The following is a 72,089-nucleotide window of genomic DNA, read 5'->3' on the forward strand; positions in this document are numbered from 1 at the left end:
GAATTTACTTTCCGTTTCTTACCGACTTTCTACTTTGTCTGCAATTTGTCTCATAGCTCAGCTTTCTGATCATTTTTTCTGTTGCGTTCCCGAGTTACAGGTGTGAGCCACAGAGAGAGCAGCAATCCCTTCTGGAAATGGCTTGGGAATACCATGGAGGAAGCAGGAGCATTGGTGAGATTTTGAAGACGGAAGAGTGAAAGATGAGGTGCTAAATCTGAGACTGTGGCTGCTAAAATGAGCTGCTGAACATCAGAGAGCAGGAATTACTGCATTTCCCAAGAGTTCTGGAGAACCTCTGAGCCCTTTCTTTCTAGTAATAGAAATCCATGTGGGTCTCAAGAAGTGTTAAAATAAGAGTTTTTGAAAGCAAGAGTTTTTCATAAAGGCAAAAATATATTTTATATATAAAATATGTATCCTATGCTCTATGTTTATCTGGTCTGCCCATTCCAGGTCCCCTGAGCAGATAATGCTGCATCCTCAGCTCCCACGCTCTCCGCCCTCAGCTCCCTCACCCTCCATCCTGGCTGCTGTGCTGTACATTATTTCAAAGGAGCACAGCTGGGTGCTGGACTGTAATTTCTCATGCAGCTCAGATCAGGTCCATTAGTTTATTTGAAGGTTAGGACCAAGACCATAAAAGTGCATGAGGAGCTAATAGACAGACTGGTGTTCCTGCTGTGCTCATGGGGGCTTGAACAAGGGAGAAAATAGCCAGGCACATCCATATTATTTTCATCTTTTGCTTCACGATTTGCAGGAGTCTCATTCATAAATGACAAAGAAACAGCTCCCTGCTGTGAGGTCCTCATACCACAGAGAGCTGTAATGAGTTTGTAACAAGATGGAGATAAGGAAGATTTTTAGTGATTACTCAGACAAACCTCTGAGTGCAAATCAGAGATGTGCTGAGCAAGGGGTATATCTTTCCATCACTCTCCATGGCTTAAACATCTGAGGATACTTAAGGTATTCTCATGGTATTATGTAAGAAGAACTCAGTAAGACAAAAACATCCTAAATGCATCTTTATGGATTTTTTGCCTTCACTGTATGTCAGAAACTTTTGTAATTTGATGGCCACCAGCAGTAATTAATGGCTAGCAATATGGCTAGGGGCAATGTATGTTTCAAAGTCAGTATCAGGAAAGCCTCCATGATCTGGAAAGTCTTTGGCTGTGGAACTGTCTCCTTGCAAAATCACAAACAAGTATTTTGTCTATGTGCTCATTGAGGAGCTCCAAATAAATAGCTGGAATATAAATGGAGTGAAAAACAGGAGAATATTTACCTCAGAGTGTGGTGCTAAACTGAGGTTTAAGAGTTGTTACTGTTTTGGTCTTTTATGATAGCTTCAGTATATTTATATTTTTCATAGGTATGCATATATATTTGTGGAGGTGTATACATACATATAAGTGCTCCTGAAGGAAATGTTTTATTTTCATTTTCTTAGAAGCATCAGGTGTATTCCGTGTTGAATCTTAGCATAGGTAATATATATCCAGATATTAAAGTAACCATGGCAAAATAAATAAATATTTCCAAAGATGACTCCTGTAACTCATTGACTGCTCTTTCCAAAATGTGTGGTTATGAATAAACCATTTACTTCCACAAGTATATTCTCTGCAGGATTTCAGGTACAAAATAATTAAAAGGTCAGAGAATTACAATAAACAGGTTTACTGCATCCCGGTATAACATAAATCTCATTTCTATTTGTCTTGTTCTGTCCTTCTTAATTAAAACATCAGACCACACGTACAGTCTGGAGCAGCTCAATTATGAAAGGTTAGATCCATCAGTTTATTCCTGATTGGTTTATTAATTACTGGCCTTGACTTTTGATTCAAATCAACACTCTTTCCTCAGGATTAAAGTGCGTATTTTGTTACAAATAATATACTGCACTTTTAAACAAAAATATATTGGAAACATTTACAAAAAAGCTTCCACTGGACTTGACTTTGATGGAATTATGTTGGCTTGTGCCATGAAGTCTGACTTTCACACGTGATCACTGGCGAATTTCTAAAGTCTTGTTACTGAATCCCTTTAATCCATAAAAGGAATGAAAAACATGCTGAGAGCTGAAATTCTGTTTCAGTTTTGTAAAGATGTTTCAAATACATAATTTTTATCCATGGTTTTCAAGATATTTAAAAATGAGACTTCTGATGGTTCTGTGGAAACATTTTGTTTGCAAACCTGCTGTATTGTGCCACCTGATGTGCTCCAAAGAAGTGGAAGAACTTTTGACGGTAAATCTAAGCCAGATCTGCAGAAATGACTAAGTTGTGCCTGGAGACACTGTGGATGCTGTTAAAGACAAGGTATGAAGGGACCCATCCATTAAAGATAAGACAAGGCAGGAGTTTGCTCTTCCTTTGTTATTTTACCTAGGTACTTCAGCAATTTGGATATTGCATATACATGAAAGCAGTGGCAGTTAAGAAAGGCTTTATTTATTTACTCCAGCAGTAAATGCATTTCTCACCTAGTGGGAAAGGGCAGACTGATCCTGCTTTGCTGAGCTACTCTGCTTTAGTTCATGAGCTCTTGGGCTAGGTTCCTGTCCCCTCTCCATCAGACGATGGACACGCTACCGCTGGTCCACCCACAGAGCCTGGGGGCACGTTTCACCCGATTTGACTGACCCTGAAAGGGGAAAAAAAAAAAAAAACCAACAACTTAAAAAACACTCAAAGCACTACAAGTTTAGGCACATAATTATCTTTTCAAGATTTGGCCTGAACTGATCCCAGCCCACGCTCCTTCCTCTCACGCTGTCGTGACAGGATTTCAGTCAGAAACACGCGGCTCTCTGACTGCAGGAGCTCGAGTGGCGGCAGGAACCCCCGGCCCGCCCCTCACCGCCGAGCCCCGGACCCCAGCGCAGCCCGGACCCCAGCGCAGCCCGCCCCTCACCGCCGAGCCCCGGACCCCAGCGCAGCCCGCCCCTCACCGCCGAGCCCCGGACCCGCCCCTGGTGGCCTCCCACCGCGGCGCCTCCGCGGGGAGGGGATCGCGGCGGAGGGGCCGGGCCGGGCCGGGCCGGGGGCGTTGCGGGGGTCGGGGCGGGCCCGGGCGCGGCTGCGGGGGGCGGTGGCCGCCCGGCCCCGGTGCGTGCGGCGGTGCCCGCTCCGCTCGCCGCGCTGCCGCTCCGGGGGTCGCCGCTCGCCCGCCGGCACCCCTCGCCCGGCGGAGAGGGTCGCGGAGGGCTCTCCCCGCCATGGCCTTCACCTTCGCCGCCTTCTGCTACATGCTGTCGCTGGTCCTCTGCGCCGCCCTCATCTTTTTCGCCATCTGGCATGTGAGTACCCCGGCCCCGCAGCCCCCGCGCTGGAGGCGGCTCCGGCCCCGCTGGGGAGGGTCGTGCCGTGAGGGAGCGGGAGCGGGAGCGGGGCGGCGGCGCGGGCTGAGGCGGGGGGCAGCAGCCCCTCACCCGGGCACCGGGGCGCAGCGTCCCGCGGCGGGGCCAGGACGGACGGAGCTCGCCGTGAGACCTCTGCGTGGGGGACGGTGCTTATTGCATCGCTATAAGCGCAAGGAGCCGCGGCCACGGGTCCGTGACGGCTGGGGCTCTGTGACAGCTTGGCCCCCGCTGCCGGGAGCGCTGCCCCAGCCCCGCGCTGTGCCCGGCCGGGAGCTCTCCAGGTAACAACATCTGCTTCTCCTGCCTGAGAACAGAGCGCTGCGAAAGGGAAACCGCCCCGTACCTGATGAAGCAGATACGGTGTTTTCCCTTCAGTAATTACTACATTAATAACTTCCCCAAAAGTCGGGGTTGAATGGGAAACTCTCTCATCCTTCTGATGCGTGACCCGCATTTTGTGGTCCACCTTCATTAATTTCACTCCACAGGGTTGGTGCACGTTCCTGACTGTTCACTGGGTGTCTGTGGTAGGCGTACGCGTGTAACTCAGAAGATGTGAAATCATTCTACTGCATAACTTGCAATTCTTTTGAACTGCTACATATTCTAAAATTAATTATGTTTTATGTGTGCTACACGATAACTCCGAATGCTGTAAGCATTCAGGATGGAACAGGATAAGTTGGAAAATACAGCGAGTCTTATAGATGCTTCTACAGCTACCTGATGGAGTATGATTAAAAGAAAAACACTCCTTTGATTAACAAGCAAGGGAGATGCAGGATTTATTTTTATTGAAAGTAAAGCTTCTAGCTTAGTTGTATTAGCAGTATGAAAGAAATCCTTCTGTTGTGAGAATGCTTTGAAATTTAATTATTTTGTACTCTTCATGGGACTGTTATAAGTTCTGGGGTTTTTTTATTAAGTAAATCACAAAGGTGTGATGGTAGTGCCAAGTGCTGCCATGATGTCAAGTACTGCAAGGCTGGAAAGGATCTCCAGCAGCCAGCTACTGCACTACTCTGAAAAAAGGAGTAGTAAAATTTAGATTATTACTCATGTTTTCTCTCCTCCTCTTCTGCAAACCTTTAGGTCTCCAAAAGTGAGAATTCCACAGCTTCCTCAAGGGGCTTAGAGTTAGAAGTGTGTTCTCCTTTGAATCTCTAGCTACAAATTAAACTGCAGCAATTTTAATGGTTGTTTTATATATTTGAAGTCTGTCACTGTGTCCTCATTTTTTTGGGTCTGGAGTTGCTGTCATATGAATTCATAAAGGACTTGTAGCAAATCTGGCAAAGTATTCTCCCATAAATGAGTGCAGTTACTGCAGATTTACTCTTAGTGAAACATTTTTTTAACTTTCAGTCTATAAACTCATGAAGAGCAATCCCTCAGTACAAGAGCACTATAAGGGCGACTAGGAAAGAATGTCTTTTCTTGATACATATATGTTTATGCTGCATGTTTCTTACACCTGTTAAAAAGCTGTTGAGGGATTGAAAAGGAAAACGGCTGGAAATGCTCTTCTGTTGTAAGAGAGAAAGAATCGGCACTATCTTTTCTAGTAAATAGAAAAAAAATCTATTAAAATATATAGTTTGTGAAGGAAAGTCATAGAATGACAGATTTAACACCCTGACAAAATAAACTGTTAGGTGTACGTGTTATCCACGTACACAGAACGCAAGGATTTTTATTGTCCTTTCAGTAAGAACTGGTACAGTCTGGTTTCTGTAAGTTATGTATTGAGTCATAGGAGTTTCTTTTACCTTAAGCATCTCAGTTGTGAAAATCTTCCCAAGAAACAAAACTCCTACTCCTTCCCTGTGACCTGATTTTTCTTCCACTATAATATACTGGTAAGGGACAGTAAATATATTGTACATAGGTTCTAATAATGGCAGTGGAGTGTTTCAATAATTATATTTTCCTGTTTATTTTTTTTTTTAAGACATTCTGTTGCTAAGAATAAATCGATGAATAATCTGAGCATCCCATCACCTCGGAAGATTTCTGAGAATTTATATTTTGTAAATTATTTTAAAGGGTAAGAAAAAGCATTTGGACTTGATACTGTTCTAACCTGAAGCTGAATGAGGTTTGGGCATATATTTGGAATGATTTAACAGCAGATCAAATAAAACTTCATTTTCTTCCTGCAGGCAAGTCAGATGAATTATAATTTTCATTTATATCAATCTAATAGGTTCAATAAAAATTGTACAACCAAAACAGAGAGTAAGATGAGGATTTTTATTTTTGGACACTCTGCTTATTCGGTGCCTTTCTTCTAGGAAGTTAAAGACTGTCTATACATCCCTGTACTCCTTATTCTTTGGAAGCAGAGAGAATGAAGCTGGTCAGAGCATTTTAAAGAAATCATAAACAAAACACACACAGTCCTCCAGATACCTGGAATATATTATAATTTTTTTCCTGCCTCTGAGTGATTGTTTGTATAGGTAGCCAGAGGTCTCTGTCATAAAAAAACTCCAACAAAACCAAATTAGATACTACCAGAAACATTTGTTTAAACTCTGCACAAGAGTTACCTTAATGTATTACTGCTGTAATTTCACTCATATGTATTAAATGGAAGAAAATGTACTCCATGTACTACATTAAACCAATGTGACACTGTGGTACAGGAATTTTTAAAGCATTTAGGTTGTTCAGTGACCACATTACCTCTAGCTGTAATGTTACAGTATTAGAAACACCATGTAGAAGTTCATGATACAACTAACAGCAGAACTTGGTCTACTAATGACATCATTTGGTATCCTCATCTGATCTTGTTGTAAGCTCAAGAACAGCATTAGTCTTCCTGCTAACTATCACAGACACTTTGTTTTCTGTCCTCTTGTTCTTCTTTATATACAGCTTTTTACTAATCAGTTATATTCCATTCCTAAAAGATCTTGAACTAAGATTTTAGCTTCGTGTTAGTATTGAACTGAGTCATGTCTTTTTGAACTCCCAACAAGACTTGACATACCACATTCATTTCTAGTGTAGCTCCTCTAAGTTGTGTCTCGAGTGAAGTTAACTGAAGCTGACTAAGTTGTGCCTTATTTGTCCTCAGTTAAAAAGGGATATGCTTGTGTTGAGTCCTGCAGCACTAAATTCTCTTACAGCATATTGGTTTTGAGTAATCTGAGTCCTTTCTTTATGGTGATATTTTAAGATGAAAAACTTGCTTTGAGATTTGTTATTTAAAAGAAAGCTTTAAGAAAAGATCGTTTCAAAGTGATCCATCTTACAATACCATGGCAAAACAATTAATAAATACCAAGAATGTTATTGTTAAAAAGAAAAGGATTTCCCTGGTGGGCCTTCTCTTTTTCAAGTCATACAAACATATCTTGGCATGTGACTGCTTCATAACTTAAGGATTACCAGAAAGTATGAGGGGTATCATGCCAGTGAAACAATTGGCAGAGCCAGCCTGAGAAGTTGTACCACACTGGATGCTTTTTGGAGTATTTTGATATAGTTGTGAACACAGATGAATCCAGGAACCACTCTTTGGCACAAGAGCAGTGTGTGTTGAAAGTGATGGCAGCTACTTGAGCCAAGGATAAGGAGAATAAAGCAGAATAAAAGATGGAACTTTTTTGGCTTATGCCCCCCACAGCACCTTATTCTTCTTTTGAAGTGTGAGGATAGTATTAATCTTGATAAACTACCTTAATATAACTTTGGCTTCACTCAACAGTTACAAGTTCACAAGTATAATTAAAAACAGTGGTAGGCAGTGATAGAACAGAATAATATAGGCTAAGATTAACTTGTAATTTTAATCAAAGCATCCTTTTTTTTTGCAAACATCAGGGAATGAAGCCCTTGGAACCTGTATTCAGTGTTATTTCTGCTAATGGCTTTGTGTGTTATGTTTAGCAGACACCTTGAGTTATCTATGCCTTGTTTTCTCATTTGCTAAGTGTGAATAATGGAACTAAACTGCAAGTACTGCCTGTCACTTTATTTAAGAGCTATTCCTAAAATTCCTTTGCTTTCTGACAGAAGGTGCTATAGACATATAAGATGTTGCCACTTCTGTTTTTCATCACTGTACTGATGTGGACTGTGTTTTATTAGCACTCAAATTTCAACAGCTCAGGTAAAAAATTCAAAACCTCTCAAAGAATTATGGATGTGGAATTTGGTGAGTCTTTGGCTTCTGACTTACTTAGGCTCCCTCATAAAATTCCTCGCCTAATTTTTGATAAATTGTACAGCCTTAATTTTGAAGATACATAAAAATCACATAAGCTTGGTTTGATAGCAAATTCAGTCACAAACTGTGCTGATCTATCAATGTTCTCTGTGTATCTGTATCTTATTGTTTCTGTAACTTAGGTTTGGAGGAGAGTTCTGCCTTACCTGGAACCTGTAAAGAGATCTATGATCCAACTTGAGCCTGTGCTTCTCTCTGGTGAAGGCTCCCAGTCATCTCAGTTTAACCTCTTTGCAATGCTTTAGAGCCTGTCTTGGAAAGAAAGTAATGTCCTTACAGACTTGTGGTCAAGCCTGAATTTCTTTCAGATATTGAAGTTCGGTACTGTTCTTTAATGAGTCATTAGTGCATTTCTCTGAGAATGTTGGATAATTATGTGCTTAAAAATAAAATCAGATTAAGGCTTGATGAAGGGGAGCACTAATGCTGTTGCTGTATGTTATAAGTATTTCTTGAAAATGTCTTTTCTTGCCTAAGCAGCTAAGCACATTGTCCCTGAAGGTTTTATAGTCAGGACAGTTTAAGGAATGAGTCTGATATTTCCACTCTTTTTAAAGACAGAGCACAGCCAGATTGCCCTGGCTATAACATAGCTTGACAGTTCCCTTACAACTTTTCTTTCAGAAGTTTGTCACATTAATGCTGACAGATATTAGGCCAGGCAGCACAGGCTGTGGAGCAAACTCTATCTTATATATTGGGGAAGAGGTATATCTCAGTTTAGTAACCTTGCCGTGCTCAAATAATAATTAAAAAAACCATAGAAGTCTATGGACTCCAATACAGACTTAAATACTGTGGAAAGATGAAGCGAGATCTCTGTGTATGCTTGAACTGTCATGATGAGATTTATTTGGAGAAAGATTTTAGATTGTGTGTGTTTGCCACTGGCTGTAATTCTGGATGCCTCACAAGTCACAGTGACTCCATTATCTGTGTAAAATAAATTATTCTGTGGAGTCTCGTGCCTCCCACAATATGTGCAGAGAGCTATTTAAATGTTATTTGGTTGTCACATATCAAAGGGGTTTTTGGTCTTAGGATTAGTTGTAAAATCTACTTACTAAGGGGATTTATATCCAAATTGGTAAATAATGTATTTCTAGTGCTTTTAAATAACTGCTATGCTTGTTAATAAGCAAGGCAATATAGCTGTCAAATTTTATTAGACTGTGAGTAAAACTCTTAGATTGAGTCGGAGCTCATTACATATATTTGTTTATTCAGTCACCACATACTACATTAAATCACATGAATTCAGCCCTCAGACCTCTGGCTTAGTGGATTACCCTCACCCCAACATAAATATCCTTTAGGCAAAGTATTTTTCAGAAGGAGGAAGAAGCTCAGCAGAGAACGTTTTCCATACAGATAACAGACATCTCTTTGACCCATTTCTCTTTGTCAGTGCCTGTGACATGCCCCTCATTTATAACCAATGTGGCTGCTGACAGCTGGAGGTGACTCTACCAGGCAATAGAGGTCTCACTTAAGTTGTAAACTGGGGATACTGGGAGGCTTAGTCTTCTGGTGATGGTAGTTTGAAAAACACTTCCAATTTCTGTGGAAACTAAATGCCTCTCCCACATGAAACAGGTAAGAATTATTATTATTTCTACTCTAAAAGAGTAACTTAAAGTCACAGGGCAGAGTCAGCTGATGGCGTAAAGGCAGAAGAATGTCAAATACTGTTTGATTTACTAGGTCACCTTCCAGTGTTTCACAGTTGGAAGTTCCCTGTTAAAAATTCAGCTTGTGACCATGATGGTGTGCAGAGAGCAAGAAGCAATTTTATTAACAGAACAGTTCTTGTGTTCTTTGATAGTTATTACAACTTCAGAAGTGTCCTCTACTTCAAAAGTGTCCTGTTCCTCTTAAAAGAAATAATAAAAGGTTCATAAAATAATTTTGATTGGAAGGAATCTAGTAAAATCTCTTCTTCAAGGCAGGTGTGATTTCAAAGTTAGGCCAGGCTGCTCAAGGTCCTGCCCAGATTGCTTATGAACCCTCCATGGGTGGAGAGATGAAACACTGCCTGGATGGATGAGGGGAGAGCAGTGGATATTGTCTATCTAGACTTCAGCAAGGCTTTCCTCACTGTCTCTCACAACATCCTCGTAGGTAAACTCAGGAAGTGTGGACTGGATGAGTGGACAGTGAGGTGGGTTTGCAGATCTCAGGGAGCTGTGATCCATGGCACAGAGAGGCCTGTCACAAGTGGTGTCCCTGAAGGGTTGATACCGGGCCCAGTATTGTTTAACTTAGCCATCCATGCTTTGGATGAAGGGGCAGATGTATCCTCAGCAAGTTCACTGACGACACCAAGCTGGGGGAAATGGGTGATAGCCCAGAGGGCTGTGCAGCTTTCAGAAGGACCTTGGCAGGATGGAGAGATGGGCAGAGAAGATCTGCTTGAAGTTCAGCAAAGGCAAATTCAGGGTCCTGCACATGTGGAGGAATAACCCTAGGCACCAGGCTGGGGGCCAACCTGCTGGAAAGCAGCTCTGTGGAGAAGGACCTGCCAATCTGTTTGGACAATAAGCTGTCCCTGAGCCAGCAGTGTGTCATTGTGGCCAAGACCAATGGTATCCAGGGATGCATTAGGAAAACTGTTTCTAGCAGGTCAGGGTGCATGATCTTGCCCCTCTACTCAGCCCTGGTGAGGCACATCTGGAGTGCTGTGTCCAGTTCTGGGCTCCTGAGTACAAGAGAGACACAGAGCTCCTGGAGCAGGTCTAGTGGAGGGCTATGAAGATGATCAAGGGACTGGAGCATCCCCCTTCTGAGGAAAGGCTGAGGGAGCTGGGGCTGTTCAGCCCTGAGAGGGAACCTCATCAATGTCAGTGTCTGAAGAGAGGGTGTGAAGAGGATGGACCAATCTCTTCTAAAGTGGTGCCAATCAATAGGACCAGAGGCAATGGGTAGAAGCTGATGCACAGAAAGTTCCACCTGAAGATGGAGAACTTCTTTACTTGCAGGTAACTGAGCACTGGAACAGATTGCCCAGAGAAGTTGTGGAGTGTCCCTCACTGAAGATATTCCAGAACCATGTGGACACAATCCTGTGCCATCTGCTCTAGGATGACTCTGCTTAAGCAGAAGGTTGGACCAGACACCCTACTGTCCTTTCTGACCTGATCCACTCTGTGATTCTGCATGTCTGAGGACTTGTTCCAGTACTTCACTCATTGAACTGTGAACATTGTTTTTGTACACATAGGTGGAATCTCTGTGGTGCAGCTTCTGACTTTTATGTTGTCCTCATTGTGCATTCCCCTGAGAAAAGTTTTGTTCTGACTTCTGTGGAACCCAGCCCGGGAAACTCAATGCAAGATCATGGAGCAAATCCTCCTAGATGCTCCTAGATGCTAAGGCACATGGAGAAGAAAGAAATGGTTGGTGACAGCCAGCATGGGCTCACTGAGGGCAAGCCACACTGAGAAATTTGGTGACCTTTTACAACAGTATTACAGTGTTGGTGGATGAGGGAGGATCAACAGGTGTCATCTGCCTGGACTTGTGCAAAGCATTTGACACTGTCCTGAATGACATCCTTGCCTCTAAACTGGAAAGACATGGATTAGAGAGATGGGTAACTCAGTGGATAAGGAATTGACTGGATAGTTGCACTCTCAGAGTTGTGGCCAACAGCTCAATTGTTCAGACCAGTGACAAGTGGTATTCCTCAGGGGTTGAAATTGGAACCTGTGCTGTTAAACCTCTCTGGTTTAATATAGGAAGTGGGACCAAGGGCACCCTCAGTAGGTTTAATGACACCAGGCCAAGGGGTGTGGTCAACACATGGGAGGGAAGGGATGCCATCCAGAGCGACCTTGACAGCTGGAGAGGTGGGCCTGTGTGAGCCTTGTGACATCCAACAAGGCCAAGGACCAGATCCTGTGCCTGTGTCAGGGTAATCCCAAGCACAAATACAGGCAGGGTGGAGAATGGATGGAGAACAGCCCTGGGGAGGACTTGGGGGTGTTGGTTGGTGAGAAGCTCAGCATAACCTGGCACTGTGTGATCACAGCCCAAAAAGCCAAACATGTCCTGGGCTGCATCAAAGGAGCTGTGACCAGCAGGTCAAGGGAGGGGTTTCTCCCCCTCCCTGTGCTCTCCTGACACCCCACCTGGAGTGCTGTGTCCAACACCGGAATCCCTAGCATCAGAAGAACGTGGCTGTTGGAGTGGGTCCAGAGTAGTTCCACAAAGATGCTCAGCAGTTTGGAGCACCCCGAGAAGGCTGAAAGGATTGGAATTGTTCAGTCTGGAGAAGAGAAGGCTCCAGGGAGACCTTACAGCACCTTCCAGTACTGGAATGGGGCCTACGAGAGAGCTGGAGAGGGACTTTTTACAAGGATGTGTAGTGAAAGAACAAGAGGGAATGGCTTTAAACAGAGGGTATGTTTAAATTCAGAGAGATGTCAGTGCACCTTGTGAAGGCAGGACAAAAGTCTTCACATTTTTCTCCGCTTCCCATTGAAAAGGTATTGCTATAAAGCACGAATTTATTTTAGGAATGTCATTGTGTAAAGTTACATTAAAATCACAAAACATTTACAACGGAAGTAGGTTTTCTCAGCAAGATACTGCAGGAGTGCTGAACTTGTGGCTCCATTTTTGATAATGTGAACACATGAAGCAGAACGTAAGGGAGATGAAGAAGTAGTGCCATCACTGAGCTCTCCCATTGTACACAGCTTGCAACTCCCTCACTGATATAAAAGGTCTTGTAAAATCTGAGTTGGTTTGGGTCCTTTTGTATTTCTATGCTTTTGCAGGTCATGTCATATTCTAGCTGTCAAATACAGGTTGGGTTTTTTAAAATATATCCAGAAGTCTAAGCACATTTCTGGAAAAACCAAAGCTTAAAGAATTAAGGAAACCTGCAGTAAAATGGCAATAATTAGTAACTTATAGCCCTTGCAATTATCTCATACCAGATAGCTTGCAAGTGCCAGGCCTTGTTGATACAAGCACCATTTTTTAATAGAATGACATTTGATTTTTAAAATGCATTTAAATGCCAACCATCTCCACTCTGTGTGTGAGTCACAGTTTCAAGTGTGTAATTGTTTAGTCAATCTTCTGTTGCATTATTATTTTATCACGCTATGAGTTTGGGCTAAATAGTTTACATTGTATCACCATCTAACTAGAAACTTCTTCATACATTCACAGAATGGGCATTTATAAGCAAACATAATGAAGGCTCAACTAAAATCAATTTGATTGCATGTGCTTCAGAGTTGTTCTTCCCCTCAGTATTATATAAACACTATTAGCAGATCCTTTAGAAAATTGATTTGCTGATCGTCCAAGTGACAGGCCTGTTTGGAGCTATGCTGAAATGTATCCTTATCCTTAATCATGCTCCTGTAATTGAACTAAGGAGTTTTATGAGAACATGGCTGAACAGATGAGGATTTTTTTTGGGTTGCTGTTTTTTCAATCGCAATTTTTGGTCACTTCTACACCTTGCTGTGTCCCTTCCCCTTGCTTCTTTTCTGCAGCCACAGCTCCAGCTTTATTGCTTCTCCTTGCCTTAGCCCTGCAAACGCAGCTATGTGGCTGAAGGCTATTTCACATATGTGTGTATGTGTCTTAGTTATTTCCTCCAAGTTCTGCCTGGCCTCTTTTTGGCACAGAAAACTTGGGAAGATCTTTAATGTGGTCATCCCTGCCTGATGTTGCCTGCATGAGAAGAGCCCCGGTTCCACTGTCCAGCTGGACTCCTGCTGTGCCACTGACAGTCAGGAAGCACAGATCCAGCAGAATTTCTGCCTGCCACAGTCGTCTTTCTGAGACAGCATTAGTAGAACCCCACTGCTGAGTGGGTAATGGGGAATAAAAATGATGTGGGAAGGGGGAAAATAGAACTGTGGGTGGGAGGACTTCAGGGAGAAAGATGTGAAGGAAAGAGGAAATGAGAGGAAGAAAATCCCTGAATGAGCAAGGGACTAACAAGAGGGAAGATTGCTGTGTTCTCATTGTCATTTGGGAGGCAATTATTTGAGCAGAAGAGGCTGCCTGAATCCAGAAGGTATGGTTAATTCAGGTGGTGAACGTTTTTGGACAGCCCGTGTCATGAGTCTTCTGTGTGGGTATGGTGTAATGTGTGACATGCTTGAACAGATTCTTTAGTGACAGAGCCCAGATTCCTTTATGTGACTCCTGGATTTTGCTGAATGTGCATAAATTGCTGCTGGCAGGAATGGAGAACACGGGAGAGGGAGGAAAAAGTGTCAGCAGCAATGAGAAGCCTGAGAGGAAAACTAAGGAGTGTGTGATGGAAAGGAATATAATGATTCTCCCAATCATGTATCAGTGTAACAGAACTTTAAAATATCAAAATAATAACTTGTAGCAATATGTAGGAGTCTTTGGAAGCTCAAGAAAAGAACAAATTCTGTTGTGGTGATAAGATTGGATACTTGCTTAGAGACAGCACCAGCCAGCTGGCCAGTCTCTCACCCATGACTTTTATCTACTGATACTGAGAAGAATCTTCTCTTTTGATCTCATTCTCTTACCATCTTCTTTGGGGCAAATATTTTTTTCTAGTTGTACCTATTTTGGTACATTATACCATCTGTTTACTACTCTTTCCCTGAATTTATTCTGCAGAAACAGCCTGTTTATTCCTAGCTTTGGATTATCAGCTGTGGGCTGTTAAGTAATAGAAAAACTGCCTCAGTTCATTTCAAGAATAATTTATGAAGATGGAGCTTTGTGGCTGTAATGCATCTCTGTGTTTCTCCTTGCATATACTGTAATTTTGATAAGAATAAAAAGACAAGTAGAAATATTGCATGGTAGCACACTGAATTTAAAGTGAGATCAATTAGAAATTATTTGTAATTTTGACAAAAAACAAGGGCAGAAGAATAAACCCTCTCACATCTATAGGTAGGCAGTTACCTTGCTTCCAGACAGAACAAACCCACCATTGGTCCACTGTAATCCGACCACTTTTCCTCCTGCTTTCTGCACCTGGCCAGCCTCTTGTCCAGGTATTTCACCAACTCATGTCTAGCCTGTCTCCAGTTTGGTGTGGAAAAAACAGGATAGTGAAGAATTTGGCCTGTGCAAGTAGCAGATGTACAAATCTGTAGTGATACATCTGTGATATGGAGGCATTAAGAAAGACATCAGAATTTTTTCATTTCTTACAGTGTTTTATTAGTTGATATGGAATTCAGTATAAACAGAAGCAAAGGCAAAGGAGTGCTGTCTCTTGTGCTGGAAGAAGAGTTCTAGAGCCTCTCCTGGGCATGGATAGAAAATAATACTGCTTCCATCTCCCCCTGCTTGGTTGGGGGATCTGAAAACCAATTCATCTGCACTAAATAGATATTCCCTGAATCAGAGCCACAGATCTGAGTTTGACACCTCAGATGTAAAGCTTGGATCCAAACTCCCATCCTTTCTTCTTGGCCCATTGAAGAGATCAAGACTAGGGTGAAGTCTTGGCCTAACTTTATACATATTCTTGTTCAGTTTATCTGCAGATGTGGTCCTTGTTTACATCCTTTCCAGAAGAAAAAGCTGGTGCAAGAATCTGTATGACTTTGTTATGATGACCTTTGGTTTGCTGAAGGGACTGGAGGAAAGCAAATGAGGAAAGGCTGAGGGAGCTGGGCCTGTTCAGCCTCAAGAAGGAACGACTGAGAGGGAACCTCATCAAATGTCTATCCGTATCTGAAAGGAAGGTGTCAAGAGCCAGGGTCCTCTCAGCGGTGCCAGTCAATAGCACAAGTAGCAATGGGCAGAAACTGATGCACAGAAAGTTCAACCAGACCATGAGGAAGAACTTCTTTCCTGTGCAGTGACCTAGCACTGGAACAGAATGCTCAGAAGAGGTGTGGAGTGCCCCTCACTGGAGATATTCCAGAACCATCTGGACACAATCCTGTGCCATGCGCTCTGGGATGACCCTGCTTGAGCAGGGAGGTTGGACACACTTTGGTCCCTTCCAGCCTGACCCATTCTGTGATTCTGTGATGTTTTTTCTCAGTTTGCTGAATGTGTGGCTGTGACTGGGGGTCCTCGTAACAGATTGCTTTTCAAGTCCTGACCATCAAATCAAGTTAATACCTAAGAAGTGACAGCACTCCCAGTAATAACATGTCAGTTTGATGTCACTGGTGCTCTGAATAACTCATCTTGGGGTTTTGGTGCTGAACTGAAGAGATGAGAAGCGGTTAGATGCTGAAATGTTTAAAAGGTTTTGATCTTGTTATCTAAATCAAAAAACCTGTTTGTTTTATAAGGAATCCACATTCAATACCCCATTGCATGTAGGAGGAGGAGACCATATGCAGGAAGAGAATATTGGCGGCATACTTGTGTCAAAAGTACAAGGAGTGTGGGAGATTTATACTCTGTTCCCTGTTGCTGCAGAGATTCCACCTGTATTTCCCCCAGCCTACAATGATGCATATGAGATTTTGTGCCTTTGGGGCTGGTGGGAAACACTGTCAAATCCTCTCTAAGATTTTAATGGAAAAAAGAAGAGCACACATACAGGCGCTTGGGAATGCCAAACATACCTGCTGCCTTTGGTTCAGACCACCACTGACCCACAGAGTCTTCAGTCAACTGAGGTAGCAGAATTGTTTCTACCACACTGAATGTAATTAAACTGAAGTATTGCATCTCTACATACAAAAGAGTGTCCATTCTGTTCAGAACAACATGCTGTATTCACCAGTTTAGGTGCTAATTGAAAAGGTGGGGTTTTTTTTCTTCGTATTGGTAACAAGTGTTTGTGGCCCAGAGAGGGATGAGTTGTGGGATGTGTTTGATTCACAGAACACTGCTGGTTTCTGAACTGGTTCCCTGTAGTGAAGTAAGGTTTTTTTAAGAAAGAGAAGAAGAATCATGACAACAAAATTATGAAATCCTTCGGGAGAAATCCTTTGGGAGGGGAGGAGGGATGGCAGTCTGGACTTACCTTAAAAATTCCTCCTCCGCTTGCGGTCTGTTTAGAAATGTGTTCTAGCTGCAGGGAGCAAAACTATTAACCTATTTAGAAACAGGCTCTGTACAGCTATATTAGCATCATCCCTCCTGCACAGCTTGCTGCTTGTCTTCTTTCTCTTAACAAAATGCACTTTATATGTGCACAGCTGATTTTTGTCTGGCTGGATTTCAGCTGGTGTAGACTGGAAGACAGTGAGTGGGTATAAAGTTGTGATAAAAGCACAGGTCATCTCTGTCTGTGGTGAATCAGTGGGACATTTGTCTCTCTGCTGCAGGAGGGGGTTGACATCTTTGTTTCAGGATGACTGGGGAAGATATTTCAGTATCTGTGGTGAGCAAGTGAAATCAGTGACCAGAATCCTGTTGTTAGCCAGTAAAAACTGTTTCACCTTGCAGTTAGATGAAATTATTTTTAAAATCCCATTTTGTAGCAGTTGTAAAAATCTGTCAATAGATGCTTGTCTAATCCTTCTGGAAACATTGTGTGCACAACATAATTTTGCAGTTGCTGAGGATTGTTTATTGGTTTTGTCAAAATTAATAGCATGAATTCTTTACATTCAGGAAGCAGGTTGCTTTTCCAAACTGTGATCTGCAGTGTTGCAATAATAACCGGTACCATGGACATAGTAACTTTCCAGTCAAGGCACTCAAAGTTCTGTACAGTGTAGTTGTACTCCTGAAGATAAATTTCTGTATTTTTCACAATGTGGATGCAGTTCTTCATGCTTGTACTTATAGGTGTGGACTGTTTAGGGCGACTGCTGAATAGTTATTCTTAATTCTTAGTGGTTTCCTCTGCACCTCTCTGCAGGCTGGAAATCCGATTTCGTGTAGCTGATGCAGTAATATTACTTTTGTCCATCTGTATAGGGATGGGGTGTTTTTTAATTTTGTTACATTTTCACTTGTATAGTTCTTACCTATGCAGGGGAATACAGAGCTGTAAATATAGCAGTGCAGGCTGGCATGTTTGTGCATACATGCCCTCAGCCAAAGGATTCCTGTATGGATTTTCATCAATGTTTACTTAGAGCAGTACAATTATACCTACATATTTCCATAGGTAGGTAGGAAATAATTTTGAGTTATGTGTGCAGAATTATATATATAAACATACAGGAGATTATGCATTTTTAAATCTGCATATTGGACTTTCCATTGGAAAAGCCTCAGGATCTGGCTTAAATACTTGAGAAATTACATGAAGATTTTCATGACTTAGGTGAGTTTAAGCTTCCAGTTAGAGCCTAAAAAGTTTAAATCATGTTGTCTTAAATGTAGCATCCTTTTACAGACAAAAGAACTTCAGTAAAGAGATATAGACTGAGTGCTCAGGTGCTTGTTTGTGCAGCCCTGGATGGAGCCACATTTTGGATTTCTATGTGGAGGGTTGTTCGATGGTGGCAGCATGTGAAATTCAAGCTAAGTAGAGCAAGGAAATGCCATACAATTGTTAGTGTGAAATTTGACAAATAGAACAATTTTCTACCCTTGAGTGACTTAAAACCATTTGCAACCTTAATCCAAAAAGGCTCAGCTTAAAGCAGTGTTCAGCTCTAGAGATGAACAACAGCAAAATCATCAGACAGAAGTGCATGGTTTCACTTCTCATGTTATTAGTGCACTGACAGTATTCTGTTTCCCCTGAACTTTACATGGTGCAACAATCCAAAGGCTTTGGTTCTTCTGCCATTGAATCTGTAAATAATTTAATTCCTATGAACTTCATGGTTTCCCTTGTATAAAAAATGGCAATTATATTTTCCTTTGTTAAGATCTTCATTGCCTTGGAGGCAGATTTATAACTGCAAAGCACTGTTAGTTATTATTGTTTACTTTTATTAATATGTGGTAAATTAAAAACTGTAATTCTCAGAAAATTAAATACTTTGGGTAGAGAAAAGAGAAGAAAGGAATACTTGGCATCTCACTTTTTTCTTTGCCCTTGATTTGGCTCTGTTGCTAAGGTTCTCATCCACACCGGCATTTCAGATCCACTGGTCGGGGAAGCTGCTGTGTTGCATTGAGAGGTACGATGAAAACCAAGATTTGAGACTTCTTTACTTTTTTAATAGGCGATGCTTAACAAATGGATATAGACAGGAAATACAACACAATAAAAAGCACAAAATTCACTGGAATTTGAGTTGCCTCTCTGTTCATACAATTTTGAATTATCTTTCATGCTTTGTAGCCTTAAGCAGATCAATTCAACCAGAGAACAAAGAGGGATGAAGAACACCTCATAGCTAATTTTCTTGTTCAGGTTCATTTCATATCATGATAAGAATTGGGTAGCAAAAAAAAACTCCATTCTCTCGATCTGTCACTTTGGTGTTGTCCCTGTTCTCTGTAGCTCTTTATGGGCTCCCTCACTCCCTCATGTGAGGGCAGTGACTTTTCCTCCCTTCCAGGTCCTTTTTCATTCCTACCTGACTGACTCGTACCTGACCGACATTTTTTCAGTTGCTGCCTCTGTCCCACAAAATCCGGCAAAGTACCTCTAAACCCACCACAGTACCTCAGCCAATTTGCATCAAAATGGATCAGCTTGTGGTTCAAACACATTTTCCCAACACAGTTAATATGTCTGTGCATCAGTTACTGGGCAGGCATGAAGTTTAGGAGCACAATCTGCTCCTAATCCTGCCTACCTTCTGTCCATGTGCTGATTTACAGTCAGCCTGTGAACTGTGGGCCTGGGAGGGTGCAGGGGGAGACAAATTGTCTAAATGAACCATTAAAGACAGTTCCTTCAATATGGGAGGGCGGTGCATTGGCAGGGTGGTGGCAAGGAAGCATATGTTAGGTGTTACTGTTCTGTTCTGTGGTTGGTGTGGTTGTCATCAAGTTCTGTTTTATCTTAACTTTCCTGAGATGCCAGTAGGCAATAATATCCAACTTCTTTGCTGTCACTGCATTCACACCTACACCAACTTCACTGCCACCCTAAACCACCACATTCTCAATTAAAATATGCTTCTGTAAGAGCTCTGTGATTAAAAAAAAAAGAGATATCATAGCTAATTTCTAGCATCAAGTGAAATTTTCATTTTTATGAGTACAGAAGCATAGAAAAAAAGCAAAATTGATGTTCAATATTATGTGAATACTTCCTTATTCAAAGCTATTATGGTCTCTCTGATAAGCAGAGTGCAGGTAATAAAAACAAATTTTTAAAATATACTTGCAACTGAAACATGTATTGTCATCACGATCTCATTGATGCATTATGTGTATAAATTGGGGCAAACTCCTTGCTGACTTGTACTGGGAGTTTTGAGATTTGCAGATGGTGTGAATCACCAGAGACTGCAAGCAGTATTTTTATAGAACTTTAGTTTTATTAGGTGGAAAACACACACAAGTAGACTTCTCTCACCAGGAAAAAGCATGGCTAGAGCAGAGGCAGAACAAACTTCTTGCAGTGATTTGCAGTGTGGATTCACAGGGAAAATTCCCCAAGACAGAAGGTAGTGCAATATCCACTGTCCATTCAATCCCTGGCCTGTTTCTGTAGGAATTATAAAAAATATTCCTAAACATGATGCACTTCTTCTTTTCCTCATTTTATCAACAGATAACTTGGTGTTCTGGGCTTTTTTTTCTTCAAGTTCCTAAATAAATGTCAGATGGTTCTTGTTCTCTGTCTATGAAACTGTGTACAACATTAATATTTACTAATATAAATAAATTTCTCCTTTTTGTAAGATCCACTTCCTAGCACGTTTCCAAATTCTTTTCAGCTTTGTGACCAGGGGCTGGTCACTTTTCTTTGGAACAGTGTGTTTACTGTGTGGCCTTTGGAGAGATTGGGTTGCTGATGTCCATGAATGTGCATGGTTTGTAGTCCTGATTGCCACCCTCCATCAAATTAGATTGGATAACTAAAAGATAATGAATGCTTTATAAAACACCTTCATTTACAAATGTGAAACAATGTCTTATCTATTACATTGTCCCAAGACAAGCTGAGATGAACTGCTCAGCTCAAGATGCTAGTAAGTGTTGTGGTTTCTGAGCTGAATCAGCCCTTGTGAGTGTGTCCAGATGCTGTCCCAGAGCACTCAGCACTCTGCTCAGTGTGGGAACCAGGCAGCTGAACTGCATCCAGCTGAAAAGGGAACAGGCGGGAGGTTCTTCCTCTGGCTGTGGTCAGAGCACTGCAGCTCCCCTGAGAGCATTGTGAAATACTTCATGGAGACAAGTACTTGGTTATTCAGGGTTTGGATGGAAAAATGGCAGTTCCAGCCACTCAGTGCCCCAGGCCATTAAACTGCTACAGAAGGTGAGTTATAATTGAAAGAGCAAAATGTTTCCTAATTAATTACGTAAACCCCAGTGAGCAAAGCCCAGCTGTATTTTCAGTAATATAATACCATTTGTTGCACAGTTGCTCAGTGTGTTGTGAGCAACTTCTAATCTTAAGAAGCTACAGTTTTACTCAGTTGTGGCTTTAGATTTAGGACAAACAGCATTGTAAGATTTAAAAACAATGAAAAACCCCAACACACCCACTCCCAACAACAAAACAGAAGAAAACCATGTCCCCAAAATGCTTTGCGAGTTTATATTCCTCTAATTCTGAGCCTGCCTATGCTTTACATTTGTTCACTGTAACTGAGAAATAGGAAATAGGAATGTGCTTTTTCATAAATTAAAATAGATATTTTCATATCATCACTATCATCATATATCATCACTTCTATTTATGAGGATACAGCAAAATATAAAATATTATGGAACTTTTTTTGAAATAAATTGAGCAGGATTTATTTTTGTCAGCCTTCTTCCAGACAGACACTGGAACTTTTATTGAAGAAACTGTCCTCCAGTCATGTGTGCTTGAAACCAGACCTCAATCTCTTTCAGGTGTAGCAGGAATGTCTCTTAACATTGTCATAATTTGCAGGCATCTCAAAAGGTTGGTCTGTGAGACTGTTGCATTTACACTTACTGGTTCTGTGAAAACCATGTGCTTAAATACCTGTCAGACGTGTTTCAATGCACTTACGTATAATGCAAGCATAACATAAATTATGTGTCAGCAAATAAAGAGTAGGGAATGTTGGTAGAAGTAAAAAAAAAGGGTGGGAGGGAAAATAAAATATAAGTAAACATAAATGTGCAGTATATTTGAAACTAACCTCTTTTCCATCCTTCCCCCTTTCTGTCAGTGCTGATGCTGATATCCAGTTACAAAGAGATGCCCAATCTCGTGCTCATGTGTAACCCTGTTAGCAGTTGGTCCAGCTGGAGGATATGAAGACCTGTCCAAAAAATATTAAATACAGAGGTGTCATGAGCCTCATTCTTCACAAATGTACTGCAAGCCCCTCACAGCTTCTGTTAGTTGCTCTTTTACCATTGCAGATCTAATTCCTAACTTGGATAGTGCATCCATAGGGAGAAATGCTCCACTTGCAATCATATTTTATAGTTCCCTTTGTAGTTTATTCTGCCACTTTGACTTGTCATAGTTGAATAAATTGAATTCTGTGAAGTGCTCTTGTAAAATGGCACGCTTTTGGTTTTTAAATGTGCTTTGGTGGCATGAATGCAGCATTAGAGTGGGATGAGGAGCGGTGCTGAAGTTCATGGATTGTAACTCTGGGTTTTATTCTCAAGCTTCTCACCAGATTATTATGATTCAAGAGCAAGCCATTTTCAGGTTTTCTGCTCCTGTCTTCCATCTCTGTTAAATGAATGTGTTTTGGCTATGCAGCAGGTCTGTGCTGACACCCAGTTGGTTCTTTTCTGAACAGCCAGGCAGCAGGCACACTGTTACACATCAAGGAATGGCTGTTGCACTCACATACTAATTACCAGACTGCTGCCTTGTGCTTGCATCATCTTTTATTAAGAACAGACTCTTTGATTTATAAAGTGTCTAAAAACGAATCACAGTTTTAGCATCTATTTATGTGGTGCCTGTCAGTGAGCTTTCCTTCCTCAGGTGAAGCCAGACAAAAGCAGCAGAAGAGGTATTACTAGAATGCAAACACAAAGTTAAGAGTGTGCTTTGAGATCTTTGGATGAAGTGTGCTGAGGATTATTGCAGCTGTTTTCTTTCCAAGAAAAAAGTCTTCCAAGAAAGTGCTAGCTCTTCACTGGATCAAACACAAGATCTTCCAAGAAAACGCTATCAAACACTGTTATTTTTATAGACAATTTGTCTGCTGTACTTTAAAAGCACCAGAAATTACCAGGGTGTCTCAATTCATCTGTTAGTGGAGGAAATCTCTCCATTAATGAGGTCTGAATTTCTAAAACCTGACAGAATTTAGGAAGGGCATTTTTGCTCTAGAGTGCTTTACCTCTTGAGGAGTGTGCTTGTTAATGAATAGCATCTTAATGGTGAAGCTGATACTAATTCCCAATTAATATCTGAGGTAGGTTTAACAACTAACAAAAATGTACTGTTTATTTACTAAACCTGCAATGTCATATCAGATGCATCTCTGTGCTTTAGGCAGTTAATGACTTTTTACACCAAATTTGGAGATGTATTCGTTTGTGAAGTAGTTTGATGTCATGTGGAAATCTGAGAAAAGAAATCTTGCTGATATGAGGAAAGAAATATGGAAAGTAGCACCACTAAAAAGGCTATAGATATGATTTTGCAGAGTGACAGATTAATGAGTTTTAGGTGTCATACGTAGGAGTATCCCATGTTTTGTTTTAACTACTTAGTTCTAAAGGGAGTGTGTTGGGGAAGCTATTTTTCCATATTGTCCCTGGAAAGAGAGGAAGGCAGGCAATGCATCTAATTAGTCCCTTAAGAAAAATAAGTGTTTGAAGTGTTTGAAGGAGCATTCATTACAGGACTTGAAAAAATTGTCTTTCAGATAATTGCCTTCGATGAACTTCGGACAGACTTCAAGAGCCCCATCGACCAGTGCAACCCGGCCCACGCAGTGAGTACAGCCAGGGCCTGCGGGGCTGGGGCTGCTCCAGAAACAGGGCACCGAGCTGTCAGTGAAGGATGAGTGTGGAAATGAACAGGGAGCCTCTTGTGAAGTCAGCTGTGGTTTGGAAAATTGATTTATTGGGCCAGTCTTAGGAAGCCAGATGGTGATTTTTATGTTAATGGCTTTCCTCTTTGCTGAAGGAGGCAGGAAAGTAATTTGGAAATTCAAAAACTAAAGAATTTCATGTGATGCTAATGCTTTCTTTTTTACCTTTTCATTCTGTGGCACAAGTTTTCCTTTTTGAAATACTTTGCTTTCTCTGTGTTTGCACATGGGATGACCACCTTCTCCCATACTGCCTGAATCAATGAGCCAAAAGCTTGAAAGAATTTGTTAAGAGGTGCATGCCTGGACCTCTCTGTCCCACGGCAGGGCTCTGGGTTCTCCTATGCTTTAGGAGTAAATATAATTTTCTGCTGCATCTGCTATAGGAGAGCATTAAATACCTGGGACTGTAAACTCAGTTTTAACTAATGAACCAGAAATGCAGCCTAGATTTAAGCATATCCAAATTCCTCTGTTAATTAAAGATGTCATCTAGAGTGATTTAGCTGACTACAGCTACACATGCCAGTTTGTACCACCAGAACCGAGAGCAGAACTTGGCTCCCCATCACCTCACTGGCAATGACAATGATTATGACAGGTGCTGAATTTGATCTCTACAGAGTATCAAGATTTTGAAATGTCTACAATTGATAACCAGATTCAGCAACTAGTACTTTGCTATTTAACCTTGCTTCATAACTCAGCTGAGGACTTGTACCACTTAGACCACTGATTATTTTAAGCATAAACTTAATAATCTGAGAATAAAAATATTTTTTTTTACTGTTCACTACAGAAAGAATGAGAAGAAAAGAAAGCAATTATATAAAGAAATCCTAGAGAGGACATCAGTGGATGTAATCTGGTTTTTCATTTACTGGAAGTAATCTGATTTTCAATCCACTTTATCTGTTTTTACTTCCTATCTGAGAACTGCACACTGAATTTATATGTACCAAATTCCAGTAAATTGTTCACTTCCTAAAACTTGAGATGCTCTATGAAGATAATCTCATTTTATTTTAAAATGGTCATGGAATTGGTCTCCATGATGAAAAAAAAAGATAAGTCCCTTTTTCAGTCATATTAGTTGAGGAATCAAAAAGTGAATCATAAAGTAAAGCACAGAAGAGTATTCAGTGGTTGGTTCACATACTTGACTTCCCTGAAACCTTCTGTGATAATTCAAGCAATAATCTCAGATTGCTTTTTTCTGCACAGCGTACATGTCGATGCCTTTGATATTGTCATAAAAGGAAGATTTTTAGCAAGGATTTCTTATATCTTTGGTCAAGTCTATTTTCTTTTTTTCCCTCAGCACCATTGCTTGTGTCCATATTCCATTTATTTGGTGGGGTAGTTTTCTCTGTTGCACTGTAAAAGTGTCTGAAGTTTACCCATGTATCCTCCACAATGTTTTCATGACAGAGGGTAGAGCCTTTTTGACAAGAAGAGGCTGAACTAAAGACAAATCAGAGGCAAAAACAATGTCAGTACTGAGAATTTAATTCAAATTTCCTGGTTTGCTCTCTATTACCTTCAGTTCAGACTTCCTACTTCTCCAAGGCCAGCTGCAGTTGGCATTTGTCTTTCCCTTGCCCCTCAAGAAAGGCAAGGGAGCTTTCTGCAGCTTCACAGGCATATCCACACACATCCATTCTCATATTTGTATCTGTGAGTCTAAAATTTCTGACTCTCTTTTAGCTCAGAGACTCCAAAAAAAAAAAAGAGGCACAGTATTTTTCTGGTGCCTGTCAAGCTGCCACTGCCTCACTGTCTTTCCAAAATGATTTTTTTTTTCCTAATGGCTTAAACTTGGGAACAGGAAAGCAAAAAAGACATTTAGTTGGAGACTAGAATTAAATTTGCCACAAGCTTGAGTTTTCAAACATTTGAAAAGCAAAAAGCTTAGGGAGAGTTGGCTTCTTACATTGGTATGGTACATTACCTGTTTTAAAAAGTTCATTGTTTGGAGTATTTTTGCCATATCTAAATGAAAATATCAATCACATAGTTTCTGAGGAGAGCAAATCCACTCTGCCTTCTGCAGTGTAACTAACAGTAGAAGCTTCACAGTAACTCCAGTCATGGGGTTATGCAGTGAAATTTGATTTTGCTGGTGAGCTTCTCATTATGAGCCATTGAAAAGAAAGCCTGGCTTTGATTTGTCTTCTTTCTCTGAGTTGAGTTTAGAACATCTTTTGAGTCACAATGTTTAATTACAGTGATTCTCAGTATTTATGAATACATCTCTTGTTTAAAGTGGCATTTCTAGGCCATTTCAGATATTTCTCACCAATGTGTTAAATTCTAGTATCACGTGTTCAGGCACCATCGTAGTGATAGAGGAGGAGCTGCCATGCAAACTTTATTGTTGTTTTTCCCACTCAGATTTATCTTGAGGCCAGAGGTTGGGTACCTGAAAATGCAAGACCAAGTCTGTGTGGTATCAATTGACACAATTGGATAGAGCCAGAAATGCTGACTGAAAAAAGAGCTGCAGCCTCTGACTGAAGGCTAGCATAGACTTGAATCCCCAGCTGATACTGTTACACCCAGTAACAAATGAGAAATAACTTAACTGGGGCTTAGAAATGGGAAAATCATTGGGTTTGCAAGCAGTAGGTAAAAAGTGAATGCTGTCAGTTCAGATTAATAGCATGTGCTGCTTCACTGCAGTCATTAATTAAAACATTGACCCTTTGTAATTGTAATATATTGTCTTCATTTGTAACACCAGCTAATCTCCTGCCTTTCCCCCACTTTCTCTTGACAGAGGGAGAGGCTGAGGAATATTGAGCGGATTTGCTTCCTCCTGCGAAAGGTGAGCGTGAACCAGCGAAGGATTTGTGAAGTTTATGAGAATTAAAGCCATCCAGTGGCAATGTGCATTCATTTTCTCTTTGATCCTCACACTCTGTTGATGAACTGAGAAGGGAAAGTCAGGATGACCTTGTAAGGACAGAGAAAGACAAATTATAAAAGGTTGACTTTACAGAGAGTGTCTGGATAAAAACTGAACTTCAGAACATCAGCCCATTTATTTTGGGACAAAAAAGCTTTTCCAAGGTGGTGAGTCCTTTTAAAGTTGCAGCTGGAGGTTCTTTTATAGTCCTATAAAACTGCTGTTATTGTTGTAGTACAGGCTTTAAAAACACCCTTTTTTTTTAACAGTGGCTTACTATTTGACACACTGAACATTTTTATTAGCTACATATGTAATGTTCAAGGTTTCTGGTTGAAGGAATAGAAAAGATGATAATAGTATGTATTTTAGCTTGACACAGGTGATGAGATGCTGAGTGTCTCGGCTTCAGAGAGATTCAAAGGAGCTGATAGATGGTGGGTTACTTGTGTCTTCAAATAGGATTTTCATAAGCAATCTTTGTTTTTCCTGACTGTGTCCCATTGAAGTAAAAATAATCATGGTTCCAAACTATTTTATTCTGTGTTCAAGTTTCTGTGTTCTACAGAGTGGTAAGGAAGCCACCTAAATCCTGCTTTTTTTCCTTAGAAAGATAATCACTGCAGTGTGGACTGCTGAACACACCCTAATCAAGCTAATACCAAAATTTAGATGGGGTTTTAATAAACTGGTGGCATCATCCTCAGAGTTTTGGGAAAGCCAGTGCTGGGGATTATCACTTTGGTCTGCTCCAAAGGCATAACTGTGACTCCATGCAAAACCTATGGGCTGCCTTCCTCTGCTCAGTCAGAACCTGAGCCGTGTCTGTTTGGCACCACTCTGAGCATGTGACTGCTAGGAGCCACGTTTAAGTACTTCCTGAGCCTCTTTAGGCCACTTGGGGTATGAAAATAAGGAAAAATACTTATCACCAATAGCTTTCCACTTTATCAAATAGGCAGGCAGCCAGTCTCAAGCTGTGTCCCAGTTTCTTGGACATACAGCAACTCTTGAGTGGTAATGGTTTAATATGTGTGAGCCCCATGGGAGTGCCCTGCCTGCATCAATGTTTAATTTTTATTGCGCCTTAGCCTTGTTGTGAACGGCAAAATGGAGCGTTTTGGCTAATTGCAGACTCTGTATTCATAAGGGATTGGCCTGCTTCTGGTTCACTTAAATGGTTTGTTAATTCAGCCTCTTCTCCAAAGTTCTTTGGGGACACATTTGTTTTAATTGAGAGATTATATGCAAGAAGAGGAGGGTGCAATAACTACAGAGATTTGTAGCCTTCAAATCTGACAACCACTAAAAATAGCTGTGTTTTATGTAGTGTAGAGGAAAATTGAGAAAAAACAGTAAAGAATTGAGTGCCAGCTATATTGATACAGGAACATAGCTGTTAGGATTCTTCCAGCAAGTACTAAATATATCCTTCAATATTGTGTGGCTTTAGGGTCTGTTTCTATTTCTGTGAAACAACAGCATACCTGCTTTGAAGTCAGGAAGTTATTTTATAGGGCTTTGAAAACAGTGGTACCTTGTTATTTATGACATTAGAACTTAATGCTTAAGAGCTGATGTAAATTTGTTGTTTTAAAGAGGTTATGGTTGGGCTATAAAAGTATGTTCACTTTCATTACATGGTTTTAGAAGGGGTTCTTGAGACTTTTTAAATTGTTAAATATGTCACAGGAATCTGATCCCAGTGAGCAAAGACTCTTCTAAGGATGTGTTTTTGGGTTTATCTCCAAAACACTTGGAGAAGTTTATTGAGAAACTGTGACCAGGTGTGTTATATTTCACCAGATATTATATAACTTATTTACATTTTCCAAAATAGAATGAAGGATGCAACTGTTCTGCAGCCAGGAATTTTTGGTTTGGGGAAAATGTTTATATATCATTAAAACAAGCAGGGTTTGTGTGAAACAGATATATGTGATGCTGGCATGCAGGAACACATGGGTCCTTGTTTCTATGGTGCTGTAGGATTAGATAAGCCCAAATTTTCTGGTTACTGGGGAATGACTGATTCTGCTTAAAGAAGATATGAATGTTGGATAGCCACAGTCAGATCTCTCCTGTCCTGAAGTAAATGAGAAGAAGGCTTATTTTTTGAACCATCACCATGTGAGGTTCTCTCAGGCTACAGAAGCCTCATTTAATTCAGTGGTGTAGGGCTTTCTAGGGTAATTTGTGCTGCAGACTGTTGAATATCCCATCATGCAGACATTGGTTGGCCCACAAATGTCAGGTCATTCACACAGGACACACCAGTGTGAGCAAATGCTGTGGAGGCTTTTTTGCTATAAATTTCCTTTACTTCCCTAAGGATGTAATTCCATGGCTCACTGCAGTGCTGTCCAGAGAACACAAACTAGTAGTGGGTGGGAGCAGAGCAGTACAGAGCAGCTCAGGCTTCTTGGGCTTATCAGCCCTGCTCAGGGGTGCAATAGGCAAGATGTGCCTGTAAGATCTACCATGATTTTTACAGTCAAATATTTTGGTGGGGTTGTTAAAATATATTCAGTTACTGATGACAGCAATATTTTTTAATTGTAATTGCAGTTGTATTTCAAGAAATCTGTCTAACCGATTGATTCCTCATTTTTTAATTCCTAATTGATACTAACGTTAACACTAAGGACAATTAGGAATTTCCTATATTAAAATACAGTCAAATTCATTAATCAAGCACTGTAATATTATTACTTTACCTTGGAGGAAATTTAAATTAAATTTTGATGAGGTTATGCATCATAATTTTTGAATTAGTTCAATAAATCCTTACTAAGGAGGAGAATTGATTGAACTACTTGCTCAGTAAACACATTTCAGATTTCAGTTTGCTCATGCCAGACACTGCTCAACAATTTAAGTAACCCTTCTCCAATTATCAGCAAATATTTGTTTTTAAAGTATCCTAAGCTAAAATAAGAGTGATTTCTGAACATCAGAACTGGAACTTAACTGGGAGGGTGTAGAGATAGATGAAAGACAGACTTTTACTCATTTTTCTAATGTAGTGTAGTATTTTAGTGAAGTTATGCCTAAAATTCCTAAAGCTTCAAGTGTAAGAAAATACTGTACCAGAGCTCAATCCTTTTTCTTGATTTTATTTGGGGTTTTTTGGCTTTTCTTTGTTTTTTTCTTTTTTTTTTTTTATTACAACTCCTGAAGGGATAATGGGAACAGCATAAATTCAGCAAGAATTCTAACCACAGGCAAGGTGACATTAATCTCAAGGATGTTCCAGATGAACTTGAGCTGTCTTGAAAAATGCAAACAAATACGCAGACAAAAACCCCTGCAGGGGCTGTATTTGAATAACCAAACTCAGCCGGTTCAGCACTCCAGTACTAGCAATAATATAGTAAATAGTGAATCGGGAGCTGGGGTGTTTAAAACAAAACAAACAAAACAAACCTAAAAACCTCTTCATCTAATATTTTTTGAAACAAGTTCTAATGTTTTAGTTCCGTGGTTGGGCAGTGACAGTGCTTGGTCTGGTCTTGTACCTCTGTCACTGTGGTTTCCAGTGGAGCTGGATCAGCTGTAGTAACAGTGAAAATTTATTCTGTATTCAGTAGTTCTGGTGTTAACAAGGTTCAATTCTTGTTTTTACCACTTTGAAAAAGTAAAATAAACATGTATTTTAAATTTATATTTCATTGTACATGCCCTAATACCCATGATAGTTATGTTTTACTGTATTTCCAGGTTTTGGTAAATAACCAAAACCCTTATTACCTCAAAGAGCTGTTTTAGAAGCCATCCCATTCAGACTGAGATAGTGTAAATAAAATTTAAAACCTACTGAGTGTAATATAGAATTCCAGACAGAGTGTCTGTATAGTTTTGTGTTGGTACATTTCAATATTTATACATTCCATAAAACAAGTTAAAATTACTCACATGTGTGCAAGTAACAGTAATCCAGAGACATGAGCAAACAGGAGCTTCAAGGGTTATGGGTTAACACCACAGGTTCAGCTGTGGACACAGCATTCTGAGGATGAAGATAAGGCTTGATCCTGTGTCCATGTCATGCATGTTTGTTAGCACTGAATGCAGACTCTCAGAGTTTGAACAAAACCCCACAAAATGTTCAGTGAAACGTTACTGAGCTCGTTGGATCAGCTAACATGGAACAAATTAGCTTTTAGGCTTTTCCTTAATAGCAGAACAGGATTATTTGAGTATAGAGGTTATTTCTCTTTATATGTATCTAAATATTATGTGAAATCAACCTTGTTTAAAAGCCCTATCTTACCTTGTTTACCCTTATCCAGCTGACTACTTTTTTTCTCCCATATTTTGGCTGAAGGAGATTGACCAATATGCACTGAAGTAATTTCCATATGAAATATTTTTTTTTTACTTGGACCTTGATATTCTCCAGACCTTCACCTTCCAGTGGCTCCTACCAGTCCCTGCTTGCAGTAGCTACAGTGGCCACTGTCCTTTGAGGAGTGTCAGGTGTCCCAGTAGCTCATTTCAAGTGACTGATCATTTTCTTTTCTTCTTGATAAATTTGCTGGTTATTGCGAGGATCGCTCTCTCTGTTGTTCTGCCTCATAGTCACTGGCAAGCCTGAGATAATGTGATGGATTCTCTCTAAAGAGTGTGGTTTTGGGTCTGTCTGTTGGTTGCTTCATCATGCATTTAGGGATTTATGGATGTGTGACATTCTTTTACCCGGTCTGCAGGCTGACAGTCATTAGCAGAGCACTTTTGTAAGCCTATGGCATGGTTCATTAAAATGCTTAATGTGAGGTTATATAAGCAAATTTAGCAAATGTGATGCATAATCACCAGGAATTTTGAAAGTGGTGTGTAACCATCCATATTTTAAGAAGGAACCACACTTTCTCCCTGAGGCTGAGAAATCTCTTAGGTGGAAACTACAGCAGCAAGACAATTAGTTTGTTGTGAAACTGAGACTAGGAGCAGTGGTTTTACCTTGGTAGTGCTATACATTTTTTATAGCCTCAATAAAAATGTTTTAATTCCTCATTAAGTTGGATTTAACAGAAAATGTTCCAGCATAGCCACACTTAGAGGGATAAGTCTGCAGGGTTAATATATTCCAGGTTTCCCCTTAAGTGGTAGTGGACATTTAGTCTTTGAAGCTTAGATGCTTGTGTTATCTAAAAGGAAAACAGAATTTTCAGTCTAATCGTAAGGCATTTTTGGGCTGTGGAAATGCCAGTGATATTCTGCCTTGCAATAGAAAGAGGCTGATGTTTCCAGAGTTCTGATAAACTGCTGCTCAAACAAAAATGACAAAAGGGAACAAAAAATGGCAGCATGTGACATTTTTCCTCTTAATAGTGATTGTTACAATGATGGAACACATGAACTCTGTCCACTCTCATTAGAGACCAAAGAGTTCATCGTTGTTACTGGCTTCTCAGTACATGTCATGTTTCTTGATGTATCTAATGCTCTCTCTTTTCACACCTCAGCAATGTGATGAAACTGCTGAGTTTTGAGTAATCTTCTGGGCAGTAGGAAACCTGTCAGGAGACCCTTCCCACAGAGTGACTGGGAGCACAAACCTTCATCAAGAGGCAATGTGGATATCTTCTGAAGAGTGAATATAAAATTCTGTGTGTAAAAAAATACTGCAGATACCCAGGTTGTTATCCAGTGTCTCCCTGTGACTCAGGACAATGCAGAAGGTTATACCCAGGCAGTGTATAAAACTATTTAAGTAAATCCTATATATTTTTAAGATTATTTTTATCATCTCAAATGCCTATTTTTCTTATTTCCTCCCCAGTCTTTCCACTACAATTTCAGTGGTTCAGAACAGAGTTGAATCCTTTTGATTGGATCACTTTAGATTTGTTAAGATCTGAACTTGCTATTAACTGGCCTGATAAACAGTGTGAATCTGAAAGAGGTGTTCATTAATCCTTTTTTTGAGATTTAAACATATGATCTGTTATTTGGACTACAGTGATATTCTGAATTAACATTATCAGATGAAAACTTCACATTTTAAAATTGTCTTAAGTCAAAAGGGTAATTTTAGGCTATTTCATATGTCTTTCTGGGTGAAAATATAATAAAGGAGCAACTCTGCTTTTGTTGCCTTTAGGTGGATGTGTGTTGTCTTACGTTTTGCCGCTTTTTGAATTTTGCATTCTGTTCTCCTTAGCTGGATACTTTGATCTTTTAAAGGTTGTATTGTGCTTCAGCCAGAGGTGACTTCCAGTAAGACTGAAAAGGCTCTCCTTTTCCATAATGTTTGCATTGGTGTTTGTGTTACAGCAGCACTTTTGGTCTCAGGTAAAGAATAATTGTTGTGCCAGATGCTACAAAAAACACATGGCAATAAATATGAAGAATATTTGTTTACACTCACAAGACATGTACACAACAGGAAAGGAAAGGCTGCACAGTTGTTCTGATGATAGAAATCTTATTTTTGGAGACCTGCTTAATTTTCTTGTTAGTAGCCAGAGCTTGAATCTTTCATTTTTAACCAAAGGTAAAAATCTGTTTGCTGTTTTTGAGGGGGCTGATGTTTTTGTTGTGTCAATAATTGCATGGGGTCTTGAATCTCTACAGCAGCTCTTCAAATCCAGCCCAGTTTGGAGTCAGACTATTGTGGTCACATTGATGACTGCTGGGAGTGAAATTATCTGGTGTTGTATGCTTAGAGGCTTGGGATGTTTGCTCTACAGAAATAGTAATAAACACAGGCAATAAGATGAGCTAGATCACTGTCAACATCACACTGAGTATGAGCTGCACCTCTCTGCTATACATACACACACAAAATTACCTTCCAAACTGCCTCAGAAGAAATTCCAGAGTTTACATGCAGCCAGTGGAATAAAGGATATTGCTGTTTCCAAGGCATTAATTATACCTGCAGATTTTGTAGGATGTAAGCTTGCCATGCTGTGCATATTCTGTCAATTAGGATTTGGACTGTGATTGCATCATGCTTTATAAGCATATAATTTAGTTTCATAAAACTAAACTCAAATATTTAAGTTCTCCTTTGTTTGAAGTGCCCCAAAACTTTTTAAAATACATTAGACTCTGAGCATGTGTGAGAAACCCAAAAACCGGTCTGTATTTCAGTTCTCCATCCTTATTTGAAAGGCACTGTTAAACTTCTATTGCATGATAAAGCCAACTTTATTCTGGCCTTCAGAGTTGCTCTGAAAAGATATTTTTACATTAGGAGAGAGTATTTTTACACTTCAGGGATAAAATTTGAAGTTAGCTAAAAATATATTAGTACACAATTTTAAGTTTATGAAAATCATGACTTATGGTAGAGTTCCTTTTAGACAACTTTCACACAGCATCTCTCATTAGTCAAAAGAGGCAGGAGATAAATTCTAAATCTGTTCATGTAAATAGTGGAGATTAGTGCTTAGGCTGAACAAGGGTAAGAAAGAAGAATGATGACATGAAAAGTGGAGATACAAGAAAAGGAAGTAAAATATTTGTAACTGAAATATGACACACTTTCACTAGCTCTGTGTTGGTTTAATAATTTAATTATTTTCTGCAGCTTGCCTAAATGAGGAGGGAGTTAATATATTCACAGTGATTCACACTTGGTAGAGGTTTTGTTTGCACCAGAAGGATGAAGGACATAATGAATTTTCCCTGAATCTTGTAATAGGTTTCCAGTACAGACAGAACTTGGGCCTTCAGTACCTTTGTTACTGAGCTGCCTCTTTCAGTTGTGCACCCTGACAGGAAATTCAGTACAGATAATTTAAAAGCTTCTCTCTTTCCCTCTCTTAGTCTTTTCTTCCTAGTTTTTTGTTACATTTGTTATCTGTAAAGTGTGGAAAGGGATAAAATTGGGCATTCCTTATTCAGTTAGTCTTTTGGGCACCCACATAGTTTGAATTTCATCAGAAAGTGTGGAACTTGGCACAGAAGCTATTTTGCAAAACTGATAATAGAAGTGGGATCAAAGAGCTGGCAGTATATATACTTTGTACACAAATTACCCCATAAATGTTGCTTGACTAGAGATAGTCCGTCTCTTCTTCACACTTTCTGTTTTATTTTAAAGAGATTGCATTCATTTTTACTAAAAAAAGTGTTACTATTGCAGTAAAAATACTGAATATAATCCCTTTTGTCCTTTCTTTGGATACAGTATCATATCTGGAAAGAAAGTCCTTAAATAGGAGTAAAGAACTGAGACGAAGTGTAGTATTTCTGGCAGGCAATTCATTCACTACTGACACTCATTGATTAAGTGAATTGTGCCAACACTATTTTTAGTCAATTTTACAGGTTCCTGAGTTCAGCACTTTTGAAAAGTTAGAACATAACAATAGTTATTTTTAGCAATAATTGCCTAAGGATGTCTGTGTGCTTACCTAGGGATAATGAGAAGATAGATCCTGCTGTGTCTGCCAGGTGCTCATGGCAGGGGGAACTTGTAATGGGAGAAGTTAAGAAAACTATTGCAAGAGTGAAGAGTTCAAACTTGTGACTCAGCCACAGTTTGCTCCTTATCCCTCTTTTACTCTGGGGGGAAAGTAGGATTTACCAGAGTGATGCCTGAGGAAAACTGGAACACCCTTTGAAGGGAGATATTCATAGTGTTATTACTCATGAAAATATTTATGTATAAAACTATTTCAGCTTAACTGACTATATTTTGCTGCTAATTTCATCTCTAAGTGTTTAGTCAATAATCAAAGTGCCAAACAAAGTGTCACTCTGCAACTGATGACCTCTTGCTCTACAATTCAGCTTCTCCCAGTCCTGTTCTGGAGGATTTGTAAACATAAGTCCTTACAGTGGGAGAACATTACGAGTAACAGCAGAATAAGCTGAAGATGAAGCAAAAATGTAGATGAGTTGTGCTGTCTGTACTGTGCTCCTGAGAGCAGTGTACTTCTCAGCCACTTGGGGTGATGCGATTTATGCATCTGCTCCTCAGAGCTGCATTGAAATATTGGCAGAATTTGACTTGCTAATGGCCTGTATTTGCTCTAATTCAGTATGCAATAAAGTAAGTATTTGCATTTTAATAAAACGAAGGAAGTTAAACCAAAGGTCACTGCTTGGCAGACTGTTCAGTGTAGGTTTAAGTTGGGATCACACCCTATAAAGCTACTATGCAATTACAAAAAGCAGTTTAATTCCAAAATGTAGAGTGCAATGATTTTACACCGTATCCGTTTATGGATGCAGTCTTTTCTGCTGTGAGTTAAATGTCCTAGCTTGCATCTCGTTGCTGATGTTTTCTATAAAGCTGCTGTAGTGCCAGGGAAGGAAATGTCTTTGCCATGTCCGCACTGCACCAAATCTGCTTCCCCAGACTGACAATCTTTACGCACCCAAGACGGAAACAGCCCTTTAGTGAACACTTAGTTTTCAGCATTTTCGGAAGTGTCAATCTTGGGCAGACCCCCAGGAGAAGGCCTGAGGGCCCTTCCTGAGCCATGCAGATGGCTGAACTTCATTTTGATCATCCCTGAGGTTTCTGCATTCATAGCCCTGCCTGTGAACTGGGGGGCTGGTTTTGTAGCTCGTAATGAACAGCTGCAGTGCTAATTGCCATTCTCCCCAGTTTTGGGTGAGCAGACAAAGGCGGCAGGAGCTCTTGGAACAGCCCAGCTGCGGGGTGCCCTGGCTGGTGGTGCCTGAAATACGAAAGTGAGACAGGGCAAGAAGGGGTTTATTACCCTGTTTTCTGCCAGTGCTGTGGCAATCAGAGGAGTTTGCACTCCAGGGCTGCTAACCCAGCTTCTGTTACTGGCTCAGAATTAGCGTTAGAAAAAGGAAGGTCATAAAGATGTCTCCTGATCCCTGCTGAGTGGAAAAGAACAGTTAGTTTGCAGAGGAGATACACTTGTAAGATCAGAGCACATCTGCCCTAATGACGTGCCTTCCAAGGATGGGGCACTTCTTGAATAGTGCTGGTGCCCTGCAGACCTTTCAGTCTTTTTTTAAATCCGTTTCATAACCTTTTTACCTGTTGGCTGCTATGACCTCTCATGGGCTCTGCAATACCGAAATATTTATAGATATTCCTGATGAGTGTCCTGTAAAGACCTGGTTCTCATCTGTCACTCCTGTTGAAGTTTTTGCTGGTCTTAAGAAAAAGCTAAAATACTCCAGTCGTAAACTAGCTCCAGTAGAACATACAGAATTGGATATAATTATCCCCATGTTGCAGAACAGAGAAAGAGACAATGAGAAGTGAAACGACAGGCCTAAATATAAATGTGTTTAGTAGCTGAGATGGAAAGAGCATCCAGAAATCCTATATTTTAATATTAGATCTGGTACTGTGTCACAGATGGATATGGAGTGAGAATAGTAATTAGGCTTTTTGTGTTATTCATTTCATTGTCTGGTATTTGTGCTATGGAGTGACTTATGTTCACATCCACTTGAAAGAAATATTTAAAGAAATTCCAATAGCTCTTTAGAATAATTAAATTACCTTCACAAAGCACTGGCTTTTTGCTGCTTTGCTTCATTGTGATCCTGAGAAGTGGGTGGAGGGGTGAAAACACAGATGTTATATCCCTTTTATTTTTTAATTTGTGCTCTGCATTTGGTTTGTAAAATTAAGTCTTGCATGCATGTGCTGCTGCTCTCCCCCAGATAAAATGTAAAGCTGTATACATGAACTTAGTAGGTTCAACTGCACGTTGTCCTTTTGATGATCTGGAATTCATTTTCCATGCATTCTCTTTTGAACTACATGCACAAATCTACCTACCAAACGGCCAAATACTTCTAGAGGTTTGCATAACATGGTTTTGAATTACTTAAAATGGTTTTGTTACATGTTTGTGTTATAACAATTTGATGCTACTGAAGTAACAACTAGTGAATAGTCTGTAGAGACACAAGCAAGTGTGGATTTTAACAGGAGAATTGAAATAAATTGGACCTGAATATTTGGACAGAAAACCTTAGTATATTTATTGTGACAGCACTGTATTGGGCTCTAGGGCAGCCTTTCAGAAGAGGTTTTGGAAGTCAAGTAACCCAAATCATTTAAAGTAGATTAGAACGATACACTAGAAAAGTGGAAAGACTTCTTGTATTTCAAGAGTAAATTTAGTGTTTTGTGTGCTTGATCAGTGCAAACAGTATGTTTAAAACGGTTGGAATTATAAAGATGTGTGGTCTGTGTATTTAAATTACACACAGTTGACCTTTCTTCCTTGGTTTGTGTACCAGCAGGAGGAAACAGATGATTTGTTTCAGAGTACGTACATTCCACATACACACAGTCTGGGATAAGGCACATGCTACTACTATTTTTTTGCGTGATTTTGCTTTCTTTTTTTCACTTTCTTGCACTACACTTCTGATTTTTCTGGTCTGTGCTGTTCAGTTAGGGGAATTTCAGAGTCATTAAACAATCTCCCTTTGATCTCACAGTATCTTTAACTCAGCTGACACTCCCCAGTAACCCAGGTTATCTCTGGCAGGCTCCGTAGGGATGGGCTTTAGAGTGTTATTGAAATCCTGTGTCCTGAAAACCTTGGGTACACCCTCCACCCCCTCTTTCCCTGCTACTGATGAGGACTGATTCTCTCAGCTTTTTTGAGGGATGTGGTGGAAAAAGCAGCAAATGAGCACCATAGTGACAAGCTGCAGTCATCCTCTAGTGCAAGCAGATGCAGTAGCAATAACCACTGCAATAAAGCAGCGTGCATTTAGATCAGACCTAATCTGGGGCCTGGGAGTGATTCCACACATACATGATGCTTTCAGTTTTTTGCTGCTTTCAGGTGGATGGAAAGGGTCTTGTGTGTTTTTAAGGTGAACAACTTGTTTCCACTGGGGTGATCACCAGAGCTCTTCACATTACACGGAGATTCAACCCCCACTTCTCTCCAGGATTTTCCTGCCATCTGTAGGAGGAGAAAGCAGGCATTAAGATGAGAAGTTGTTTCAGCCTCTAACAGTGTAATGAAGACTCTCAGAAACTCTGGTGGGGTGGGTAGGGTGTAATGGCTGGCAATTTCTGGGTACAGTGTAAAATCTGTGGTTGTAGTGTGGAGGTTGACATGCACAGATGGAGACTGATGTAGACTCTTGAGTGTTTTGGGGGAAGGAACAGCAATTCTGTGAGAATTATTATTATTGTGTAGCACTCAGGAGCAGTGGTCTAAGCAAAGTGCTGGAAAGAAGCATCTTGACATTTCAGTGGCTTACAAATGGGAAAACTGATTCACTTGTAGCAATTGATTTTCTGTGAGAATTTGATAGCACTGATGAAGGGGTATTATTATTCCTGCTATAATATCTTCCCATTTCTGTTTTCTGTGAGATATTTTATGGGCCCTGTTCACCGGTGAGACAAACTGTAAAAGTCATTCCATGTAAAAAAGATACAGCATCCTATAAAATAAAAATTACATTTGAGAAGGAGGAATCCATATGTAATAAACAGAATAAGGAGGAAAGATACAGACAGAAGAAGGCAGGTTTATCTTTTAATAAGAACAACAGAACATATTTAGGAAATAGGAAACAGAATAACATTATTTAGGTCTGAGCTTCTCTAAAGAAGTCTTTGTATTCCTATAAACAGAAAGAAGCTGCTGATAGGTGCTTGTGAGAAACGACGCTCACTTTTAAAAATTTCAAAGGTTTATTAAACCTTAACAAAACACAACAAAGGCCTGAATCAGGAAAAATTACAGTGCTGGGAGTATCTGTGACGAGCAGCTATGTGCTTGCTCACAAAATGGCTGCTCTACATTTTATTGCATCAGGTGACCTTGGCCCCACCCAAAGCCTGTCAGTCAACATCTTCTTCACTGCTCATTGGTGGAGGCTGCTCTCTGGCAATGTGATTGGAGAACAGGTGCTGCCATGCCACGCTCCCTAGCGACAGGCCTGCTCTCACACAGGCCTCCCTCAACATGTCCCCGCCAACTAAAACTCTGCAGAGTCAGCAATACAGGGTGAACAGAGGATATCCAAACAACAAACCACAGTAACATGACTATACATCAACAAAACTTCTCTTAACGTACACACAATAACCATCCCGTAATTGTGAGAGCCAACCATCACACAACTTACCTATAACAGTGCTTAAGTTCAGTGCTTGTTTTCCTGATCTTTACTTCAGCCAAACCCAGACGACTGTCCATAGGAAAGCCTGCCTTCTTTTCTTTGTAATTAGAGAAGGATCAATCTACATGTGCAGTGTGTGTGTGTACTACTTTGTATGAGAATAAATTCTTGTGGTGTATGGTAATGAGGATGATACCCAGCTAAGGTTTTACATTTTAAATGTCAATGATGAATTGTAAATAAGGCTTTACTGATTTGGACATTTACTTAACTATACATTTATACCAGAGCAAAACTAAGAAAGTGGTTTCTTTTTCCCTTGCTTATGTTGTAGCAAAAGGCATTTCCGATTAGTAGCAATTTTTTGGTCTAGAAGCTGACTTCCTTTTCAGGCTTTCCTGTGGTTTTCCACAGGGAAATATCAGCCAGCTGAATTTCTGGTGGTAAATTTGTACTGCCATTTGAGCTTGGGACTTGAAGTGACCAAGTTGTGTCCCTTAAGAACTGTGCTGCTATGCCAGTTTCTCCTTCTTCTCCATGTTTCATAACCATCACAAGCTTCATCTTGAGCTGTGTCAGAAAGCAGAGGTCATTATTTGAATCAGGATGTTCCTGGTTCAAAATAGAAGTGTACTATTTATATCCTAACATGTTTACCATCTGACAGCTTCCTATGCTCTCACAGGAATGAATTAAAGACGATGGTTTAATTCCTGTTGCAGTTATCTGTAGCACTGAAGTTGCTCTTCAGTTGAGTACCTCAGCAGGAACAGCAAGGATTGACTGCTGCTTGTTTTTCAACCAGCTTTCTTTCCTCCAGGAGCTGAGTCCCATGTTTCGAAAGCTGATTTTAAGCTTCCATTGTTTTTGGAGGATATAGTGTCAAATTGCAGGATGATGCTTACAGCTAAGAACTGAGGCAATATTTTATTTTAGTTCTTTACTTGACCTCATAAGCCTTGCTGTTAGTTAATGCCTTTCTGTACTTTATGCTTCCAAGTCTCTCACCTCCTTCTAGATTTGGTTTCTGAAATACCTCAGCTGAATGTAACTGGCTTTGTAGGCTGGGCTTTGTTTGTTTCTTTGCATGAATTCTCTCCAGAAACAGTGATCAGGAATGATCCTATCTTTATTTACGTCTACTGGAAAATACCACTCCAAGAAAAGGGTGAAGAGACATAAATGACCCATTTGCTGTTCTAACAAAGTATAGATAGATTTAATTTTCACCAGAAATTGTGACTGGAAAGTGAGCCTGCTTCTGAGAATCCTCCGTTTCCTTTGCTTCCTTTCTAGTGTCACTGCAGATTTTTGTTTTGTTTTTCAAGTTCTGCATAAATATTCACCGTGGGTTTCCTTCCCTCTTATTACCAGTCAGCCCACTGATCAGACACCAGGGCTGCAGTCTCGCTAAGCTTGTGTATTGTGTTGGAATCAGAAATCAAATAGCTGAAAATTAATGTAATGTGCTTTTAAGTGTTGTGATGCTTAGTGGGCAGACATACATCATGAAGACTTTTCTTGTCTACAATTTGTTATGAAGATGAATCATTCTTTGGGGAAAGGTTATAGTCATGTTGTAAATCACATTCTAAAACTGAAAAAAAAAAAGATCCAGCAGTGATAAATAAGTACCATCTGGAATCTGAACTATATAATTGTATTATGATTTGTCATCCACGTAAAATAAGCCCTTGAGATTGTTTAAGTTGAAGGCACAGTCACAGAGCTATCAGAATCTGTTAACTTCTTTAAGTACTGAAGTGAAATCAATTACAGCAGTATGTTCCATGTGAGGTGGAAAGACTCCTAGAACCAAGATGATGGAATTCCTTGCAGCACAGCTGTATGGGAGTAGATATTTGGAGAGGCTGTATAGTAAATTTTACCTTGTTTTAAAAAATAGGGATCACTTCAATTATTTGACAGATGATAATGAATTGTTATTAAAAAAAGCCCAAAAATGCCTTTTGTGATTTAATTTTGGTTGATGTATCTCCAAGATGAAGCAGTGGATGCAGATGATTTCTGTATGAGTTTGTCTAGCTTTGAGAAACATGCATTGCTGGAAATTAACCTTTTCTATGACTTGAAGAAAAGAAACAGGGATTGCTGAGAAAATTACACGAAGAAAACGAGAAGAAAAACAGCTAAGAAATGGGAAAGCAGTGAAGAAAGCAAAGTGCCTTTTGAAATAACTACTCTGAATCAACATCACATACATTTCTGCTTCTGCCAGCTGCCCACTCATTTTCTCTTTTAATAGAAAGAGTCATCATGGTTCTGAAACAAGTAGTGTAGGGAGCCATGGATTTTCTTAGGAAGTGAGTTTCCTATCTTAGTGGGTTTGTGCTTGCAAGACTGCCTTAGTAATGGATTTGATCTCTTTATGGTGTATATAACATATCAAATGGTAGAAACAGTGCTTTGTTTTTCCAAAGACACTCCTCCAGTATAGAAGCAAAACTTGAGAAATGCTTTTGTTGTTTCCTTTCTGAATGATTCAGTAATAAAACGTTGTTCTTTGAAAACTCTTTTACTGACATTCATTTAGTCTCCAAATGCTTTTGTGAGGGAGGCATTAATACAATGCATGTTTTGTAGACATTAATCTGGAACAGTAAGTGATTTGTCCCATGTCTCTCAACAAGCCCTTGGAGCACAAGCTTGGGTAGAACCTTAACAAACCTGGCCTGGGTTCTTGTGCTCCTTGCTCAAAGCCACACTGTCCACCAGCTGAGGTGTGTCTAGGGAGAGACAGACACATGGGAGACTTGCAAGACTTGCAGAGTTCATTTGTTCTCTGAAAAACTACCTGGGTGACTAAAATCAAAGAGGTGTTTGTTTTACTGACTTCTGTTATTTCTGTTCCTTTCCTTTTAGCTGGTGCTGCCAGAGTACTCCATCCACAGTCTTTTCTGCATAATGTTTTTATGTGCTCAGGAGTGGCTCACACTGGGGTTAAATGTTCCTTTGCTTTTATATCACTTCTGGAGGTAAGCCCTTCTTTTATATGCTTACTGCTTGTTAGCCTTGTTTGCCAGCTCAGCACATGTGCAGATTGTGTGAACAGGCAAGGACAGTGTAGATGAGTATCTCTTGCCTATAAGCAGCTGAAACTTATATTTCCAGAGAAAAAGGAAATTTTTTCATGATTTAGAATGGCTAAGGAAGACATATGATAATACAACTGTGGCTTTCAGTTACTTGGATGAATATTCTGGAGGGTGTCAGGATGCACTCACTGCAAATGAGTGAAAACGTAGAAGTGAAATAGGCTGGAATCTGAATGTGGTACTTGGTGAGGCTCTAAATACTTCACAGATGGGGAATTGTAAGACAGTTCATATCAGAAAGAGCTTGGACCTCTTCATTCAGCCCTAGCAAGGAAACCTTTCCATTGTAGTTGTGAAATAGAGAATGGGAAGGATGACAGATTTTTGTGTCTCATATTCTTTGGCAGCTTTTTTTTTTTCAGCGTAAAGTAAGTTGTTTCTGTACAGTAGGGAATTTCTGTTCTGCGAGAGAGTTCTCTTTTAAAGACTCGTGGAGTAGGGATTGCAATGGGTGAAGAACTGGTTCTTCACACTGCCCATATGAAGAAGTGGGGAGTGTTCCCACTTGAGATCTCTGAACTGTGTTTATGTTCTCCGAGGGGCTTCCAGAGTTGATCACATAAGACCTGCTGTTGATTTCCAGACAGGCAGTGCAGTTGCTGCTGCTGCATCTTTCTCTGCATTTTAGTGAAGGATCGGCCTTCTGTTGCTTCTGAAAATAACCAAGAGACATCAGTTTTTGTGGTTGTCAGTCTGGAGATTTCCCTAGTTTTGCATTTTCACAATGTTTGTAAAAGCACAGATGATTTTTGTCTGTCAGGGTCTCTTTGTGTTACAAAGGTACATATGGTAGCAGAAGAATAATTCTGTAAAGAAGTCAAAATCATCATCTCAACCAGGAACTTAAAAGCAGTAGCTTTTTTGCACTTTTTTTCTGCAAAAGCTTGGTAGTAATGCAGAGTCATATGATAAAGTGTATTATTCAGAAATTAGAGTGTCAGTATAGTTTTCAGAAAGCTAAATGAAATGAAGCTACAAGTGCTTTTCTCCATGTTGTTCTGCTGCAATAACAATGATGTCTGATGCTGCTCTTTTGCTAAGGGTCAACAACCCTTCATGTGACAATGATACCCATTTTAAAAAATTTCTAAAAACAAATACATTCAAGAGGAAAATGGTCAGATTCTAAGTAATGATATCAACCTTTAGAGAGGACTTTTGATTCTTTTTTTTTTCTATGATTCTTCATATGCTTTGCTATAAGTACTCCATAATTACTCCTGCTATAACCACAGGCAGGTTTGGGTTAATGGTGTAAAATTCTGCAAAGAATTTTAAAAGTGGGAAGACACTGTGTAATATCATCATCCAGATGAAAAGATTTAAGCAGGATTTCACCTGTGGCTCTCCATAAAAGAATTTGCAATCTTATTAAAGGTTGTAAATGGATGTGACTAACATTGGAAGGGAGAAAGGCAAAGTTATTTTGAGAACATCTCCTTTCAAAGTTTGCTGCTGGTCACTTGCCTGGTGTTTTTATATCTTCCTGTCTGTCTGTCTATCCATATATAAGCAATCAGCAATCTTCTGATAACTTTGTCAAAGCAGAAGAAATAACAATATTTCCTCTGATCTGTGCTGATCTTAGAGTAGTTCATTAATTTTGTTGAGGACTTCTTTTTTTTTGTTGTTTTGCTTTTGCTTTTTACTGGAAACTAACTGAGACAAAAGCTCCTTTGTCAAAGAAGTTCTTTTGTCAGGATTTTCTCAAACATTCAGTCACTGCTGAGAAAAATTAGAAATTTCTCTTATGTTAGAAGAAAAATATTTTCTGAAGAAAATTATTTGGATGATAAATTCTTGAGCAGTGCCACATGTAGAAAACATTGCTCAGCCACTCCTTACGTTACTTCATATTGGCTTTTTTCCTTTTCAGAGTTGGAGGAACTTAGCTACCAGTTGGTTGGGACTGTCACCTTTCATGTTTGAAATCAGTTGTGTAGGTGCAATAAAAGCCCATTAATCCTTCCACCACTCTGTGATCACAAACCTCCATATATTGTCACTCACGGCATGTAAGTGATTAGTGGATAAGCTAGAAATAACTCTGTGGAAAGGGAAAATGTTTCAATCTGAAGAATCAATAGAATACAGAAAATCCACATTCATTAATTGCTTTGTTCTGTAAGAAAGGAGTGCTTAGGCTATCATCCTGATTTTTACAATGTCTGGAAACAGAGACTTGAGAAAGAAAGGGGAATTCCTCTTCTATCATGAAAGGTGGTAGTCAGGTGTGTATCTGCACATACTTAATACAGATTATTACAGAGTCATTCCAGGTGTCTTCTCCTGCTTTCAGGTATTTTCGTTGCCCAGCAGATAGCTCAGAGCTGGCATATGATCCACCTGCAGTCATGAATGCAGATACCTTGAGTTACTGCCAAAAAGAGGCCTGGTGCAAGCTGGCCTTCTACCTCCTTTCCTTCTTCTACTATCTCTACTGGTAAGTCTGGCCGTTTCACTAAGAGAATAGTAGCTACTTTTCATTTCACTTGTGAAATTGCATTTAGGAACGACTGGAACCAATTGGACAATTTCCTTAGTATCATAAAACATTGCTTCTGATGTTGATTAAGGGGAGCACTCCCACTGACTGCTGGCACTTCAGTATAGAATATTTAGTGTTTACCTAAGGCCTGAGCCAGGCCCCAGCACCAGTCAAAGGAAATAACTTTTGCTTCTCTATATGGTCTCTTAAGATGGGTAAAATAGTGAATGTTGTGCTAATGGCATTACATCAAATAAAAAAAACTATAATTCCTTATGATTTAAGAGGATCATAAGAAAAGTACTAAACCTCTGGTGTAGTAATAGTCAAGATGGTAAATAAATGGATAGGTAGATGTTGGGTGGGAACATGGTATGCACCATGCCTGTAATCATTCCTACAGGCAATGTCACATTCGTGACAGTGGAAAGCCTGTGCATGATCCAAGTCCCTAATTAAAGTACATTCATGGAGATATGCACACCAATTGGGCATTGTCCCCCTGCCCCTCTCAGTTGTCACATGTCCTCAGTGCACAAGCACAAATGCCCAGTGCAAATATATGTCAGGATCATTTAAAGTAAGGCCTTGCTAGGATATCAGTGCTTTTAGTCACCCCTGTAATCACACCATAAACTACGGGACAACAAGCTCTAACACACTTTAAATGAAGGTGATGCTTTAGATGTCTTTCTTCTGCTCCTTCCTCCATGATGTATTTGCATAGAGTTGCCTCTTCAAGCCAGTCTTGCATATAGTCATCCCACTGCAAGGCAGGTTTATGTGCTGCTGTTTTTCTCCTCTGATTACTGGTGTCTTACCTGTTCTGCTGTTCCCCATATCTTGAAGAGTCACTGCTGCATGGGTTTTTTTTTCGCAATATTCCTTCTAAATGCTATTGAGGTTTGTGGAGAAAAGCATTTTCTAACTCCACATTTTTATGTTGCGATCAAAGTCAGCTCTGTAGTATGATGTAGCATTTCTCCTGAGACTTTACTGCTGTACAGCTTCCTCTGAGCTCTTCATTCTAAAACGTGGCCACCATCCAAAAGTCCACTGCCTGGTGCTAGATAAAATAGTATAAATTGCAGGCGGTTTTTCAGTGCTTTCCTGGGTATTGGCAGAATTAGAATTGCAGCAAACTGGATCTGTGGCAATATACTCTGTTTTCCCTGCTTTTCAGAGTTGCATTTAATATGTATGGATTCAGTCCAGCTGGTGGCTGCATTTTATGTTTCTTCTAGTGCACAGAGTTTTTTTCCAAAGGAATCAAAAACAATGCAATTTCATGGAAAACCTTGCCTGCCCTGCCGAGAGTTGCTGGTTGAAGTTTTAAAGATCAAACACACTAAAGCAAAATGGTTTTGTTTCTTCACTGTTCAAATCCAGACATCAGACTGAGCTTTAAAAAGCTCAAACACAGCTTGTGGTGCAGTAGGATGTCGATAATGAATTTGTTATTTCTTGAGTGCCTTTTGATACTCATCTTGAATACACCATAATTAAGATGCTTTAGAGAGATAGAAAGAATGCAAAGGAAAGCACAGGCCATTACAGTCAGACCTGAGGAACAGACAGCAAAGGGTTATAAAAATCAAAGCGCTCTGCATGCTTCAAAGAGATACTTTCATATTGTGTCTTTCTTTTACATGCAGCATGATCTACACTCTGGTGAGCTCTTAACTGAAAGATCTTCGCTAAAGACTGAAAACAACAAAGGCTGGAGGTGCAAGGATGAGTGAACTAAAGGATGCATGATTAAAAAAAGCAAAGAGGAAAACTTTGAACCCAAGCAGTAAATATGGTACATGAAAGAGAGATCCAGCAAAGAGAAGAAGAATACCATGGGAGAATGGCTGAGTTAATTGTGTTTGTCTCCTGTTTCTCAATGTATTGCAGCAAATTATTTTCAAAACCCAAGCAAACAAAAAAAATTGCAACATCGTGGGCCAAATTGTACAGCTGTTCACCTCTCCAGGGATAATGCTGCTTGGTTTAGCGGATTCAGTAGAACTATAATGTCTATAGTCCCTCCTGTCTTCCAGGAAGCAACATTTCTTTTCTTAAGGACTATTCTGGACTGAGGAAGCACAGGACAAGATGATCTCACACAGAAAGAAGAGCTGTACAACACATTCTGAGCATTGAGTGGACTATAGACAAGATGTGTGACTGTCCTGCAGGGCTATTCTTATGACACTGGTCAAACAGGGATGTCAAATCTCATGGAACTGCTTCAGTGGTTTTGGTTTGTTGTTTTACTTTTTCCCAGCCAAAACAACAATAACAGAAGAATTTGCAGTTTCAGTGTTCTGTACTCTAAGTATATGCTATTTTTGAAGGTGAACATCCAGTATATTTCTGTACTTCATTTATGATGCACCAACACTGTACAGTGAGATGTAGAAATACACTGGGTTTAACTTAATCAGGCCAAGCCCTAATCAGAATAGTATTCCTCTGACTGACAAAAAATAACCAAACCAGGTAAAAGCTTAATATATTTAAAGAGGATTGTAACGTAGCTATTATATACATCACAATGCTGGATAGCAAATACTGGACCAGCTAATTGTGGTCTGTAATTCTGTTTTGCAGTTTTACTTTCTGCTGTAAAATTTAAGCTGGAACAAATACACAAAATGTCTTTGTCCTGTATGAGGTTCCTATTGAAAGATGTTCAGTTTTTTTATAATTTAAAGGTTTTTAAATTTTGTCACAGAATTCTCATTCAAATTCATTTTTATGGGCTGCATATCTTTATACATATGTATTATATACAAATATATATCTACGTAAATACTCACAATCTATTTACATTTTAGGTCAATCTGTTTGACAGGTCAAAGGCATCAAGTGTCCAGAATTGCTGCTAAATATATTTCAGTGCTGATCGGGGTGAACCCAGACTTATTTCTCTCAAAATCACTGGTGCTGTGGGTAGTAGCAAGGCTGTAAACTCAAAACTAACACCAGAGCCTTCACAGACACTGCTTGGCTCTTGCATTGGCAAAGAGCTAATAAGGTGGGTTTCTACCAGAGATTGGCAGAGAATAGCGTGGAGAGACCCATTTGTCTCCTGGTTGCTCACAGCTGGTCCTGTTAGCGCGAGCTCACTGCTCACCACATTTGGTCTGGCTATTGAGAGCCAGTAGACTGATCCAGTACCGAGCTCTGAGGTGTTTTTAGGCTGGGCACAGCAGTTCAGCAGGACAGATGCAGTCTCACAATGGCTGCTGAGTCATCCCATGTCTGGCGTGTTCCATAAGGAGCTGGAGTTGCTGTGTACCTACGGTGCCAGCATTCACTCTGGTTTGGTCTGGCTATGTTAACAAAATTAAATCCTGTTAACCAGCAAACCAGGGTGGCTGCATGCTCACTCTCTGCTCCTGGACCATGCCAGCTCCCAAATCCTTGGCATTCCTTGGAATGGAGCTAGCTGGCCTGTGCAATCATTATACTAGGGTCATTCTAACAACATTTATATGAAGTTGTCTCAAGGGCTGACATTCTTTAATTTACAGTAGTTTAATTCTTTAATTTAGTTCTTACTGGATGCATTTTATCTTCCTACAATGTAGTATACCCAGTTCTAGAAGCATAATGCTGCCAAATCAGATGTTGTGAAGCTAATTTGGACTCTGATGGTTCATAGGTTTGGATTGTACAACTGTTCTTGAAATCACACTGACTCTGCAAGCAATACAGATGTGTTCTCTTGGAGTGAGCCTGAGCTAAGAAACTTCCCTGGATCATTACAGAGCCAACTGATAAAGCTCTGCTGCAGTGGAAAAATTAATGCACAACCCATGAAAAGCTAATGATTGTCTGTAACTTAATTTCTTCTCTGCATCCTAACTAAAGCATCCAGTTCTTCAGCAGTATAGGAACTAGATTCACAGGAACAAATCACAGTGAATAACTTCTAGATGTCTTGCTACCTCATAAAACTTTCATTTCTGAGCAGGTGACTGAATCATTCCATGCATCTTCTAGGATTTCATAGGAGATTAAAAGAAACTAATTCAAGTTTCCTATATTCTAAATACATGCTTTAAAGTCAGTTTCATTGAAAGGCTTAGAATTTTGTGAAGTTGGATGGGTGAAAGTGTTATCACTTCTCGCCTGAAAACACACAGTTTTCAAATCCTGAGGTTTAGGGATGAGCTGGACTGCTAGCAGGTCAATTGATTGCTTGCAGGGCTGAATAGAAGCTCTTGTGAGTTTTTGTAACTGGCATTGGCCTGTAATTCTTGACTTTGCACAAAAAGCAATTGTGTATGTGGGTCTTCTGAATGTAATTTCAGGGGACTTCAGGGACTGGAGTGGATATGCTTTGTCATTTGAAAGAGGTTCTCTATTTCAGGCAACTTCATCAATACACTTCCCAAACTCCACTGGAAAGCAGAACACTTCATTTGATCCTACTACTGCTTTGAGTGAGTGTTTCCAGGATTTAACTGCTCTGGTAGTAGAATTTTTTTTTTTTTTTTGCATTTCCAGAGTAAATTTATTCTTAGATAATTTATTCCACTTTCTTTTGAGCCAACGAAAGCCTTAGCCTAAGTACACTCTCTCTCATGTTGCTTATGATTTCAATATATAGAGAAAGAAGTCCTTTTCACCCTCCATTCTGTTAAAAGTGAGCTGTCTCGTGTCTTCCCATAGAAAACTCTGTTCTCCATGTGTCTTCTTCAAATGGTTTCTCTGTTGTCTTTCCAGTCAAATTAATCTTTCTTAAGAGTGGATAATCATAGATGTTGAGAGTGTTCTGGAGAGTATTTTACTCTAATTAGTCCTTGCTGTGAATGGACAATGAAAGCTAACAGTCTCAGTTCTTTCCAGTGATATGTATTCAAGAAAGTAATCACACAGCTCTCAATAGCATTTTGTTTCTCTTTGAGATGAATCTTAAAGCTGATGGGAAAACTGATTAATCCTAGGATACTTTCCCTTTCATTGAATTTAGTCTGCAGGGCCAGGAGTTGGATTCGATGATTCTCCTGGGTCCCTTCCAGCTCAGGAGATTCTGTGATTCTGCTTTAACCAAAGCAAGGGAAGTAAACTGCATAGTTGTTCCTGAAGAATAGAAAAGAATACTGTGATCTTTGGTCACAAGGAAGTGTCTTCCCCATGTCACACTTTTGAGGGAAATATCATCTATGCTATCCTTTTTGTCTCCAGTTCCTCCTTGTTAGTTAGTGGAAGCTGGAGATTTCTTCTGCAAGTCTGCTTTCTTCCTGTCTCTTTTCCCAGAAGGGTGAATGTCATTATTTAGGAGCAGGGTTCTTTCACATGTCTGATAGTACAGATAAATTCCAGAAGACATAAGAAAATACATCATCACCCTTTGCTCTTTCAGGAGCAGGTGTGAAATGAGCACACTCTTAAATGAGTGTTCATTTACCTCAACTGCACCATCTGTGAAGTGAAAGACGTGATACTTACCTTGTGAACTCCTCCCCTACATGTTGTACTTTTCTTTTTCCCCAGTAAATGTTGAATCTGCTTAAAGGAAAAAGTTAAGAGGTGGAAAAAAAGGAGAGAGGATGAGACCTGCATGAGCTGCTTACCAAAGAGGCATCTACACAGTGTGCTGGCCTTTAGCTGCCTGTTCCTGGAAGGGATGAAAAGCAAGGTCTCCTATTTATAGTCAGGTAATTGCAGTGATGCTGAATAAAATTGTTGCTGCTCTGACTGTTTCAGTTTCAAGTACAGCAAATCAGTGCTGATAGCAGAATGCTTCGCCTACAAATAATTAACTGTACTTAAGCTGTCAGAAATGTTTTTCCATCTGCTTCCTTGAGCCACACTCTTCCTTTTGCACTAAGTCCCTGAGAAAGAAAGAAAAAGTTCTTCAACCTACACCTTAAAGAAACTGCTCTGAGGTTGTTATGATTTGGCACTGCTGTTGGGGTTGTGAGTAATCCTACTTTATTAGCGAGGGTATTAACAATCTATTGTTTTTCCTTTCTCCATTCCATCTCCACACAGATATTTTTGCCAAAAAAATGTAAAAATCACAGCACATGATCCAAAATCCTTGAATTTACAGATTATCTATTGTTTACAACAGGAAACAAACAAAATGTTTCCATTTAGTGCCCATTCCTCTTGAGCTACATGGGGAATAGGTTCACACTGGAAAGTCTCTAGATTTTTGTTGATGGAGATTTCATCCTTTATATCTTGATACCACATCTATTTAACTGAATTATCTTCATGGAAAGGGAACCTACATTTTAGAGGAAATAAGGGTAACATTTCAATGGTCATGCCAAACTACCACAGAAAGTTATACCAACTTGGTAAAAATCAGCCTACATGGAAGTTGATAGAAATCTTACCTTTTGTTTCATGTGAGCCCACTTAACACTGCACAATTTCTACAAAGAGGTTGGTGGAAATTAAAAATATAAAAAAACCCCAAATAAATACAATGTTTAGTTCATCAGAAATGTTACTGGATGTTAGATAAAGCTTGGGTTGCTGCAAATAGAACAGGAGATTAAAAGGTCAAAATAAACCGAGAGTTGGGTTTTTTGTTCTTTGGGAAGCACCAAATATTAGGCTACCATCCATGCTGCACTGAACTTTACATTGGTGATCTCAGTCCAGATTCCTGCTCTGGTGAGTTTTTTGATCATCCATTGCTCATGAGCACATTGTTCTGATTTATTTTTATTCTGCTCAGTAACACAGTTGTAGGTGGGAAGGAAGGAAAATTCTCCCATGAAATACAATATTCCCCTTTTCTCCCAGAAAATATGTGAGCATGCTGTTACAAAATCCTAATGATGTGTTTCAGTGGTACGCCTCAACCAAAGAATGAAGTTCTTTGCTGCAGACAATATTTTGATGAAATTTAATAAACCACAGGTCTAGAAATATTTATTAGTACTTGCACACTTGAAGTAGTTATTTTATTACCTCTAATTGCTGGCCAACTTCCCATGTAAGAGAAAATATGCTTTTGTGACCCAACTCCATGACTTTCCATGTAGTCAAACTCTCAGAAAATCTCTGAGGAATGTAAAGTGCTTTTTAATTATTTTTTTTTTCTAATAATGAGACCCCATATTTGAGCACTATGTTACGGCAATGGAATAAAGCATTAAAAGCCAAGATGTCTTGTTTAGTCTAAATCTCAAAGAGATGTTGCTCCTTTTTTCCTCTAAATTATCCCTAATATCACCAGTCTCCTGACAGACCTGAAGAAATCTGCCTGTCCCACTGTTCTGACAGTTTAATTCTTTTTAAACAGATTTGTAGCCACTGATCATTAGTGTGAAACACTGACTGGAAAGAACAACTTTTACAGACCACCCCAAGATTTATGGAAACGTCTTAAATAACACAGAGGTAATCCAGTCTAACAGAATAGATCTCACCTGTGCATACTAATATAAAGTTCCAAGCACTTAATTGTACAAGTAATACATAGTACAAGTCTCGTAGAACAAGCAAAGCAGGATTTCTCTCTGTGTTCCATAAGCTCTTGTGAGATGGAGGCATTTCTGTCTCTGAGTAGTGCCTGGTACTGCACAGCTGAAATTGGCAATTACGTGTCTAGATGGTATTATAATCCTAAATAATGAATACTTTTTCTCACAGGAGGAAACAATGGAATTCAGTGGAATTAGTCAAAATGCATTTGTTCCACTGCCACTAAGATGGGTACCTGGCCCGGGCTGTTGCTGTGCCTCAGGGCCTACTGACAAATTGAAGTGTGCTTCGGCCTCTGAATGCATGTGTGCTGTAGTTTGATGCTGTCAGAAAGCACTAAAATGTAAAGAATAGTAATCAAAACTGCTCCCCATTTCAATATTTTGCACCCTTCTAATTTGTTTTGGCTTTACCCATTTATCCTCTTCCTTTATCACACAGTGGATCCTGTTTCACTTATCTTTCAGTGCTGCATTTAAAGCAAATCCAGTGCAAGCTCAGGCTAAAACAGTGGCACTATTTCTAATCCAAATCCTTCATCTGCTTGTGGACATTTATTTGAGAATAAAATTATCCTAGTTTGGTTGTAACTAAGTACAAATGGAAATTAGCTATTTTGATAGACATCCTTTTCATCCTGGAAAATGAATAAAGCCACATTCGTACAGGAGTTTGAGGTTCAAATGTGCATTAGCACAAATCTGTTATTAGCCTAGATCAACAGCATAGAAGTTGCCTCAATCTGGCAAAAGATGACATCTTTTTGTATGCATAACCCAGCTGCAGAACAGCAGAGCTGTGTTCACAGGGGGGAACATGTCCCATCTACAGGCACTGTTGTAACTTTTCATGGTGTACAGTCATGCAGGTTGCTGGGAGGCATTTGGCCCATTTTAACCCTTGTTTCATCCACTACAGATTGTATCACCCTTGAATTTGCCACCTAACATTTTGGTTCTAGATCCTGGAGTTCAGCCCTGAAGCAGACTTTCTAAAATACATATTGATACATATTTATATTGTCTAAGACATTGCATGAGATGAACACTAAAGGAATATAAAGTGGGTTTTATATCCCCTTTATTGTCTGTTTATAGGCTTTTAAGTACTTTAGTATTTAATTACGTGCTCCTTGATATGCACATACCCACACAGGCCATCTAAAAGCTAAATAAATTCTTGTCTGTTAATATAATGAACAAAGGAAGTGCTCTCCTGTTATCTTTGTGTCTAATCTGCCACATAAAGCAGGTCCAAACTTGTACTTATGGGGTTATACTGAACAAGAAAAGGAAGCTGTATTTCTAACATGTTAATTTAGAATACATTTTTGACAAGTGCTGCTGGCAGGTTCAGAGTTGCTGCTGTGGGGTCAGTGTAAGCCATGCCACCTCAGGTTATTTGAGAGCCTTTTTTTTCAAGGGATGTCAAAGATATTCCCTGAATGTGCTCCTTCTCTGACTCTTTGGCCTTGAAAACCTAGATGTGGTTAGCAAGGTCTGCAGGATTAAACAAAAGCTAATCAGTCCTGCCTGTCACCCGGAGCATGCAGTGCTTTGGCTTTGAATATATGTGGAGGAATCTTTTGTATTTTCTAGCATGTGTTTGCCTTATGAGAGCAGTCAGTGCCCCTTTATGTTAATTATTAAATAAGATTGTTAAGTTGTATTGGAAAATGTGACTCATTCTTTCAAAACCTGTTGCCTTTAAGTAGAAGCAGTATTTATCCTCCAAAAGCTTCCTGAAGTGGTAGTGGCAGCAGCAGAATTTTAATGTGCCCTCTCTCATTCATCATTTGAAGTCTACAACAACAAGCGATGAATCTTTGATGAACCTTGTCACGCTTCCTTCAGATTGTAATAGCAGTTTTATAAGCTTCCAAGAAGTTCAGAAGCAATTTGCTATGACTGTATCTATTTTTTTTTTAATCTATGAGCACTCAGCCCAGCACTGATACATCACCAGATTAGAAAGTCTTGTCTCTGTGTTTCTGGTGTAAATGGAAACCTATGTACCATACATTACAAATATATTTTCCAGAGAAACCCAATAAAAGTTGCCAGACCACAGAGATCCTTTTAAATAAATATATATATAATAAATCTATTGATAGTATCTGGAGACAATCTCATATCCTGGAGCACTGGGAACAATTATGAATTGATGATGCTTCTTTTCATTCTTTTGTAAGGCTCTGTTTTCTCTCTGCAGCATGCTTTGACCCCCATGAAACACACTTCTATTTCCAGCAGATAAGGGTACAGATTTTATCAGAGATAAACAGTGTGTTCTCAAATGAGGACATTACTTTTGTCATTTCTTGTTCTGTCATCCTGTTTTCGTGCCTTGCTGTGCTAGAGGCTAGAGTCGGAACTACTGAGCACTCAGAGGCCTGGAAATTTGTTTACTGTTAACACAACCTTTGTAGTCACCAGTATTGCTGGCTACAAAAATAACTTGTCCTTTTAAAAGAAGTTTTCCCTGGAACTTTATGACTTGCAGAAGCTCTGGATATAGTTTCTCTCCTGAATTAAGGCACTTCTTCAGGGCTGCCGTGTTTCAAGCCTTTCAAAATGACAGAGTGACCGATCTAAAAAAGGTTCCTGGCACTCTGCAAAGCCCAAACAGAGCAGAGCTGCTTTTCCGTGTCCTTGCCAATGACTGAGGGCGATGTGCTCTTGGTAGGACTCCATCCTGCCTTGCTGATTCTGACTGCTGGACTGGTTCCCAAGGGGGAGCTGCTGGCCCAGGCCGAGATCAGTTCTCTTATCATGTTAAATGATGGGCTACTCTGCCAGTTCTAGCTGTTTCTCCAGTGTCTCAGTTCCCCAGTACATCAAAGGGTTAGAGTAACACTGGAGAGGTGCAGCAAAAATAGGTTGTTTAGTGGGCTTCTGCTGGTTGGTGGTGAGACTACAGACTCCTTAAATCCTCTCAGGGCAGACAGGTATTTATCAATTCTACCCAAATAAGAATATTCCAGTTTCAGTCCCTGATGACTTAACAAGGCTATATGGGTAGAGGTGAATATATTGGGGAAACTTCTTCGACAGTGAGTGAAAGAGGTGGCCAAATGATATTGAAAGTGTTGTGTTCTCTTTTAGGCCTGACTTTGAGTCTGAAGTTTCTCTGGAATGTTCAGAAAACTCTCACAGTTTGTAATCTGGCTATGAGATTGGCATGACAGAAGATCCTGAGGTATCACCTTTACAATATTCATTATTAAATTCTGTGACGAATGACAACATCTTTTCTTAGTGAGCAATACCAGAATTCTGTGTGCTTCTACACCTATTTTTCTATGCCTCATCTCCCTTTCTGTGATGCCATAGCTGTATATATTTTTAGCTGGCACGATATGAGCAACATTTTCGTATTCTCTGTGTTCATATTCACGGTTCGACTTCACATGCAACTCTGCGTGGCTTTCTTTTTTTTGTGTTTAAATTGCAGCTGTCATGCAGGAGTCTTCCCTGAGCTCTCCAACTCTGATACCCAGCTGGGCAGATATCCAGCTGGGCAGATAGAACTGAGATGTCCAGTTGGACCAATTCCCTACTTGGATTTGGAATCCAAAACAGCTAGTTTTAAAACTGAAATACCTTGCAACCTCTATTCTGGCCTGTGATTCTGCAGAAGCAGACAAATACACTCCCAAATGGAAATATTGCTCATCCCAATTTCTCAAGCCAACAGGTACAGATTTGTAAGAGGGAGAGGAGAGAGGGAACACAGAAGTGGATTAAAAAAATTAGCCTTGGAGGGAACCAGGACAGTATGAGAAAAGCAAAACATCTGTTCTTCCCAAACAGCCAGTTCTCCAACCTGAGGAGGCTGCTTTGTTTTAATAATCAATGTTATGGGTAGGTGGTCATCTGAACAGGCCCACCAGACCATTTTTGAGGTAGATTTTTTGTGTCATTGCTGCAAACATGAGAAGCAGATGAACTATTGTACTCTGACACAGGCTCAGTGTGTGATCATGGCCAACTGGCCTAAAATTTCTACACTGCTGTTATTTCATCCCTGCCATGAAGATTAAAATACTGTGTCTCGACACCTCATTGTCAGGTTTATCTATAGCTTGTAAAAGAATTTGAATGCATCTAGTGTGACACATTTCACTAATAAAAGAAATCCTTTTCTAATGAAGAGAGGCAGCATATTTTACAATTTCAAATACTTGACAGAGGAGCCTCGGTTTATTTATGATTGCCCTAATGACTTATTGTCAATGAGGCATCACTTCATTTTTAAGAACGTTGATTTTCCCCTCTCTCCAAATTCGATTGAGTGTTGAAACATCCAACTTTGTAATACATAAGGAAATTTCCAGATGGAAAATACCAGAGAGGAAAGCACATTATTGCAGCTCACAATTGCTGTGTATCCTTCAAAGATTTTGAATGGTTAACAAATTGCGTGTCTTCTTATGAAAACTGCCTTGGCAGCAGAAGTCTTAAAAATGGCACTGTGAAAATGATGGTATTGTTTTTAAGAAATTGTAAGTCCTGATTTGCATAATAGCCCAGCAAGTTCATCTGTTCAGATCCTGCTTGCAAGAAAACCACCGCATTTTGTTGTCGCTCTGAGCAGTCCTCAGACACGTGGGTTGTGACACAGGGCATAGAAGTTCTCCAAGTCTGACTGCAGCATGGCTCCCAGGGTTATAATACTTGGCTACCTGTTCTCCAAGTCACCTTGTCTTATTCACGTTCATCAAGGGAAGGGGGAGACAAAGACCCTTGGTAAAATAGTGCTCCTGTTATCCTGTAATTCGGGTTGGTGAAATCAATTCCCTGGAGAATATGAGAATGAAAATCCACGTAACCAGTATTGGAGTCTGACAAGTGATCACTCATCTCAATTACCAAAGTGCACTTTTTCCTCTCAGCAGCACAGCAGGTTGAGTTCTGACTTTCAGAAACAATTTCTTATAGTGGATCAAAAATCCATTAGTTTTCATTTGGAGTATTTAATTTATTAGACAAGTTTGGCTTGCACAGTGGTATAGCAATTCCATTGTATTTCTAGCTAAAAAATTGCAGTTAAAAACAAAAAACCCGTGACATACTGGCTATTTATTATACTATCAGAAAGTCTGGCTTAATTCTTGACAAGTCCATAAGGAGATGTTCTAGTTCTCTGAATTTTAAACTGCAGCTCCCAGGGTGGGACTGGGTGATGCTCACCAGTGATGTGCTAAAGCGTTCATTTCCAGAGCTTTTTAAAATCCTGGGGTAAAGAACATAACTGAATTAAAGATGATTTGGTTTGGATTTCATTTATTGTAGGAATTGCAAGTCCTTTCCTATCTCCATAGCAGCAAATATTTCAAAGGCAATATATATAAACTTTAACTTATCTTGTTCTCTGACACAGTTGTTAGGGTAGAATTACTCTTAATTTTTTACATTAAATTTCCTGTCTGAGCCCAAGCTGTGATGGATCCCAAACAACTCAATTTTATATGTCTGTTCTCAGACAAAACAATTTTGGTTTCACAATGAGATCAAACTCTTCATTGGTTTATTTGTAATTTGAGAATGTTCTGCCTAGGTCCTAGTTTGGGTTTCTTGTTTCCAAGTTTCACTCCAGACATTTAAAGAGGGAAAGGTTTATAAACACTTGCTGGAGACAAGAGGTGAAAAACAAGAAACAACAGTTGATTTCTGTTTATAAATTTAAAAGATATGCTGCTCTTGGAAATGTTTTCTTTACTTTTCTCTGTTGCTTTGGTAGTATCTTGGGGAAAATACGCTGGCTCATCTTCATAGATTTGATTGATTGATGATTAGCTTGATGTATGCAGAGGACAGTTTCACTTCCCTGATGTTTTTATTGCCTCTAAGAAGCTTGGAAAAGGCAAAAGGAAGAAGCTGTACTGCTAAAACCACTGAAAAATGGGAAAAATGGTAACAAACACACATGCACAAAAGAATCCTCAAGCACAAAAAATATACAGATGCTCTGATAAACCCAATAAAACATGCTGAAACCCACTAAACAATCAAAAATTGCTTAAAACACCAGAACACACCATGCTCTGTACATGACTTCAGAGAATCTCGAGGGCTTCCCCCTTGTGTTGGTGTTGCACCAGAAATGTGAAACACAGGAGCAGTGTTGGTCTCTGCCACACCACACATGGAGTCTTATCCCTGTTTCATCATGGAGATTCAAGAGGTCAGAGGGGTGAAGGACAAACTCTGGGCTTCAAAATAAGTCCCTCCCACTTCTTTAAAGGTTCCACCTCACTGATTAGATATTTTCTGCCTGTTTGAGGACTGTGACAATCCAGGTCCCTCATCCTGTGAAGTGCTGACATTTGGCACACATTGAACAGGTAGTGGAGGAGCTGAACAAAGCCATCCCCTGAGCTATCACTATCACTTTATCACTACCAGCTATCCACTAAGCACATCAAACATTCTCAGAGAGATTTAAAGAATAATGACACTCTTTGCCTAATTACTTGTTGCATAGTTAACTGATTATTTTGACAGTAAAATGACTTTAATTTAGATGTCTGATCACATAGGACATGGGGGTTTTTTTTACCTCTTCTAATTCATCGCTTCTTGCCCTGCCACTATTCCATTCTATGTTCCCTTGGAGTTTAATCCTCATGTCTCTAAAATATTAAAACCACTTGAGGCACAAGGTCAATGTTGCCATGCACGCAGTGAATACTAATGCAGATGCTGTGCTTCATATTCCAGACTGAGGCTTCCAAGAGGAGGAGGGATCAGGAAACCTTTTAAGTGCTGCTTCAACACTGACAGCTTTATTATAATGTAAATCAAATAAGAGGAAACATGTTTAACAAAACATCAGAGTTTGTCTGGGGTTTTTTTACTATTTAGAAAATAGCACATACAAAATGGAATTCAAGTTTGTGGTCTATATTAAGTGGATACCTAAATGCAGCTGTACAGTGATGTATACAGGGAGTTAACTGTTAGAACACTTGTGTGAATGGCAAAATCTGTACACAAACCAACATGTGCAACAGACTGTGACTTATTTCTTGGCATGTAAAACGGCATAAGTGGAATTTGGAGTTGCCTGGCAAGGGTCAACAGTTGCTGCTTCCAAGAGCTGCTGTCGCACTTATGTATTACCACAATAGCTGAGTAGAACTCATAAATATTCTGTGGGTCTTCATATTGTCTCACTAAACTAGAAGGACCTGGTGATAAAGGCATTTATTCAGCATCTGTGCTCTGGAATCAGGAGTAGAGAATAAAGGTGGTGAGAGAAGCACAAAGGTAATCAGGCAAAATTAATTGATGGAAGAGAGGCAAAAATCCATTTGACAATGGAGAAGGACAGACAGGTAGCAAGGAGAATTTGAAATTATAAATAAATCTGTTCTCTCTGTCCATTATATGTTTCTCACTGCTCATCTGAGTTCCAAGAAAACACAATTTCAAGTGTGGAGACTGGGAAGATTGCAATTATTCAGAGCACAGGAGCGAAATAATCGTGACGAGTATAATCCTGAACTGGAGCTTGCTCATTTCAATTTCTAATCAGACCTGTGCATGGCACAGAATAAATGATAATTATGCTCACTGCAGGAGCTTGTTGCTGTCGTGACTGAAGTCTGATCATTCCATATCTGTTGTTTAATTAAATTTGTTTATCAATTCCACATTACATGACACTGAAGATATGACCCAAAGTTGTTCTTTTAATCTAGCAAAACTTTTAGGCCCAAACTGCTCCATCATGCTTTCTTCCCTGGAAAAAACAGATAGTAGTTAAATCTGTTGTTTTTATTGTAACTGCCTACTCCTTTCAAACTCACTCATGCATTGAAGCCAAAGGCTGAATATTCCATGGTGACTTAAACTTTGACTTGCTTTTATTAAGTGTAACGGGTCTGATTAGCTATTTATGGAGGCAGTCATAGAGCCACTGGTGCAGAGCATCTGAATACCTGCAACAGTAGCAAAATTATCAGGATTTCCAGCCTTAGGGGATTGTATTTCTTATTTCAGGTTTAGCAGCTCAGAGGCTGTACAGAAATCATGCACATACAAGCACCTCACAAGTTCTTTCCCTGCCTGAGAAAGATCTATAGATGGAAATTTGGGGCAGAAGAACAGTTCAGAGAACCAAATGAGGCTCAGCTCTGCCACTGCTCAGACTTGAGCTTCTGGGGTTTTTTTGGTCTTTTCTTTTTTCTCCCTTTGTTTTTGTGTTTATTAACTTCAACATAGCCTGAATTTTATGTAGAGAATTGAAGGGACTCAGCAGTGAAAGTGGCCACTTCTTCAAAGGGTTTGTCCTTCTATGCATCAGTGACTAGTAGATCTCCCATTTCTTACCTTCTTGAGAAGAAGCCTTAACATCCCAGATCTCCCTTTTGTTAAAAATCTGGAATTATGTCCCTAGAGGCAGTGTTCAGCCAACATTTTTCTTCAAAAGAATTCGTTTACTTTTTGTGTGTTATTGTTCTCTTCCTCAGACTGACTCACAATTTTTTTATTCTTCTTACAGTTTTGACATCTTTTTTCCCCAACACAAAATGCAAACTATGAATTGGTGATGTTTATATGGCTTTATAAAACTCCTTTTTTTTCTTTTACCAGCAAAATATATACTGACACATTAACTAATTGAAATTAGTTTTACATAATGGTCAGTTGTTGTAAAAACTTTTTCCTAATATTAATCATAGAATGGTTTGTATTGGAATGGACCTTTAAGATCATCCAGTTCCAAGATCCCTTGCCATGGGCAGAAGCACATTTTCCTGGATCAGGTTGCTCAGAGCCCCATCCAATCAGGCCTTAAACACTTCCAGGTATGGGGCATCCACAACTTCTCTGTGCAACCTGTGCCAGTGTCTCACCACCTTCACAGTAAAGAATTTCTTCTTAATATCTAACCTAAACCTACCCTCTGTCAGTTTAAAAGCATTCCCCCTTGTCCTGTTCCTAAGTCCAGGTCTGCAGTTCCTTACTCTGCATTTGGTGTTGTTTGTTATCAAAAGTTCTTTGATGGGAAAAGGGCCGATAAGAATTTGTGATGGTCTGTGAGAAGTATGGTGGTTTCACAGTGGTCTGGCATATTTTATGAGTTTCATATGATACATTCTCTCTTAACTACAAAGGGTCCTTCAAGTAAAAATAACCTTTGTTCTTAGAATTCATTAACACACGGCGGCACAGAGGCTATCACACCCCTGCTACTCCTCTACATGTTCATGTTCATATTTTAATTGGCACTGGACTGCGCTGAGGTATCAATTTCAGTTGCCTAAAACCAATTTATATATGAGATGTGAGCACAGTACTCTGCATTGTTTTAATTAATGTAGTCTCTGTCTAACTAGTGTTCATAAAACAAATCATTTGTTATATCTTGTTTTTTTAAAGAGAACATGCTATTGAACCACTTTAATAATTTTTAATGAAGATCAGTTGCATAGTTGCAGTAATATATTGTCCTCTTTGTGACCAAAATCACAGTAAAATAAGGGTGAAACTTAGGATGAGAAACCTATAATTTTCAGTGAATAACAACACTAAACAACAAAATTAGGTACAACTTCAATTTCATCTCTAACTTCACTTTCAACTTGGCCACATCTCCTGTACTCTTCTCCAATAAGCACTGTGGCTTTGTAAATGGTGTCCTATTTCTAATGCCAGAAGGACCCTCATGCTTTTCTGCTCAGCTAGAGGCAGTTTTTTATACCAAGTCTTTTTTTTCCCAGCAGTATAGTTCATCATTTTTCTTGTACATTTTGCTTTTTCTGGTGTATGTTACTGGAGGCTGATGAGACAGCCCTTAGTCATTGGAGAAATTTGTACTTGCAGGGTGCTGTGATGCAGCCAGAGCAAAGAATTCCCATATTCCCAGGACTGCAGGGAGATGAGAGTTGTTTTTCTGCTGAAGGAGGGGAAGAGGGCAGGCCCAGCACGTCCTGCTGTGCTTGACATCACATGTGTGTGTGTGTGTGTGTGTGTGTGTAAAGCTGTGCAGTGGGTGAGAACAAAGCACTCCCACCTAACAAAGCTGCTCTCCTGCTGCCTGTTGGGAATGTGAACGTGATGCTGCACAGCACTTGGGTGTATTTTTTTTTGTCTGGGAAAACTTGCCAGGAAAACAGTGACTTTTGCACTCAGGAACCAGTGATCATTGTAAGGAATTGTCTAAGAAGTGCAACTACCAAGGAAAGATTTTCTAGCTGCTTTATTTTGAGCATGAACATACACACACACTGCCCAGATACTTCATGATTAATTAATGTTTTGTGAGTCTGAAGCTCCTTAATTAGACCAACAGTTTGACATTGCATTCAGCAATTTAGGATGTAATTTATATTAGAAATGCCCATAGTAATTATCAAGACTGGAAAAGAGGCGACCCAGACAGGATTTAACTAAAAAATTGTTAGCAAAAGAAATTAAATAAACATTCAGTGCTCCTGGGAGATGAGAAAAGTGAGTCCCTGATCACTCTCTCACTGGGTGATTTTATGCAGAACTGGTCTGTCACACTAATTCAAGGATTACTTCCTGATATTAAAACCCCCTCTTTCCTTGTCCTGTATATGGTTTCAAATGGTGAAATCCTTTAATATACCTGTGATATTAGTGAGAACCTGCCAGATTTCTACATAAAAATAATTGTATCTCAGGCAGTGACCTTTATGTACATCTTCTAGAGGAAGCATCTATAAATCATTAACTATCTAATGAGAATTTACTCAATACATTAATCATAATTAACTTTTGGGGTTTTTCAAACAGGTTGTCTTAGGTTATGTGATCCAAGGCTCATCTCTATGGCACAACAAAGCACAGAAGCACCAATGCAGATGGGGGAAGCCCAAATAACTCAGGGGTTATTGCCTGGGAGTATGTGACACACTACAGACACGAAATTCCATTTCTGTCTGTTGTTCTGAGGGAGGGCACTCTGTTCTGTGTTTGTGTGTGTATTTCAGTGCCATCAGCTGAGGTGGGGACCGTGGGTCACAACAGGGGCCCATTGTCTTTGTGTCCACAGTGGAAGGGATGGGCTCCATTGCTATTATTTGGGTGCACATGCCAGGTGTGACCACCAGCAGCTGGCAGGCAGGACCAGTGGCAGGCAGGACCAGTGGCAAGCAGGACCAGTGGCAAGCAGGACAAGAGGCTTGGGAGCCATGCATCGAGGTGGCTGTGAGTGTGGGTTGTGTGCTGGAAAGATCAGCATCACAAGGTGGCTGCTGCAGGGACCAGGAGGTCCAAGCCTGCTCCTAGTGAGGCCCCAGAGTCTGGGGCTGACTGACACCAGTTTGTAGGTGGGTTTCTCTGTATGGGGGGAAAATGGGGCTGGAAGGATCCAAGGGCAGCTGCTGGGGCCATGATGTACCTGCATGTTTATATTTTCCATTAAGGGACCTTCCCCCTGATCATCCAGAGAGAGGAACAGGATGAGGCCATTGGTGCTACCCTGTGCATGCACGAGTGTTTCTGTCTGAGGGAACGTGTGTGGGTGTTTATTTATCATCACCCTGCAGGAGAAAAGCTGCTGGTGTCTCCTAGTTACTCTTAAGGTGAACTTTCCTGTCCATCAGCTCCAGTGAGAACTGTGGGGGAGAGGGACCAGAGCTGAGGTAAATGTGTGGATGATGATCTACACCAACAGCAGCAACCTTTTACTGGATTGCAAATACACAGTTTGCTCTATGAATATAAAAATTATTCATGATACTGCTTTCAGCTTAAGTCTCCCAGCCCAGAGAAATGAGGACATTGATGGGCATGAATAATCAATCAGTGGTATATCTTTGTCAGCTCAATAATTTTTCAGTGATCTGGAAATGAAAATGAGAAAAAAAATTTCTATAGCATGTTTGTATTTATGCATTAATGGCTGACAGTTTTAATTATTATTTAATATTTCTATTCAAGGCACCAGGCATTTAGTCATCTGATTTCCCAGACTCTTCCTCAGCATTGCATCAGGTTTATGAATAACCTGTGATGACAGATGGCAAAGGGCATTTTCTGACAGCTATTGATTTCCTGGAGCTGCTGAGAGATAGAGGCAAATATCTCCATAACCACCCATGGGAGGATTACAAGACTGGCTTCTCAAAATAAAATCCTGGGATAAAAACTTATTAAATTTTCCTTTTCTCCTGAATATTTTTCCTAGTTTTGCTCTTTCAGGACCTCTTGAAGTTCTGTGGAATGAAAGCTGTCTGCTTTTATTTGCTCTTTTAAACATATTTCAGTAATAAAGAAAGCCATAGTCAGCTGTGGACCAACAACATTTCCCCAATATTTTGGCAAAATACTTTGCTGTGAAGAATTTCACCATGTTACATGGAACACATTCATTTTCTGAAACAAAAAATCCCAAGAGCTGGACCAGGGACCTGACTGCAGGTTTGTTGCCAATTTGTGCTTCTGGCTTTTTCAAAAATTGCAACACAGAACATTTAGCGGAGTCCAACAAGTAGCAGCTTGTCTAGCCAAGAATGTGAAATCCATGATTTCAAAGAAAATAAAACTCATCTTTCTTCTTTTATTAATACTGTTTGAAGTATATCCTGAGGCTTCCCTTTGTGTGTTCTAGATTAGCCCTACAGATCAGTAGAAATACAGCTTCAGGTCTGTAGAGATGATGCATTTCAGCATTTGTGGGTACGTCTTAAATGAAACTCAGAAGACAAAATGAATCCTGCACAAGGCAAGGCCATCCACAGATGTAACAGTTTATTTTAAAATAATTGGGATTTTCTGCCTTTTAGGACAAAATCTCAGCTCTCATAAAATGGAAAATTTGAATATAAATTTTTAACATCTGTAAGTGATGCTTATTTGAAAATCACAGTCTTGGTTCCCCCCTCCCCTCCCTCTTATTTTTAAATTTTGTTTTCACTAAGAGTTACCATATTAGTACTAATTGTTACTAATCTCTGTATAATGTTTAGGCAGCCTTCCAGTTCCCAGCAGGAAATGGTCTGCCAGCTGAGCTGACCACAAGGTTGACAAGGTTGCCCAATTCTGAGAGCATTTTCTGTGCTGCTAGTACCTGCAAACTGAGAAAGAAATCAATTTCTATGAATTTCATACTGACATACTAAAATTCTACTAAAGCTTTGATAAAGGAATGATAATGGCATTTAGTTAAAATGAAAAAGAGTGCAGAACAGTACTGCCAAACTCCCATAAGGACAAACATTTTGATCAGGGAACAGTCTGATCTGCTGTCTTGTGAGTTCTGATGCAGCATGTTTAGAGTTTTGTTCACAAGTCTCTGTATCTCTGCCACCCTCTTTTTGCTCTAGCAGCAGACACAGGCTATAAATGCACTTCCTACAGGAGCAGGAAAGATTAATACACAACGCATTAAGTTTCCCTTCCAGGCCAGAATTCCATTGCACAAAAGGAAGGAGGGGCACTGATTATATAAAAAATGCGTAATGAAAAAGCCACTCTATTCCTGATCTTCTTTCTTTGTCTGTATTTATTTGCCATAATTTCTTTCTCCTGGTACATACACATTTATCAGTCTGTTCTTTTGAAGGGTGATTTCAGGTGTTTGACCAAAAAAAAAGTCGTTTTCCTGACATGCCAGTAATCTGAGCCAGATGTCACAACTACCTCAGCATTCTCAGTACGGCTCTTTCAGACACCTTCAGCCTCAAAGCTGTCCATGAGCATTTCATGGACATGTTTTTTATGTTTTTTATTCAGGGACTAATCAGAAAGAACAGGAACAGCAGCCACTTTTCAGGAAGATGGGAGAAAGCGAGAGAGGAGCTGATAACAGAGTAGTGACTACCTACTGCCTAGATAACAGTGTACAATTATTATGTAGATATCAGTAAATTTACTGATTATCTGCCAGAGACCACAGTCACTTCCTTGCACATATCTGGGACAAATTTGTCCCACAGCAGTTCTCAGATGCAAGAAACAACATAGCCCAGAATAGACAAGTCTTCATCTCCATCATGAGACTGTCACATTGACAAACTTAGATCTGGAATTTTTGGAGGAAGTATAAATTGGTCAAATATTAACATGGTCCTATATATTATATTTTTTGCACTAGAATAAAGCTTGATGTTTGCACATTTACCCTTCCCTGGGTCAAGACAGGACAGCTTTTTTTGCTTTTCTTTTTTTTACTAATCTATTCTCAACCTCAGACATAGCACTGCAGAACTGATCTGCTGGCATCTTACTTAGCCCAGTAGATCAGTAGAATCTTCTACTGATTATACTTATTATTATGAGGGCTACTGTAATAGCTCTCATTCATTACAAATTATATTTCCTGTGTCATAACATGTAATCCAATTACGAAAAGTTATTCCAAAAGATAAGACAAATGCATACCTGTCTGAAAAGAAGGACTGTGGTGTTTAACAATTATCTTGTATTTGAGTCTACGAATGGAGACTTTATCTTCAGAGATATAGGTTGGTTTTGGGAGGAGGAGCGAACTGTTCCATAAACCCTTTCTTCACAGTCTCACAGTTAGAGTTTTTACAGAAACTTGTCAGAAAAATCTAAAAAAGGGAGTGGAGAATGAGACTGTAAAAGTGGATGGTACCTTTCTGTGCTAAAAAGAGCTCTGCTTTCCTAAAAGAGGTGAGAGGGCAAAATACACAAATACTGTGTAAATACTGAAACTGGTGAAGATTGTCAGTTTCCTAAACTGTGCTTTAATACTCCCTAATCACTCCCCAGAAATACTTCCATCTTCAATTTCCACACTTGGATTCCTCCTCTCAGCTTTCTCCTGTGTCACCTATTAATTAAGCAAGACGATTAGCAGCAGGTGCTGCTATGTGAGCCAGGATGCAGGTCCTTACTGGTCAAATACTTTCCGGTATATAGGATACAGACTGCTCTCATGGTTCAGAACAGATAAAAACTGAGGTTCCATTCCACAAAACCTCATTTTTCACAAGCTGAGGAGTTCACATCTACAGTTTTCATAGAAGCTTGGATGCAAGGGATCAATGAGTTCAAAATTCATTAAGTAGAAACTTCAAACGTTTAAATGAAGAATTTAGAGTAAAATACTCTACATGTGGTTTTAACCCAATCTAAAAAATTCAGGACTTGAGGTGCTCTGTAAGAAAGCACCAACAATGGCAGGTCTGTAGTTGGATTTTAAGCAAAACTATTATTCTTCTAAATTCCCATATTTTGTTACTGAGTATCAAGTACTTCCTGCAGGAAAAGGCCTCACAATAAAAGGCAGTCTTTGAAGTTTTCCTTACAAGGTTCCTAGGAGGAAGACTTTCACTCCCACAACTGCACAGGCATTAAATATGTAATCAAAATGTAGTCATGTAACACTTTCCCAGGCAGAAGACAGGCTAAAAAAAAAATTAAAATGCCCTACATAAGAATACTGTAAGTCTAGGATTATCTTATGTATACCAAAGTCATCCCACCAAAGGGTGCCTGCCTACACTACATGTAAGGCTAACATGAAATTTTCTGTCTTACAAAACATCCCAATTTCCTCAAAGCCTCACTGGCAAAAAAAAAAAAAAAAAAGCATTAACACTTGAAGAGAGTCTCTAAAGGCTCCTATATTCTACTACAATATTTTGGGTTTGGACCATTCCTGCACCACCTCTAACCTCTCAGTGCTGCTGCATTTCCGACAGCTATAGCTGCCCAAGCCCAGAGATCTGCCCAGAACTGCACATGCAGCAACACTTTCTTTAATTTATATGTGCACAAATTAAACTGGCCTCCAGAATCAGCAGAATTCTGACCACAATTTTCAAAGGCCTGGTTTTGGACTTCTGGGCACCTGGATTCAGAAAGGATTCAGGAACATACAGGCTTTTGTGTTTAACTTTACTTGCACGGTGTATAATTGCAACAGTAAACTCTCACTCAGACTTCTAGTACAATGGAACTACAGCTAGGAGGATATCCTTCATCCTAACAATAAAAAAACAATTATTGAATTAAATCTGCAGCAATGTCTCCCCACTATGCCCTCAGTGTGAGCTGCATCCTCGAGATCAGCACACCTCATTAGAAACCAGGTGGTGTTTGGATATTTGCTTCAGCAGCGCTGCAAATTAAATGTAGTTGACAAATTAAAAACAGTTAATTGTGCGCTAAGTGGCAAATTAAGCATTTATCTGCTTTGAAAAAAATTAATAGTGGGAAACTATAAAGGCAAGTGCACTTACTGCAATAAGCACAATTTAGATAAAAGAACACACATTTTTGTAAGGACGTCAACAAGAAAAAAATTAATTTCTCAGTATTTTAATCCTTACATTTTATATACACTGTCTATAGAAAGTATAAAGGAGTCTGAAAAGATATTTTGAGGATTTTTTAAAACCCTAAATCCAGAAAAAAATAGTCATCTAAAAAATCCAGTTCAGCAAGACCACTGTATTTTTTAACTGCCAAAATATTAATGCAGAAGGGAAAAAGCATTGAAAACCAAGAAATAACAGATGTTTTCAATCCTGATTTACAAGTATCACTGAGATATCAGATTTGCTTAGTTTCCCAGTTTACCTTCCCCTTTTCCATTTTCTTAACATGCTTCAAAATCACAGCATCACCAAAGCCCACTCAGCCATGATAATAGATAACCTGGTAAAACTGTCAAGTGTTATAAACTTCATTATGAACTGGAAATATATATGAAATAATTTTTTTAAAAAAATCAAAATAGATTTATGCAAATCAGCATCTGCAAAAGTAGGAGTAGGATCTGGCTCAGTATGTGCTACCTTGGGGCAAAACCCAGCTTGGTTCTGTATCCACCACTTGCAAATGCTGCTCTCTGCTGACATCTGGTTTAAAGTGTCAAGGAAGACCTGCTCCCTCCTTCCTCTGATTTGACCTTCGTGGTGGACAAGAGACAGATGTGCACTAGGAGAAGGTGGTTTGACAGGATTTCCAACTTCATCATCTTTGTTTCACATGTTACCAGTTTCCAGCCCATGTCTCACAAAATTAAATACTCCCACTTCCCACTAAAAAAGGGACTGATGTCCCAATAGCTTCTGTCTAGGGGAAAAAAAAAAAAAGTTTATTTGCATTCCAGTCTAAATCTTAGGAAGTATTGAAGGCAAAATCTTAAATTTGGAATGGACCACTGAAATTGTGTTGCATGTTACATTTTCAGTGATGTTAACAATGTACATAGAAGAATAAATGCTGCTTGAAATGTTAGTTGCTATTGTATATTATGTAAATGGAAAGTGTGTGATGTAGAGAAAATAGAGGTGAAGATCTTGCCTTGCTTCACATTCAAATTGCAAGAGGCTTAATCATTGGCTACAGTGTCTTTTGTCTGGGATTTGAAATTCAGCGTCTAAGTCAATGAGCCAGGTTTTCCCTTTCACGTGGGAGTTAAGGAAACAACAGCTGAATATAATGTTATGAGGCTGCAAATTTAGCTGATCCCTTGATCCCTTATCCTATTTCTCTAGGATCCACAATTAGGGCACTTGAAATGAGGAAATGGAGGGAGAGAGGACTCCCAGTGGCTGGGATATCTTCAAACCCGCAGAGTCTTCTTTAGGTCTGGGTATATCCACAGTGGCAGCAGGTCCCTGTGCTCACTGGATTAAAGATGAAATGCAACATAGGCAAGCACAACCATACCTTAAATTTCATCCTGTGCTGAAGAGGTTTGCTAAATCCTGATGCAGCATTAATGTGGAAGTTTTGTTTTTGCTGAATCCTGATGCAGCATTAATGTGGAAGTTTTGTTTTTGCTGAATCCTGATGCAGCATTAATGTGGAAGTTTAGCCTGTTTCTGAAGGGTTGGTAACATTACTTTTTCTAACACCATGAGAACATCCTGTTTTGAGAAATGGCACATTCCCTTCCTGTAGTATTCCTTCACAAACTAAGTTTCTAACAGTCTGAAGCAGTTTCTGCAGGGAAGTGCTTTGAGAACTGGCTGTTGAGACAGCTGAAAGCAATGCTGACCCTTCAAATCTCTCCTTCTTGATCCATTCACATCCCAAGAGACCAATGTGCTGCTCTTTCCTCACCACTTCTTGCCACTCAAACAGGAGCCAATATTCCCACAACCAACACCCTTTCAGACATCACCTGCATGTTCTTCACCCTGTTTAGTACAGAACAGATGGTTCAAACCAATCCAACAACTGACCGTGACCCAGAATTGATCAGGGCACCGTTAGCTCATCTGTGGAAGTGTCAAGCTCCAAATGAGAAGTAATTAACTCTTTTCCCACACCAGCCAGATCCAAAAATACTTCAATTATTCCTCGAGGGGGCATATACACTAATAATTCTATCTAGGTAAAACGTTTTCTTGATACAGAAGCAGCTGTAGTGGCAGTATCCATGCAGAAGTAATTAGTATCTCTAGCAGCAATATCTCACATCTCTTCTAAGAATCAGATATTACAGATTCTGACAGACTTCTTCCAGCTACACCCCAAGCTCATTCTGTTAAAGTCTGAGGTGTAACATCATTGGGAAATGAGAGGGGATGACTCTGACTCATGCATTTCATTAACTCTTAGAGCATAGCAAGATGGGAGAGCTAAAATAGGAAGGAAAACCGAAGAAGACTGAAGACACCATTCAATTTTCTTGACTAGAAACATCGTTAAAAACTGCCTATTGTTTAGGCACAAGGATCAAAACTGACTTGTCAAAGTCTAAAAAATAATCAATAATTTATTAAGAACTGACCAAATACTATAAGGGATTATTATAAAAAAATCCAGCCAATGGTCAATCAAAATGCCTCATTTTTTTTATTGCCAGCAAAAAAATATGGAAAAACTAATAAAATGCATGTCTGCTTGAAAAATGCATGATTTGTTAGTCTCTACTTGCATTGTAAATACCTTGGTATGGGCAGGTCAAAATTTAAAAATAAGCATAACCAAAATATGCATATTTGCTGTAATGCAGCAGGACACGACATCAAAGACATCAAATTATTGTTATCTCGTGGTTTCATGAGGCACCAAAATCTGACTGGAGGATGGTCACTGCAAGATTGAAACCTTGCAGTTGAGAGGTAAATGTTATTTTTTGGTGAAAACTGTTCCATAGCAATGCTGAGTAAAGCCAACAGTAAATTATCTCATTAACTTCTTTCAAAAATGCCTGTAGTGTGTCTCTCCCTTGTGGGGAGACACTTCAAGCCACAGGAAGTTCAAGATGCCATTAATAAAGCAAAAACTTAGTTGAAATAATCAGATGTTACTGCCCCTTACCTACGTGATGATCCACCAAAGTGGATTTTTTAAAGATAAAACTATTTGGTACTTCAGTACCTTGAATTCAATCTGCTGATAAGTTTTCTTGAGTGTCCAGTGTACACAGTTTATAGCCTTCAACTTGTTTCTTATTAATCATAATATTTTTTTCATAATTAAAATAACATAATATACTTTAAGAAATGGAGGGCTATTTTTTCAGAACTGCCAGACTGAAAAG

General features: G+C 39.6%; 1 protein-coding gene across 1 annotated transcript; it reads left to right on the forward strand.

Moving 5' to 3' along the window:
* Window positions 1-3,129: 3,129 nt before the first annotated feature.
* On the forward strand, window positions 3,130-47,825 carry CNIH3 (cornichon family AMPA receptor auxiliary protein 3). The gene is made up of 6 exons (XM_058835577.1): window positions 3,130-3,319; window positions 23,459-23,527; window positions 26,406-26,453; window positions 42,471-42,583; window positions 45,003-45,146; window positions 46,847-47,825. Exons 1-6 carry the CDS (start codon window positions 3,239-3,241, stop codon window positions 46,872-46,874), a joined length of 483 nt encoding a protein of 160 aa, XP_058691560.1. The 5' UTR covers window positions 3,130-3,238; the 3' UTR covers window positions 46,875-47,825.
* The last annotated feature ends 24,264 nt before the right edge of the window (window positions 47,826-72,089 follow it).

The sequence above is a fragment of the Poecile atricapillus genome, chromosome 3, assembly GCF_030490865.1.
Source record: "Poecile atricapillus isolate bPoeAtr1 chromosome 3, bPoeAtr1.hap1, whole genome shotgun sequence".
NCBI classification, from domain to species: Eukaryota; Metazoa; Chordata; class Aves; order Passeriformes; family Paridae; genus Poecile; species Poecile atricapillus.

Coding starts and splice junctions, on each gene's coding strand:
- CNIH3 (XM_058835577.1), top strand. CDS start 3,239: ATGGCCTTCACCTTCGCCGCCTTCTGCTACATGCTGTCGCTGGTCCTC. Junction 3,320..23,458: donor TCTTTTTCGCCATCTGGCAT/GTGAGTACCCCG, acceptor ATTGTCTTTCAG/ATAATTGCCTTCGATGAACT. Junction 42,584..45,002: donor CTTTTATATCACTTCTGGAG/GTAAGCCCTTCT, acceptor TCCTGCTTTCAG/GTATTTTCGTTGCCCAGCAG.